Source organism: Lonchura striata, chromosome 1, assembly GCF_046129695.1.
Source record: "Lonchura striata isolate bLonStr1 chromosome 1, bLonStr1.mat, whole genome shotgun sequence".
NCBI lineage: Eukaryota > Metazoa > Chordata > Aves > Passeriformes > Estrildidae > Lonchura > Lonchura striata.
In genome coordinates this window covers 94,591,970-94,664,058 of record NC_134603.1, presented here as the reverse complement: position 1 = coordinate 94,664,058, position 72,089 = coordinate 94,591,970, and the positions used below count along the sequence as shown (strand labels likewise).

At 42.1% G+C, this 72,089-nt stretch overlaps 1 protein-coding gene across 1 annotated transcript; it reads right to left on the bottom strand.

Moving 5' to 3' along the window:
• Window positions 1-28,656: 28,656 nt before the first annotated feature.
• Window positions 28,657-53,038, bottom strand: PXDC1 (PX domain containing 1). The gene is made up of 5 exons (XM_021534910.3): window positions 52,749-53,038; window positions 39,663-39,754; window positions 39,259-39,376; window positions 36,425-36,536; window positions 28,657-30,300 (listed from the first exon to the last, which is right to left on the bottom strand). The coding sequence occupies exons 1-5, from the start codon at window positions 53,002-53,004 to the stop codon at window positions 30,183-30,185; spliced, it is 696 nt and encodes a 231-aa protein (XP_021390585.1). The 5' UTR covers window positions 53,005-53,038; the 3' UTR covers window positions 28,657-30,182.
• Between the last annotated feature and the right edge of the window lie 19,051 nt (window positions 53,039-72,089).

The following is a 72,089-nucleotide window of genomic DNA, read 5'->3' as shown; positions in this document are numbered from 1 at the left end:
TGGGACAAGGCAGTAGTAAAAAGAATGAAAACTACATCAGAGTACAGTGCACCTGATACAGAGTCTCAATTCTCCATCAATTGAGGCTAACTCATCTATAAAGAAAGACTGTGTAGAAGACAGCTACTAATGCACAAAGGTGTACAAAGGTTGTTAGCCATGTAATAGGTCTGCAAATATTTATTTTTGGGGAGAACCTCATTTTAGGAACCACAGACCAACAGATTGCTATTTTCATCCTAGCTGTGATGGAGAGATTTTGTGCAATATTGGGTTAGCTGTCATTTCTCCATATGTGTGATGGTTATTGTAAGTAGAATCTCTGCAAAGCCACTTTCATCCTGGAAGTTTCAACATAAATATATCATTATTCTTAAACAAAATTATTTACAACACCTGCAAATTAAATTATTGTCTGTATCCACCAGAATTAACTTCACACTCTGAGAGATGTCAGTGAAAGCAATCTCAAGATATGGAAGAATAAAGTGATCTTCCTAAAAATTTCTGGGTTAGAAACTATCTTTTGGATCCTGGATATCTGTGCAGCTCTTTCATCTGCTGCTCTCCCAGTTTGGTGGGATCTGCTGAGAACAATCATCTCCTGTCCTCATTGATGTTCTTTGGGTTAGAAGCTGGAACAAAAGACTAATGGTAGGGCTAGGTCTTTCCTGTCTGTTTTGATGATTTGAAAATACAAATGCTCAGTAGCCACAAGGGGCCTATACTTGCTGCCTGCATTTGCATCCTCATTCCTAAACCTTGAGTCATGGTGGGAGCACTGAGTTTAGCCAAAGGACTGCATGAGATGACTCATGCAGCACATCTCCCTGCAGGGGTTCACAGCTATGTACCCATTTCCCTTATTGTTCTTACTTTTCTCCTTCTGCCCCAGTTGTCCCTCATATTTTTAGTATTTCTTTGCCATGTCTGGTGCAAGCAGACCACAAATCTGGTATTCTGGGGAGGGGAGGGGGGGCGTCTCTGGGCTGTAGCACATCCTGTGATTACAGACAACTATAAGAATCTCACAGTAGCACAGCCCTTTCTTGGCAAAGAAAAACCCTTCCAAACCCAACTAGTGAAGTTTAGAGTACTACACAACCAGGAATAAAAGTCAAATAAAAATACTCAGTATTGTGTTAAATGTCCTAGCATATTTTACTCCTACTGCCCCACAATGACTGACAGAGATGTCTATCAGAAGATATTTGAGAGACAGCTAAATCAAAACACAAGGGTGACACATGCACAGAGCCTTTTATGATATAAATAGGATGTCATTAAAATTCTTTTTTGCATGCAATGATGAACACACTACTTCAGAGTATCAGCAATTATTTCAGATTCAGATTATTTGCAATACCATCAGTAGTACAGGAGAAAAACCCAGGGCATTTCCCCTAAAAACACCAGATGCTGACAGTGTTCTGTAGCCAGGGATTGTTTTGTATTTTGTGTTTGATAGTTAAAGTAAGAAGAAGATAAAGGACTACCTTTTGAGGCTTGCAAGCTCCTAATGAGCTCAGTTCTGTGGTGAGAGTTAGTGGAGCCTGATGCCTTCCTTGAGCAAACAGTCTCTGTCTGTGCAATGTGTACAGAGCTCAGTGAATTTGCTCAGTGTGGACTGGGAGTACATCACACTGCTTCCCACCCTCTATCACTGACTCCTCAGAAATTGACACCTATCCTGTAATACATTAATTTAGGGAGAAGGTTCAGGCTGACAGATTGTTAATAAGGGCATGGTGTCTTTTACTTGCTGTAGTGAAGTTAATCTTGCTCATTGAAATTGTTTAACTGCAAAAAAAAAACCCAACCAATCACCAAAACAATGAAACCAGAGAAGGTCAGAAGCCCCAAAATCCTTGCACCATAGACAGAATGAGTGTGAGCTGTCCAGATTCTCACTTACTCCTTCCCTGACTCAAAAGAAATTAATCTTTATGTCAAATCCATCACAAGGCTCTCTGCCAAGAGGACTGTCAAAGGTGACAGATAGTGATCAGTGTATGATCTGTGTTTCATGATCTATAAGAGATTAAGGCATTTTGTGCTATCTGAGGTGGTGGCAAACTCAGCTTCAAGGTGCACAGGCAGTGCTGTAGAGCCCTAGCCTGAGGTGTGGAATCAGGCCCACAGAGCCAATTTTTGGGTCCTCCCAAGCACAAGGCTGGATGCAGGGTCAGAGCGAGTCTGGGTCTGGTACACAGCCAGGCTCAACTGGAGCCTGCCCTAGGTGCTTGCATCTGGTGGGGAAGGTTGGGTTTCTCTTTGCAAACAGATGATTTTGTGCCTATTAAACCACACTTTGTTTACACCTGAACATGGTAGTGAACAGCTGCTCCCATTGCCATCAATATTCAAGAGGAAGTTTTGAATCCTATCCATCTGGTTGCCTAAGGGAATGCTATCTGACCAATAGTCTCCAAAAATGCTACAAATTATGTGATCTGTGCTCTCACTGCCACAAAATATTTGCTGACTTTTTCTGCCCATACACAGCAGGAGCACTGAGGACATTTTTATTTTCCACATCACTGACTCAAAGCTTTCTTTGAAATCCTGTTATCTTTCCAAGGAAACTATACCACAACACAGTATGTGTGTGGCACAACCTACCAACCTTAGTTAGGGGACAGTGGAGTAGTATAATGCATACCCTGGCTGCTATTTCTTAAGCTAGGATTTAAAAATCATTAATACTGATCCATGTCCAGAGCAAGTCCTATAGAGATTAGACAGGCTCACAGAAACACATTTCTGTCAGAAGATACACTTCACATGATAACTAGATCCAGAAGCATATTTCCAGATAGCAAAGATAAGCAATAATTGCTCTACCAGAGCCTGCTGAAAATTAGGTGCTATTTTAAGGAAACTGGAAGCAACATAATTTAACCACACTGTACTAGCAGTTTGTGGCACTTGGTTGTAAGCATTCTTGATTTGGTTTATGGAAGATCTTGGTGTCTTTCCAACAGCTGCAAAAGAAATGGTGGTCTGCTGACACACATGAACCTCCTTGCACAGCAGTTGTGGGTGAAGCTCCAAACAGTTGATGATATTTCTCTTCAGCTGCTGCTGTGTAACTCTTTACCTGATTCACTGTGAAACCTCCCAGCCCCAAGGACTGGTTTACACAAAATAGTTCCTGCCAGTTTAACTGAAATCAATTATTAAACTGATTCAATTAATCCCTCAGAAACTCCTTTGGGGACACAGGTGTAATAATTTATATCAGTTATGACTTAGAGCAATTTACCTTTCTGTTGGTAAGATGTCATATTAATTTAAAACTTTGTTTCAGGTTCATGAACTACCAAGTTAAGATATAATTGCTATCAGTGAAAACACTGTGTTTCCAAGCGATGTTTTCCATAACTGATTACAGTCAAGTCAGTTCAACTATTTGTACAGATCAGCCTAAAATCCTCAGCTCTGATTACATGGGTTTTGGTTTCAAATGTTGAGCAATGCACAAGTGAATGATCCATCTGTTCCTGTGGTAAACAAAAGGGTAAAGCAGGCAGTACTTGACCCTGTTTTTAAAACAGCTCAACATGCAAAAAATGTGTTGTGGAATCAGAGTGAAATGACAGCAGTGAAGACTTTGACACACAGATATGCCTTGCAGTCCATCATCCCACAGTTCCTCAAAGACCCCAGCTTTAAGTCCAGATTTATTTACCAAGTGTTGGGTTTCATGTACATATTTCTCTCCTATGGTTGTCCCAGACACTAATTATGGCCTTGTCTGTGTGGTGTGGCTACTCTTATGATACAGAAAGGAATAGGTTCATGTTTCCAGGAGCTTGGAGCTGGCATTGCTGAAAACAAGTTGAAACAAAAGAAGCAGTTCAGCTAAATGCTAGTTCTACTCGTAGAGTGATCATCCCACTAGTAAAACTAGTTTTACTTCAAACCACCACCTTCAGATTAATTAGCTATAAAACCTAGTTAAATAAGTCAATAGAATTAATTTTAATAAAATTAAATAACATTAAAGAAAAAAAAATTTCCTCTGGGACTTCTAGGATGGGAGAGGACCACCAGGGAAGACAGTCCCTATGCTCTTACCTGATGGTTCTGCCAGTGCAATAACAAGTGGTATCAAGCCCTTTTGCTTATCTATGGTTCAATCAGACCATGACTGCTGCAGACTCAGCAGGAAGCAGCCTGGAGCTCACTGGCAAACCAGTCTGGGGAGGAGGGTGCCCCCAGGACAGGCTGGGGTGCATGGGACAGACAAGCTTGCATTGCCAGGGTGGCAGAGCAGAGCTTGCTGCTGGCACACCTCAGGCTCCTGACACTGCCCAGCTGCCTGCTGAGGTCAGGGCAGGGAGCCAAAGAGCTTTTGGAGCTGCTTTCCTTTGCTGCTCTGTTCTTAGCGAGCAGAGGGAGAAAGCGAGGAGCAGGGGGTTGAAGCGGGCTGAGTTGACAGCACGGTGCTGCACCAAGCAGGGTGGATGAAGTTCAGGAGGGGCTGATGTTCATAAGAAAACAGAATAGCTTCTCAAGAGGTGACTGGCTCTACTCACAGTTGTTCTATCACATTTAAATGGCACCTGCCCTGGGCCAGCACCGCTGTGTAGGGTGACATCTTCACTTGCTGTCCACTGCAATCTGCTCTGCTTCTTCCTGTAAAGGTTTTTTGGCTTTTTTTGTACCTCATGGGGCACTGGGCTGGCTTTGACAGCTTCTTGGTGTGAGTTTGTGTATTTCACTTCTATTGTATTTCAACTCAGTGAACATGTGGTAGGTTTCTTCTCAATTTCATCCCCAGTGGAGGACTTCTTCTATTTGAAGGACAAAAGTTTTTAAAGTCCTCTACTATTTTGGGAGGGCATCAGGTGTCAGAGCTGTATGCCAAGCTATGTCAAATTATTTTGTTTCAGCTAGGTTTCCTTACAGAGTTGAAGTTAGCCTCAGTTTTTCCTGGGTTAATTTCTTTCTCTGGGTTCCCTTTGGACAGTCTATGCTGTCCAGGCAGAGAATTCAGTTTTATTGCTACTGTTTGCTTTCCAGTGTATTATTACTGCTTGACAATTTCATGAGTGCAACAGATGCAAATCCAACAACCTTGTTTTTGTTATTCTTTAGCTTTTAGTGTACCACTTAGTGGGAATAAGTGGTCTATAAAGTTTAAAACCATCCTCATTGTCTCCTACACAATGTCAGCCTGCACTTCTGGAGCCTGCATTGCTTCTTACTCACCTGATGTAAGGTGGTATCACAGAGCAGTAAAGAAAGAGATGCTCAAGCTAAACCCACTCCATTCTCAGGGCGCCTGCTCCTGCACTGCTTTCCACATCTCCACACTCTCGGAGCTGTACTGCTGAAGGCCTGATGGATGGTCCCATGCTCATCCATACCGGCTTTCAAATGCCTTTCAAAAATCAAAAATCAAATCAAGATGCAAACAAGGGGGCCCCTCATTTTGCACACTCAGGGGCCCCTCATTTTGCACACTCAGTGGCATGTCTTCAGCAAGAACATGCAAGATGTCTCAGGGTTGAAGCCAGCCTTGTTTTAGCTTTGCAACCATTTCTTCTTTCATCTATGACTCTTGTCAAACCTCATAAATACTGAATCCCCAAGAATGAGCCTCCGTGCTCTCTCACTCTCTAATTATACATGGCAGTCCCTCTCACACCCAACCCCTCCCATGTTGGTAAGCAAATGCACTGACACTCAGGCCAGCCTTATACAGAGACTTGCAGAGACTTCCTGCACCCATGCCAAGAGCAGCCTGCTTCTCCTCTGTAGCCCAAATCTGCCAGGCAAAGAAGAACCCAGGTGTCAGATCTCTCTGATGTTAAGACTAGGCTGAGAATGGCTCTTTGATGGCAGGAGAATAAATAAGGAATAGTCCAGGGGCAGGTGAACCATAGCCTTGCTGTTCCTGTCATGCCCTCTGCTCACCCTGAAGGCAATTTTTATGAAAGCTGCCTTTGCCAGCCTTGCACAGCTGTGCTAGCTCTTCTGAAACAGGGATTCTTCCTTGAGCACTTCTGCAGCCTCTTTCTACCCACTGCACTCACATGAACAGCATTCCCTGAACGAACTGGAGAGGTAAGAACAGAAGAGAGAAAAAAGAAAAAAACAACCCAAAACTTTAAGTGAGGCACTTACAGGTAAGTGTGCAATAAAAACGAGAAGCTCTGTGTCAAAGTCCATGGTAGTAATTCACTCTGAGGCAGCACAAAGGGAGAAAGAAAGAAAGGGTTATTTTTCTTCCAAAAGCCCAAATGCAAAGAAATATTTGGCTTGTGGAAGACTTCCTTGAAAGAACAAGGTGCTCAAGAAACAGGAGGAAAGCCACAAAGCAAGGATAAAAAGACTTATTTTCCTTTGGAGACATAGACAGAAATTCTTCCTGAAGCACCAACCAGCTCCTAACAGCTCTTGTCACAGCTTTGTAGCCTAATTCATAAGACTGCCATCATTCACAGGACACTTTACCTCCTGAACAGAAAAGCAAGACCAAACTACTAAATGGTTCAGTATCCTGCATTGCTTGGTATCCATTTGTTAGGTCCAAACAGTAAAAAGCACCAAGAAAGAAACAGACACCAGAGAGACACTTCCTAGGGGACCAGCATTGAGATGGACAGCGGGAGATACCACTGAAAGATTGTCTCATGCTGGGGGCAGCAGTGGTGGAGGATGTAGATAATGCCAGATGGCACAGGATAAAGTGTAGTGCCTACCCTTACAGCACAGGGCATTGAACTGTGCCTTCAGGCCAGTGCCCACCACACTTAGTTAGCAGCACTACAGGATTGCCAGAATGCCATTTCAGGCCCAGTGGCTCTTTATACAATGGCTGGATTCTGCCAGGGCCTGACACAGCTGGGGGAAGGTGGCTGTAGGCAATATGATCTGTTCTGCACAACAGAAGGTGTTTGTTTGCTTATCTGCCTCCTTGACAAACACATGATATCTCATGGCCTGGTTTTCAAACAGATTGCAGTAGAAAATGCATCAAATGAAAAATGAGTGGGCTTCTGCTGATATGACTTTTGCTTATAAGCCTTTAAAAGTATTGTAAATGACTGGCAATCCAAACCCAGCAGGTTTGATGGAGTTTTTGATTCAAAAGGTCTTGTTTTATTGTCTGTATTAAATAGGGGATTCAAATAATGGTAACAAAAAGAAAATTGCCATCTTAGATGGTGACGACATTGGGACCTTGCAGTAGGCTTGGTTCTGGATCTGCTTTCTTCTAGCAAAAAGTCACTGCATTCAACACAAAGGAGAAAGCATTATTTCTCACCTAAGCTCAGTCTCAGCTGCCACCCAGTGGAATTAGAAATCTCTGCATTATACCAACGGCTCCTACTGCTGCCTCATCACACTTGTCTACAAGATTTTAGTGACTAATAATAAGATTTGATTTGTCTGCAGTGTTCCCTGCCCATAGATTCATGTGGCACTTCAGAGAAACATAAGAGAAACATCATCATTTCTATTTCTCACAAGAGAAACTGAGGCACAAGAGCCAAGTGATCTTCCTGGTCACACTACAGGCCAGAAACAAAGTCTGGGATAGACCATGCCCTTCATGATGAAGCCCTAAGCATAGATGGCTGCTGAGCCAAAGAACATCCAATGGGTTCACAATTTGAAGCAGAGGCAACAGTGCCAAGCAGGGGGAACAGACAAAAACGCAGTGGAGGCTGGAGGTGGGATTGAACCTGTCACTTATAACCTGGACAGCCAGTTCACTTCTCTTTGTGGTCTTCTGCGTTTGCTTAAACTGAAATGAGCAAGCAGTGTGGTTTAAGAGATGTCTGCAGGGATTTTGCAAGCTGTCATGAGTTATCTTTCACTCTAGGAGAGCACGCTCCTGTTACTGCAACGCAAACCTCAGCATATGGTAGGATGTAGAGGTGAAAGACAGAGCTGTCTGTACAGCTGGAGATGCAGCTCCTGGAAATAAATGGTCAGCCAGAAAGCCAGAGGTACTACGAATGAAGAGGAAGTGCCACACAGAGGCAGGCACAGCCCTAACAAAAACACAGACAGAAAATGTCCTTGCCTTAGGCTACGATCCCTTTATATGCAAAGGGAACACAACATACCTATCAGGTCTTATGGGAGCCCTGGTGTCCAACAGCCCCTCATCTGTCCACCCACAATTAACATCAGCTTTAAGCCTCTATGAGTTATTTCAGTGAAAGAAGATTAGGAATAGCTGGAATGTTTCTTCTCCATCCTAGGCAGGCACAACTCTGAGCTGCAGCTCGGTCATAGCAGGGACAAGAGCTGGTAAATGCCATACCCTGGGATGTATGGAAGGCCCCTAGAAATAGGTAGTGACAGAAAGAGGAGGTATTTATTTCTAAATGTATGCATGTGTACACTTTAGCATATATATATATATATATATATATATATATATGTATGTATGTTGCTTGAAAGATTAAGATTACAAACAATGTCAATATTTACAAGTAAAGCTCAGCCTTCTCTGACCTAAATGACAATGTCAGGATAAACATATAAACAAGTTGTTTTTCAGAAGATAAATGCTTCGTGCCTTCTGCTATGCTCCTGAAGAGCACTCAGAGGAAAATAATAATCAGTAAAAAAATAAAAAGAACTTTTCTATAAGCTTATATCTTAAGGAAATAGCTGGATTTGAAAAGCACATTGCCCAGGCACTCAGATCTAGGTAGCACACAACACAAAAAAGTGACTATTGGGATTTAAGGGACTCGGGGAAGACTGCTCAGCAGCCAGCAACTCAGCCTATTCCTAGTCACATGAGAGACTTATATTCAACCCAATTTCCAATTTGCTCTGCCTTTTCTCCTTTTACAAGGAAAGGTGAAGCAATCACTGAGTAGGAGATGAATGCACATCTTCAGCTGGTCTCCAAAGTCACTGAAGACCAACTGTAGTTTCACAATATTTTTACTTTGCTACTGAAAGCTCACATCACTGAAAGCTACTTCAAACTAAGAGCCAACAGTGACCCAGTGCCACAGAGTAATCCCAAACTGCAGTAGCATTATCTCTATTTGATGGCATCATCAAGCAATGACAAAAATATCTCTTGCTAGATTTACCAAGTGGATACTATTTCAGGAAATTTCATTTTCAAGCTTTATATCTTCAAGATAAAAAATGACCTACTTAACTTTTCATCATACCCCTGGAAGAAAATACACTGTCTAGTGCTGCGTGAGAGAATTTCAAAACAGGTTCCATAAAAAAGTAAATTCCTGAATGAAATGTGCAGCAGCAACAAGCCTCCCTTGGTATAACCTACTTAACCTCATGCACCACAGCACCAAAACCTCACCTGGTGCAAGTCAGTGGCTGACTGATTTCTCCAATCAGAGGCCAAACCATGTTGATGAGGAAGATGAAGGGAATGAGCTGTGGTCTGAAACACAGGCAGCCTCATGCAGCCAGATCTAGGTACAGACAAGTCCAAGCTTAGTAACTCCATGAAAGTGCCAAGGTTCATTGTGGGGGGAAACAACTTGGGGAGGGTGGGGGGGAGGAAATCTGTGTAAATAGAACCCTTATTTAGCCAACTATCTTTGCTATTTACTCTGTTGCTCTGGTTTCTCTATAAATTAAATCCAGAGAATGTACTCTGCCAGCCAATCATGCAATGCTGGACAACACGTCCAGGCACACAAGCTGCTAAATTGCCACCAGCCTTCTATCTGGAGCAATATAGGACACAGCTGGGCTGATGGGCTTGTCCTCTCTCTAAACAGGCCTTGACAAGTAAGATACCTTCATGCTCTGACTAGATAGTTGGACATGTAGGCAGCAGACTTCATGCATGTGTTTAATTTGGCCCAAGAAATCCACAGATCAAGACTCTTCAGTATGAGGGAAGACTTCAGCCTGGTGTATTGGAAAGAGTTGCTGCAGCAGCTGTTGTGGCTGTTGCTACAAATGTTTATTCCCAAACCAGAACTGAGGGATCAGGGAACCTCAAGAAAACTACCCCTGTATCTTCTGGCCAGGGCACTGGGCTCTGTTAGCAAAACCCACTTTGAGGGTGTTCCTTTTGGACCTGCAGGTCCAATCTGCTCCACACAGCAAGAAGAACATGCTACACGGGTCTCAGGGACCCTCCCCACCCCTCAGTCATCTTCCCATTTGCACCTGGATCCCAATGAGCTCCTTAGCCTGGTGCTTGCTGAGGGTACTCCAAACACAGCCATTACAAACCAAAAAATACAGGGTTAGTGATCAGAAGGAGAGTGGGGTTTCCAATTTGATTTTCTATGACAGCTAGAAGTTAGTTCAAATAAACCTACTTCAAGTCTCAATTACAATTGACTGCTGCCAAACCGAAAACTCACCTGTACAGCACTACATCCTAATTTTTGTTGTGTGTCAACCACATTATAATGAAACTATAGGTGAATGTCTAGCTCGTTTTAGGAGCTTTTTCTTTACAAATACCCATTTTTTCCCCTAAAACATTAGTAACCTTCTCATCATACACAGACCCTAGGTGTATGATAATTTGTTTATAGACATAAAAACTTATAAGCTTCTACTTTCAAGACTTTTCTTCCTCATGATCTATGAACATGTTTGAAATGGCAAAAGACTGTCCCAGTACATTTGTGTATGGCTCAGCTCTGTCCCTATGGACTGATCTTTGAATGAGAGTGATAGATAACATTCTTAAATGCACCAATGAAATATTTTTTAAGGCAAGAAAGCAGTGAAACACAACCCACAAAGAGTAAATATATCTTAGTTTTGAAAAATAAGAAGATACCACAGGCATTTAACTTTCTCCATGAAGATCACCCCTTCAAAACCACTAGGGTTTTGAAGTATCTAACTTTGCTCCTCTCCATTGTCTCATAAGATAATCAGAACTGGCAGTTTAACATATCCATCAAGAATCCAGCTTCCTCCTAAGAGAAGGTATCTATTGACTGAAAGGTGATTTTTAACTTTACCTATGCGCAAAAGATCCAGGTGGCCTTAGCAGCAGCAGCTTCCCTCCTGGACACAGTCTCTGTAGCTGTGGACATGGTATATGAGGATTTTAATTCTGAGCAGAGCTTTGTTCAAAAATGCTCTCTAGACAACAGCTTATGACAATCCATCTATCCTTTCTTCTACTGTTAACCTGCCATTCAGTAGGGAACAGCAAACGAGAACAGTTAAGTGGGACAGCTGAGAAAGTATTTAGAACATTCAGAAGTGGTATCAGGTAATGACAGTTTCAGTGTTTGTTTGTAACATTTTACTTAGCACAAAAGAGTCATTCTGAGGATATAGAAAATGCCACAGATGTTCTTTGGAAACTTGTATTCCAAATGATACATCAATATTTTGCAGTTTTTATGATGTCCTGGCCAAGAGGAAGGACTGAGTTGCATTAGCTTTAGTACAATACGACGGTTCCTGCCTCCAAGATACTTAATGAGTCATTAAATTATTGAACAGACAGGCTACCAAGAAAACCAAAATAAACCCCACAACAACAACGAAAAACCCAAACTACAGGGAAAGGGACTTATTTGGTTTTGCTTTTGAGAATCAGTGTAATAAATGAGAAATATCTTGTCAGTTCTAGTAGCAAATGCCAACTATTTTGCCTGCATGAATTAAAATTGCTGGCAAGATTAAGAGAGAAAAGTGTTTCTAAAGAACTGTTCTGGCTTGATCCAATGAATATAGGAGGGTGGCTTATCTCTGGAATCTAGTGGGATTTTTTTACATTTCAGGGAAAAGAGGATGGCATTTTCTTGTAGCACTCCTATGCCTTCCCTATAAAGTGCTTGTCTGTTGGATGCAAACGAGAATACAAGATCACCATCCCTGTGCCTGCTTTCCCCACCTTCAGGACAGCTCAGACAAATTGCTTGGGGACAAGCAATTGGTCACAAATTCCAGTATACAGAGATTGCCACTTTCTTCTCTGCCTGGAGATCTGGAAGCAGACTTCCGAGGACACGCCTACTTTTTTTGCTCACTTTTGCATCTTCCTGAGGCCATCTTCCTTTTTGAAGGTTGCAAACCCCTTTTCATCACTCAGTTTGACACTGATCTTCATTGTTACTCAAATTACTTTAAACACCAAAGTTCTTGTCCTGCTCAGAGTAAACAGGCATTTTCTGTAAGCATTTCTTCATGACTATAACTTGCCATCCCAAATCAGCTATTGCATGGGCACACCAGAATTTGGAGTGCACCATTAATCAACATGGAAGCATGACATTCTGCAAAACCTCTGACTGAATAATGCTCACAAAAATACCTGTTTATGGTACATTGTAGAGAGAATAATGTCACATTTATCATTGAAGCAGCTGGAATGAATAGGATGATTTCATTGATTACTTGAATCAATGAGATGATTGCTTTTCCTCCTACAACTCCCATTGCATTCACAGCGTCCTGAAGCTATCACAAAGACCAATTCCTTTCATAATAGCAACGTTACCAATCTAATCTAATAAAGAGCCATCAGCCAGCAGAAAACTACAGCAACAGGCTTGTTTCTTGATGAAAGGTTACAATTTTTCTATAAATTTGTCTGTTAAATTCCAGGCTATCTCCTGCTAGCTAAGTGCCCTTGTGCACATTACTATTGTTTCATGCAAGAGCACAAACCTTTGAGCACTACCTTTGAGAAATTCCATCAGGCCCATGCCTCACTATGTCTCATGTTTGAAGAAACATGTTAAGTGTATCGGTTGAGTCTTAAGCTCCCTTCCATAGAGAAAAATGAAAAGTGACAATCAGCCCAGAAACAAAGAGACAGAGTTAATGAAATGAACTGATTTTAGTCCTGGCCCAGAAATTGTATCCAAATTTTCAAAATCTTAATTTAAAGTGTAAGGCTTTTACAGCATATGGTGAATATTCAAATATACATGTATATATATACACATATATATGTATACAAATATGCATGTATGTGTACATATATTTAACTCAAATATTTGTATCTGACTTTATGAAGCATTTAATTCCTTTAATCACACTAGAAAATGACAATTCTAAACAAATTTTCCCTAGTAGCAGCACTACACCACTAAGAATGACATGGTGGACTCTTTCCAGACTGCCATATTTTAATCGTGATGATATAATTGCAAACAAGAACAATGTGTAATCACAATATTGAGTACATCGCCTAAAATGTTCAAAACTATATTTCTTAAACAGCTGAGATAACGTATTAGCTAGGAAAAGGGAACATTCAAGCAAGAGCCCTGGCTATTCTCACAGCATGGGCACAGAAACAAATTTGGAGGGGAAGCTAGAATGGGGAATACAACTACTGAACAAATGAATACCTGCAGCAAGGAAGTGATGTTAGTGTTTATTTTATATTTGTTTAATAACCTACAGTCCTGAAAAACCATATGTCAAATCAGATTTGGAATTCCCAACTCTCACAACTCATGAAAGAAGAACAGCTTTACATTTTTCCTACTAGGCAGCCACAGCAGGCTCAAAGCCTCCAACCTAAGAAATACAGATTACAATTTTCTTATTTAGTAGGTTTTAATAAAAGTATCTGTCTAGCATGAATGTGGAAGGCATTAATATTTATGCCCAGCTGAAAGAGGGCTGTTCGTCACATAATGCCATTCTTCCACTGAACACCTTAATCTCCCTAGTCACTACCACTCATATTTTTTTTTTAATTTAACTGCCTTTCTTGCTGTGACCTGTTTTCTAGAGAGCACATACTCAGCTAAAGCTGGAAGATCTAATAAAAACTATAGCTATGATTCATTAGAACAGAGATACATCCTTTTTATTTGAAACATAACACATCAGGGCTTCTTCTGGCATTTATTTCTAAATGGAAATGCTAGATCTGCTTAGCCAGGCTAGAGTAAGCCCACCTCAAACTGTAAACTAGTTATCCTTATTACAGCATCAAAAGCTCATTATTTTCCTCAAAACAGGCTGGAGTAATTCAATTCTTATCTCTTACACAATAGGCATATATTCCACAACATTCAATAAAAATTGGATGGGAATAGCTCTGCAAATCTGATTTTTGACACATGTGAAACACTGCTATACCTCTGTGGATTTGCTTGCTGTTTCTGAAGCCTCACCAAATGCAGTAACTTAAATTATAAAGCTGAAGCCAGTGGGAGGAAATGCCTTTGTGATTTTCCCAATCAGCTCGGTGCCAGACATGCTCATCTCTGCTTCAGCACCTGGTTTCAGCTCAAAGACTTTTGACTCTTTAACCTACTGCAAAAGATTATTTACCTTTATTGACCAGCAGCAGCTCATAGCCTACACGAAGTGTATCCATCTCTGTGAACCCTGGGATGATCAGGAGTTCTTCCCATCCAGCAGCCCCAGCAGAGCACTTTGAGGTGAGGAATTGTAAATGCAGGCGAACCCAATGGGAAGAAATGACGATGTCTGACTCAATTCAGAAGGCTGAATGATTTCTTTATTATAACTGTGCTAAAATACATTAATATACTATATAAAAGGAAGATACTAAAACTACATACTACTTTCTCTGGTTCTAACTCAACTCGTGACCCTCTTGCTCTAGTCCAGACACAGGTGGATTGGATTGGCCATCAGGCTCAAACAATCCTCACCAGAATCCAATCAAACAATCACTCCAGGTAAACAATTCTCCAAACACATTCCACATAGGAAAAACAAGGAGCAGAAATAGTTTTCTCTTTCATTTCTCTCTGTGCACCTCTGAAAAATCCTGAGAGTGAGAGAAATGTGCTTGCCACAGTGAGGCTCATGTGCTGTGCTCCTCCTCACTGCAGGAAAGCTGCTGAGCACTCAGGGGAGCTGTGGGAGCAGGTTCCAACCATCCTGCATGGGGACAAGATGCTGCTGCCTGGAGCAGTGGCGTGCAGAGGAGGCAGCCTGATCCACAGCAGCAGCAGGATCCTGGGAGAAGTTTGCAGCAAGGTAAGCCAACACAATGTCTTCTTGCAGGGATGCAGCAGGAGCTGGGATCTTTCTTCCTTCCCAAGAAATGCAGTCTTGCCTCTCAGTATGACTCAGAGCTTGTCTTCATTTCACTGGCTCCCAGTTAAGTGGTCTAAGTTACACCTTGTGGGGCTCCCAAACTTCCAGAACACATGCATTGTCCCCAGCTCCCATGACAAAGAGGCTGTGGATTAGGAATGGAGTTATTGGATGTGTTTTGGCAGGGGACTGGGAAAAAGTTTCTGTCTGGTAAAGTCAGTCCTTTACATCTCCCACTGTTGAGCTGCATCCTTGGCCATATGTTGCCACATGGAGAGCACAGATCCTTAGTGGCTCTAACACAATTCTTTCATATTATTTAAAAATTGCTCCTTGAGCCTGTGTTTGATCTGCCTTTAGAAGGCCTGTCTCTACTACTTCTCCTAAAGATTGCTTATATGAGTTGTACAGAAGCCTTCATCTCCACAAAGTTGGGTTTCTTTTAAAAAAACACCTCTTTCCTCTACCCTGCAAAAGGCCATTGGTGTCAGACTGTGAACTGCACACATTAGAAAACAAACTTACTATACACAGAAATCAGAGCAAACATAACTACTAAAAAAGGCTCCATTAAATCTTTTGTCATGGGACATCTGAAGCTTTTCTCACATAAATGAGCATCTTTCCACTTGCTGCACTAAGAGCTGGATCAAGACCTTGGTTTTTGTCCAAGTTTTCAAGTGCAGCATTTCTCCAGAACAGTCACCTGTGTTTCAGGGGAGAGAGCAAGTCCCAAGAAAAGAAGGAAAGTGGAAGGAATTCCATCACATTACCCCACTGATAACCAAACTCCCTACAGCAGAATTAACAGATTCAAGCTAATCAACAGTTCCAGTGCATCTAGCCCTCTGGTCCAGTTTAAAGAAGTAGCCACTGCTGCTGCTGTTTGCATGGCATTTCAGTCCAGTGAAATGCTTCTCTAAGCTGCTTTTGGGAAAGCAGATGTAAGCTCCTCACACACTTAGATGTTTCTGAAAATCTACCCTGTTCATGTTAATTAAAAGGAGAATAACTCTCATTACAGATCCTAATTAGCACTAGATTCGGCAGAGGGTATCATGTATGTGATGTTTAATGAGTATGAGGCAGATGTTGCTCATCTCACTTAACACGCAGCTGGCAGAACAACTTCTCACAGAGTACTATGGTGAAAAAGAACCAGCTACAATAATCTGTGCTTTTCAGAAGTATTTCTGGCTTGCTGGTTTGGGGTTATTTTTTGTACCCTTTGCCACTAATTCCTGAAGATCCAGCTCAATTTTTGTGGAACTAGAAGAGCCCCACTTTTTTTCTGGGACTGCTGCATGGCTATCAAAGAAGAAGGCAAAGCTGCAAAGGTTATTTTTGTGAAGTAAAAGGGATAGAACACCTCGGAGCCAGGCAAATGCTAGTTGACAGAGGTACACACAAAATTGCTACTGCCCATCTCAAAATTTTCTCCAAATTCTTTGTGGCTACAGCTGTGCCCTATGACTGCCAGCAGCATTAAAAAGTTATATCATAGGTATATCTGTCTGGTGATTGAGAGCAAATAAATCAGCCAAACAATAAATATCAGCCAAAAATTCTCCCTTTCAACGGGCTGCTCCCCTGTCAGAAGAACCTTGTGGCTGTTGTGGGGGCCGAGCATTAGTAGCAGCAGGCTGTGCCTGGCTGAAACCCATCCATCATGGCAAGCAGTCCCTCAACTCTTCAGCACTGGCAGCAGTAAAAGAGCATGCTATTAAATATGAATATCTTATGGTGTTAAGCTGCCATACTCTATAAATAGCAAGGCATTCATTTTAATAATTTTATTGGAATACGGAAGCCTGGAAATATCTTGCTTTGGGATTTGAATATTTATTGCCTTTTGCAAAGTTCTACTGATTGGTAAGCTTCCCTAAATGGTTAGCTGCTTCTTCTATCAAAAAATCATTTTATTTTTCTCAAGTACTGCAGAAATCTACTGTAGAAGTTGCAAACAAAAAGACATCTGCAACTTAGGCTTTATAAGAAAAATACATTTTTAAAACTGTGTGGAATTTTGTGTGGATTTAGCCAAAAGGCTCATTTTTTTACTAATGTAGTTAACTGAAGGATTTATAACAATTAATGAAAACAAATTATAATAATCCTTTGACAGTCTTTCCTGGAACATCAGTTAGTCCTCTGAGTGTTTCTCTCAGCAACTACGAGATGCAGCTGCACTCACCTTGAAAATTGTGTTGATGCTTGCTCAGATAAGCGATTCTGCATTAAAGTGACAAAGAACTACAGTTAAAATCTGTGGAGGAAGAGAGCAAGAGAAGCCACAAAGTTTCATTTCTACTGTAGGATTTTGCTTTCTTTGTTGCTTTTTCTCTCCCCATTCTCTTCCCTTTAGTCAGGTCTTGCAGGAGGGCCTTAATCAGTTACCTGATTGGCAATTGCCACTCCAGAATAAAACATTTTTCTAAAGGGTGGCTCAGTTATCTCCTAGCCCCCCCCACGAGGCTACAAGTGTGTGCAGAGGCTCTGTACTGACCTTTTCAGAAAGACATGCTAATTCACCTTCTGCATTTGTGATGAAGGCTTCCTCAAATTTTGTAGCAGAGGCAGTGTGTTCTTCAGTGCCAGTCATGGGAAAAGGCTGGCTTCAGGTTTGCAACAAACTTAGTTTCAATGCAGCTACTTAATAAAAAGATTTTTATGCATGCCCTGCACCCCTGTAGATTTGCCCAGCATTGTTCCTGGGTTCAACCACGTGCTCTACAGAGCTGGTCAGAGACACAAGTATTTAACAATGATACCAAAGAGTGCAGAGACAAGGAGAAAACCACTGCTCCTCTTTTCTCTCCATTTTATTTGGAGGAAAGAACAAAATGGAAGTGTACAACTCTAATAAGAAAGAAAAAAACATTTTCCTTCTTACACAAGAAAATTACACAACTTGGTTTAGTAGCTACTTTGCAACATACCCTGTTTCCTGCCCTTTAATACTCAAGGGACCACAGAAATCAGAGTGCTTTTGGTGAGCTAAGACGACTTAATGGTAAAGGAGAGTGCTACATTTCACAGGAAGACAAGGGGGTCAAGAATAACAGCTCTTTTTCCAATTTCATATCGGCTTCTAACTGGGGAGGAAGGACCATTAAGGATACAAAGCACATTTTCCCTGTCCCAGATGCAATGTTTTTTCTATTTGCTCTCTGCAGATTTCCCACTCCAAGAGCAGCCTTATCCTCGTAACCATGGAAACCACTCATGGCAAATTCCCTCAAAATGCAAAAGCAGAAGGATGGAAAGGAACAAATATTTTAAGAAGGTTGCAATGAAGAGAAAGACAGCTTCCTGTCTTCATAAATGCAAGACAGGATAAAAATCACAGTATCCTCATGCTTAAGGGCTTGCCATTAAGGATTGGCAACCTTCCTCACTGGACAGCTGGCATCAGACAAAGTCCTCTGTTTCATCTTTAACAGTGCTGTTGTACTCTGTGAAGATTTGCACAGTGTCAAACCTTTTCTGAAGATCTGGGAGATCAAAGGACACAACAATGAATTTCCATGGCAGTATCTGACAACCTTGCATTATGCCTAGGGCAGATGTGCTTTGAATTCAAAAGAGTCACTTTATTTCAAAAATAAAAAGTAAAGATACGAATGAAATCAGAAAAGGTAGAGCTATATCTGAGCATACCTTGGTCCACCTAGTTTAGTTTTCTGTTTCCAACAGCATCTGTAAATGAGGAAAAAACTAGTGCCACTTGGAAGATGCTTTCACAGTAATATTCACCCCAGCCTTAAGGGACTCCCTGAGTTTTCTGTAGTTTATCTAGATAATAAGACTCAAAGAAGCTCTATTCCAAACACTTTTTCAGGCTCCTTTCCAAACCATCCTTTGGCAGACAGTACAACAAGCCTCATTGACTTCACAGGAACAGCCACCTCCTGTTTGCATTGAGCCTGCCTCTTACTACTGTCACTTGATGGGCCACAGTTCTCATGCAAGAAGAAATAAAAAGAACTCAATCTCTATTCCCCTCTTCTGTGTCACTCATGATTTTGTATATCTCTATCACACCATCCATCCATCCTTGGAAAGGGACAATGTATATTTCCTACTTAACTGTTCCTTGAAAGGTATCATCTCATCATACCTTTCTTCAGACTTCCTCTGTTGTGATATATTCAAGAGGAGAGGAACAAAACTGCAATGGTGGGGTGTGACCCTTGGAGTCACGATTTTTTATCCCTGTTCTCTTTCCACAAAGATCTTTTATTCCATTGCTACTGAGTACTAGCTGACGGTTTCATGGAACTATTACAAACCCACAGTTTCACTCTTACATAAGAATAACAAAGTGCTAGCTCAGCATATTATATGTGAAGCTAGGATTGATTTTACTCAGGAGTTACATTTTACCCAGGAATTTCATTTGCTATTTTACTATCCATCTCTCAAATTCAGGGGATCAGTCTTCAGCCTACCCTTGAGCTCCCCCAGAACACTTGGGTAATTAGTACAAGCCCTGGCAATCTGCTAATTTTCATGTTGTTTATTTGTACTTCAACCTGTTCCAGAATTACTTCCAATTTCAGGCTGAGCATTTGCTGAATTACTGCTAAAAAGAATGGCATAGGGGATCTCCCCAGCTTCTTCTACAGTAAGCAGACACAAATTATTATGTCTGCAGCTGTCTTACCCACATGGCTAACAGATGACCCTACTGACCTTCTGGTGAAAGTTTTGTTCTTGGTGTTAGGCCCTGCAGCCTCTCCTCCCCCTCCAAGGGCTGTTCAAGGCTGGCTCTGAGATGGTGCAACTGTGTGACCTGACTGCTGGGAGCCCAGCTGGAAGAAGCCTTGCTGGGGCTCTCTGCACCTTCCAGTGCATTTAGCTCAAACCCTTGCTCTTGGTCCCTGCCCAAGCTATGATGAAGATGGCCCTGAGTCCACTCTTGCCTATCACAGACCCAAATATGACCCAATAATTGAACTTCCCAATTCTGCACCTCCTTGTCACAACAAACTCACGTGTCCAGCTGGACTCCTGGCTGCCCCTGGACACCATCACCCAGCCCACTCTGTTCTCTCTGCGTGGGACCCACTGTGAGGGCACTGTCCTACTTTTCTTCACCTTCACTCCTGGCTCCCTATACCCCATGCAGCATCCTCAGCCACATTACTGCTTGGCAGACAGGCTGGAGAGAGAACCAAGTCCTTTTCTTATCTGATTCTCATATTTATATTATATTATCATCATAAATTTCAAATCCACAATGGCCAAACCTGAGGAATGGTTTTGGAAAGAGATGTGGAGAGGAGGAAAAAAGGGACCTCCAGTTTATTCTGGTGTTAGGAGAGAAGGCTCAGCTGCTGCATACACCACACACTATCCTCGTGCGTGACCTCGGTCTGGCTGTTTAACTGCTCCCCGTCAGCTCCTCTTGCTCTTAAAGGGGATTAAACTTTTCTCCTGAGAACAAAAGAATGCTCTCTCCTTCCTTCCTTCCTGTAACAAATAGCAACAGCCCTGACTACAGCTAGGAAAACTTGGAAGATTGCCATTAACTTTAGCAAGTCAAGAAAGAGGTTTCATTTACAGGCCATAGACAAGATGAACTTTCCTGTAGAAAATCTACCAAAAAGATAATGGTCCTCCTCCGTGTTCAACATGCATAAACAAACTAGCATGTGGCTGGACATCAGATATTCCTAACCCTTGTCAAGATAGACTCAAACTTGAAGAAAACAGCTTTTCATGCTGAAGCAGCTAAAATTTACTCATTAATATATATAATATTGTGTCAATGTAGCCAGCTTGTAGCCTCAGCTAGCACATCTTCCCTTTTAAAAATCTGTATTTTGGCAACAATTTTACTATGCCAATCAACAAAGGAGACGGCATATAGTTTCCTACTGACTATGCTTTAGAAAATTCTCTTCTACAATACTAATTATTAAATGGCCTTCAAAAAGAATGCTAATGCAGTATTGATAATTCTGTGTTGAAATATATACAGAAGTATAAAAAGTTAAAAAACAAAAGTCAATCTAAGCTCTATTGCCATGTCTCAGCAAGCTATAAGTGAAGAGCAAGGGGAGCAGAAGCAGGAAGAGCACCTCAGAAAGACAGGCTTTCAAATCAGCAAGTTTTATTGGTATAAACCTTCTTCCCTGATATTAAAATATCTTAAAATTTCTCCTGATTCTATATAAAAAAACTAATTAAGTTTTATGGTGCTTTGCATTTTAAATTTTATTTTTTCCCCCTTCTGTCCTTCCTTTTTCTTTTGTTGCAGCCTTCTTGGTGGTAGTGACAGGAGAACAGCAGCGAGAAAAAAAAAGCAATACAAACATCAGGTGGAAAGAAAAGAAAAATCAGAATATATCTTATAATAAAACTGTTCAGGATAAGAATTGCCCTAAGAAAAGCCTTGCCATAATGACATGTATAGAAATATATGGAAAACCAGGCCAGAAGGCTGAAAAAAACAATTATGATTGTTTTAAATGGCAATGATTTTAGTAATGATTTTAGGAACATAGTAAATCTTCTGAAGGAAGACTGTATTAAAAATTTGACCTTTTCTCCCTCCCATCCATATAATTTCCTATTAATATAACCAAACCCTATACAACTTTTGGCTCCTAAAGTTTGCATCTGCTAATGTTTAGCTCAGCTTCCTAAAATAATTACCTTAAATCAGAGTCCAGTACCATCTCTAAGATTAAGCAGCACTGGTATTAACAGGGTAGAATGAAAACAAACATGATAATTGTCTCACTTTCAGCTTTTAACATTAATCCTGCATTTGAATGTTCTGTCTTTGCTTCTGAACAGGGAACTTCATACAGCATCCACCCAGAGTATGGGAAAGGTTATTGATGATAGTAATTACAATGGATCACAAGACACTCTGCAGCTCTGAATATTAAATGGAATAAAGACTTGGAATCCTGGTCTAAAAGGTTCTCAGAAAGGGCTTTTTCTACATAAATGCCTCAGACTACATGAACCTAGGACACAGGCCACAGTCAAAGGAAGTGGGCCTAAGGGGTCAGTATTTTTCATTGCATGTCATATCCTTTCTCCTAGGTCCTTGCCATTCAAAAGGTTTAAATTGCTGCACTGGATCTAAAGAGAGAGATACAAAATCCTTACCTTAAATCTGCAGGCTGGTGCATGAAAGGCAATGCATTTAAATTGGGTGAGCAGCAGATCCTGCTACAGGACCTGTGCTGACGCTAATTTAGAGGAGAGTTACTTGGGAATAGCTTGGTATATAAATACCATGCTGGATTGCGCAGAGCACATCTCAAGTCCTGATCTAAGCAGAAATTCAATTTCACCACTTCTTGAAGTGTAGCAACAGCCAGGTGGGAAGCTGCTTTTCCCACCTGGGAAATCACTGCTATGCTCTAGACAGCTTACTACAGGCTTTAATTGCTCAGAGTCACACTTCTTCCAGATGTGTGCCATGCACATCTGCTTTAACCAGGAATTCGACATCGAGGAGTGCTGTAGGTGTCTGTGTGTCTAATCTGCAGCAGTTGTAAGCAGTGGACAGCTATTTTTAGCACAGCAGTCCCATAGGATGTGTGTTAGGCTGGAGGCTGCTTCAGCAACCAGAACGATAACAGGACTGTACACAGCGAGCATAATTTCCCTCTTCAGGCTAATTAAGTGTATTAGGGAAGGCTTCCAAGTGAGAGCATCTAACTGCATATAGAATGAAAGATATTCATTTGCCTTTGCAGCTATTAATGAATCACCATTTAGATGCCTAATAAACTTGCACGTTAAATTCTAATAGCCTCCTGCTTCCTTCATTAACCTGAACCATTCTATTGATGAAAACCCCTATTTTTATACTAGGCACTACAGTGCCTGATACTCCCTGATCAGGCTAAAAACCCTGAGCCTGAATCTGCAATCTCAGAGCCACCTAAAGTGGTAATTCCATCTTTTCTATTTATCATGTCCATTTAACTGCTCTGCACCTTTCCTTTGACTCACTGAGATATACATTTCTCTGCCCTATTGCATGCATCATAAAAATCCTGTTTGGCATGATAGCCCTATGGAAAATAATGTCTGTTTTCCACTTAAATGCCTGCAAGGTCTTAAGCCAAAGCCCCATAGGTTCACAATATATTGCCACAGTATCTGTTACTGTATCCCTTGACTGGCATTCTTTGCTCCTGTTCTGCTGGTATCTGCTTACACCCATTAGCAGCCAGCCTTTTCTCCCCTCAGTCATGCATCTAATCACCCATCCTCCACAGCTGGCCTGCCACCTTCATCATTTCTCACGTTGTTAAGCACGAAGGAGACAAATTGAATTACAAGTCTTCTGACAGCTCAGAAGCTGCAGTTCCACACCTTTCAGTGCGGATTGGGTAAATGTCCCTGCTGTCTCCTCAACTTGAGGAATGGGACTGTCAGCCCTAAACCCAAGGATGTTATGATATTAAGTAGAAATGAGAAAAAAATTGCTCTGAGACACTTACTGCTTGCACATTCAACATGCCCAGCACCAGTGGTCGTGCAGGCTCCGTGGTGATGCCACACTTATCAAATACCTGACCTCCTCACAGGTCTTCTGCCAGGGAACACCTCCACTCGTCTACTGGCAATGATCATATTTATCACCTGGAACCACAGGTTATATGACCAATAAAGGTTCGAATTTGTGATTATTATAATGTCAGCTTGTTTATTAGATTAGTTATTTACTAACTCTACAGAAAGAGGGTGCCAAATAAGTAAATTCAAGTGAACAGCCCATTGACTTCTAAAAACAGTTGGAATCAGAGAGGAAACACAAGGAAATCCTCCAGCCATCAAAGCCTGTAACTTGATTATTTTTGGAAACTACATGTGACTAGATTATGTTATTTTATTCTAAAACCTAGGGCAACATTAATTTATCATAAATACCAATGCCACATCAGTGCTCTCTAGCAGCTGAGCCATCAAGCAGCTATACTTTCCACAACAAGCTAACTATACTCTTAACTCACATGCTATAAAAAGAATATATCCCCAGGCATACAGTCTTTAGGCATTTCTGGAATGTATTTCTCTAAAACAGAAAAAATCATGCTAATATCAGGAATTGCTTGTAAAGATGAGGCTTATCATAATAAGCAAAGCAGGGAATCTCACTGTGAATGAAGCAGGGTGGTCATCAGTCACCCAAGTGAGCATCAGGCATGACATATCTCATGTCAGAAGGCAGCCCAAGGAATCCCTGCAACAACTCAAGAGTAGGACTAGAGGCAGCCACTCTTGTAGTCCACCTTAAAAATGCTAAAGTCCTGGATGGAGCTGAAAAAGAGCCCTTGGTTGGAGGTGAATGGTCAGGGCAATCCAAGCCTGTGAGGGCCCTTATGGCCATCACCTGCAGCCATCTGGATTTTTAATCCGACACATATGGGCATGAAGCATGCCTGGTAAGGTGCATGTGGGAATAATTGAAACAGAAGCTGAATTCCTAAACCATTTACATGAGCTGTGCAGTGCTTTGAAGTGGCAACCACAATCAATTTTGTTGCTGCAAAATACCTGTTTCCATAAGGTTCAGCATATTTACTTTATACAAAGGCACCTGATCATACCAGAAATCTCCTTCTTTCAACAAAACCAGCCAGGGCTGGTAACATTCCTTGCAGGATACTGGGTGAGGAACATTATGATTCAGCACCCAGACAGTGCCAGACCAAAGCTTTCTGACAAAGATGAATTATTTCAGCTTCAAGACTAAAACTATTCCTGGAGACGTCCTCTGTTTGCATTACAATCCTTCATTTATTTCTCATTCCTTCTCCTTCCAAGCTATCCCTGTGCCTTCTGCCCTCCCTTTGACATACACCCACTGCTTGTTTTCCTCTCTGAAGGTCACTTTGAGATGGCTGGATGCACATGTGCTATCACTGTGCTCAACCACTGAAGCCAGCTCCCATAAGACAAAGGGAAACTTGGCAAAATCTGGGACATTTCTCTTCTGAAATAAGCCCATGTTCATTCAAAAGTCATGGAATCTGTTCAACTTAATTTTAATGGCTACAATCCCTATTTTCCCAATAATAGGCAATGGTTGTTTTGCTGGTGGTGGTGCTGATGGTGTTTTTTTTCCATTTTACATAACAAAGTTGGCTTCTGGTACATGTAATTATTTCTATTTCCAGCCTGCTCAGTACAAGGTGATACAGCTAAACAAAATTACTTGCAGATGGTTTCCAAGTTGAACTGCAATGCCAAATGAAGCTACCTTACTAATGGAAATTATCAAAGCTGCTTGGAACCCCCAGAATGCTGGAGGAATTTTAATGTGACTGCACAGAGAATTGTAGAGAGGACTAGTGGCTCCAAGGAATTGAGAGCCTCCCGTGAGTTGCCAGGGGATCCAAAGGAAGCTCAGTACCTCACAGATCTTAAAAACACACGTGCTGCAATTGTGGCCAAGCATTGTTTTTTACCAGGTTGTGTCAGAAACAGCTGTGCCAGAGGCACATGGAGTGCCAACAGATACTGTAAAACATTTTAGTCAGGAATCTTCTAGTTTTTGAAGTTCGCTGGAAAATACATAGAGCTGGTGCTGGGATGTTTTTAATCAAGATTCCCTTTTCACATTTGGGGTTTCTTCTTGCCAGTGAAGAAACCTATTATCAGCTGTGACTTCTATCTAAAAGTTTCTGAAAATTGTTTAGCAGAATTTGAGGACTAAAAGAAGGATGGTTAAAGTCATCTCCACAGCTCGTGCCAGGCTGGGCTCTAATCCAGTATTTTCTGGCAGAAGTGGGCACTTGTGCAGCTGAGAAATTGTTTCCTACCAGCCAGTTCTTCAGTTCAGTCATGTAGGTAGCCTCACAGGACAACTTTACTACTCTGAAAAGTTAGACAAGGTATCTTCAGAAAATAAGGAGCTTTTCTCTAAATCCTTACCTGAGCAGGTTCCCTTAACAGCAGTCTGTGAAGAATGACAACCCAAACCTCTGCAGCGACTCCTCTCCTGCAGTGCAAGGCATCAGCATGATAGATGTCCTGCTAGGACAAAAACCAAGCACTGCAAAATCCTGTCTCAGCCAACTCCTGTGTTCCATCTTCCCTTCTGTGATACCAAAATTCAAGCTGTTCTTTCTCTCACCAGAGCACAGTGGGGTTATATACATTAACTGTAAGAAACAGAGGCATGATAACAGGGTTTGGAAAGCCCAGGAAAGTCTGATTTCCTACAGCTCAGTTGTAAATGCATCCCACCAATCTTCACTGCTGCTTTTAGGCAAATAGGAATTCTCAATTTCTTACATCTAGATACATTATGTTTATTACCTTGGTATTTTGCCCTTACCTAAATTCCCCAATGTATGTATTACTAAGAGAGTTAATTAGCATGAGAATGGGTTTAGAGCAAGAAGAAATTATCTGACAGCACTGAAGATGGCAATGGTTTGTGTGCTATAAAACTTGAGAACTGCACTTCAGGGTGTGAATATTTCCACAAGAAAGCAATTACATTGATGAAAGCTGATCAGTAAAACAGCCTGAATAATTTGTGTATATGTGGGGAAAGGAGTTCAGAGATAGATGACTGGAGCAGGAATGCATATTACAGGAAGCAATTAGAAAAAGTTCTTTTTTTCCTCCTTTTTTATTTTAGTTCGATACTGAGCTACAGATTATTGCTGCTATGAAGAATGGACATGGAATCCAAGACTGAGTTTTCAAAAAGTAGTTAATTTAACTAAAAAAAAAAGAGCCTGGTGGACAAAACATAGCACAGTGTGATTCACTTTGTCTTCATTAACTCTCCTATGATTTGGCAACACTATAATGTCAGCATATTTCATGACTCGAGAAATAAAAACCAAATTATTTTGTCATCGCTGCTCCTGCCAAGAGACACATACCTCCTGCTCCTTCCCTAGACACCAGCACACTTCAGCTCTGCTCTGCTCAGGCAGCTCATAGCAAGGTCTGGCACACATGATCCCCATGAGGTGTGCCAAGGGCAGAAGCCAAAGTTGCAGAGAAAACACAGACCAGCTTTTCAAGGACAACCCTTACATAGGAAGCATCTTGGCATTGCATGGAGAGGGGTTTGGGGACAAAATCTGTGTGTCAATTGCTTCCTTTAGAATTACCAATAGGTTAACTAATGAATATCTATGCTAAATTTTTACATTTCTGGAGGACCACACATTGCACCCATCTGGATGGCAGCACTTTGCAGTCCCTGAGACACTTCTTATAGGGATCAGCAGACCTAGGTGTGGGGGATTTTACCAGCTACAATGGGTTCACAGGGGAGAGGTCCAATTAGGAAATCTAAACCATGGAATTTTATTTCCTTAAAGGATGAACTATTTTCCTTAAATGATGAGAGACTGATGTTCATTTTTTTTTCCATGCAATAATGCAGCATGAACTGAATTCTGCACCATTTCATGTCCCCAGAATGCCAGGGTACCTGGCAAAAATAAATATACATCCAAAACATGCACAACAAAGATCCTGACCATGCAGCATCCAGGCCCAAGGACACCCACAGGTCTGGCTGTCCCTACTGACCCTTGGGTTTCTGTCATTTACTCATGGCCCAGGATCCCATGTCAGTGCCCCCAGCCCATCAGCCCCTGCCCCAGAAACACCATAGCTGGGCTGTTCTCCTGTTGCCCAGTGCAGAGCAGAGCCACATCCTGGCCTGCCCTTGGCCCACCCTCATCCTCGGGGAGGTGCCTGATGCCACCCTGGTGCCTGATGTCACCCTGGTGCCTGATGCCACCCTGATGCCTGGTGTCCTGCTCCTGGCAGGGTAGTGGGACAGGCTCCAGCTGCCCAGCTCTGCCTGACTGCCCCATGGGAGCCTTGCTCCACTGACCCTCACAGGGCCCTGATATTCAGCTTGACAGAGTGTAAACGCTGCCTTTAATTTGAGGAATGTGTCTGTCCATTTTAAAAATGAGCAATACTTATCTATTTATTTTTTAATTCATGCAATTTAAAGTGCTTTAAAAGTATTTACCATGTGGTCAATAATTCATAGGAAAATTCAAATGAGTTAGGGGACAACATTGCATCAAAAGCCAATGACGCTGTTTTCCAAAATATCAGTCAAGGATATACTCAGTGATAGGGAGATGAAGTAGAATTACCCAAAATAATGTGGTAGGCTAACAGCAAGGTCTGTTATTGAAATAAAATATTCCAATATCCAGATGTCTACCAGATGCTATTTCTACTTCATCATGGTTAACTAAGAACACTAGCAGAAGAATTAAAACTAATGAGAGTAAAACAAACAAAAAAAAATCTTCCCAATTTTAATTCAAGAGGCTACTCAGAAAGTCTTTGAGTGAGTGATAACATATACCCTTCTACTATAGAAATTTACCTTATAAGAATCTTCTTCATCTTAAACAATAATGGCCAAATTTGATTTCACTGATGATAGTGAAAACACAGAAATCTTCCACTAAGCTGAGTGGAATTCACCACATACACCTAGACCTAAAATCAACAACTAGGGAGAGGTTTCATGTGGATACACATCATGTCTACAGTATAAATAACACATGGAGCACAGAAATTGTATGTTTCAAAAACTATGGAGAAAAGAAAGAGGATGTGACATGTCTGGGAAAGTGTACTCAAAACAAGACCAAAAAGAAAAAAAAAAAAAGAAGGCACTGTTTGAAGCTGCAAAAGTGTACTGAAGGTGAGTTACATTTTATTTTATTTCATTAAAATATATTTTAGAAACATACTGTGTAAAAGAATTAGGATTCTCAATAATTTATTATTTACATTAACATTCTGTTTGACTGTTATTCTACAGATAGAAATGAAAAGTCTGCAGAAGGGAGTTGTTTCAGCTTCTTCAGGACCAAGCAAGCCTCTTGTCCAAGAAACACATCCAAAAATGCATTTCTTTCCATTTCAGTCCCTTCAAAATAATATTTGCAAACAGATGGCAAAAAGCTCAATGAAAGGTCATGCTGGTGAGTGTTGAGCACTCACAGTGAGAGCTGGGAATTCAGGGTGTTCTGCAAAGGACAGACCCCGAGGAGACATTAACATTGCACTACTCAACAGTCAAGAGCTGCAGGGTACAATCCCACTCTTGCTCCCACTGTCCTATTTCTGCTGAAATCCATGGCATTACATAACAAGGAGGCCTGAACTTGACCCCTCCAGGCAGATCTCAGAAAGCTGGACAAATTCCTTGAGACAGGGTGGCAGTGGAGAGATTGTTTTTCCTACCACTGTAGGCACACTGCAGCTTATTCTTTTTCAGTCCAAACATAACATAAATATCAGTGTCTTCCTTCCCATCCTCTGGGAAGAAATATGCATAGGGAATTATCTCTCTGATGTAAACATCTGTAAGCACCATTCACATATGCTGGTCCACATGAAAAGAAAAAATATTATCAAAGTGCCTGCCTTGGCCTTGACCCTTCTTAGTGGAGCAGCTCAGCTTTCCTGTCAGCTTTCCAGACTTCCAAAATCATCTGGGTACCCAAGCATCATGCACAGCTCATCGCAGTGCCAGTTGCTGTCTGCTTTACTATTCCAGGAAAGAGCAGTCGCCCTTTCAGCAATTATACAAAAGTCCATGATTAAAAGAAGTAAAGCTGTCAGCTCGTGTGCTCTGTTTCCTGGAGGCACTCAATGGTATTTCTGACATCTCGTGTAAGGCACCAATCATCCGGTAGCTGAGCAAAAAGCAACCCACGAGACCTCCATTAAGCAACTGCAGAGGGAACTGACAAAATTCAGCTGGTTTGCTTGTCTTCTTGCTTACAAAGCATAAAAAGTGTGGTCACACCATCCGAGGAAGTTTATGGTGGTATCCTAAAAGGGGAACTCAACTTGCACCACAAGGAGCACGGGTGACTTGTGCCTGCTTCAGCACAAGTTTCGGACAGCTGCGTCATGGTGGCAATTCCCACAGACATAGCAGAGATTTCCTTGATCCCCAGGAAGCCTCTGCTGCCTTGCTTTCACAGAAACTGAGTTTGTTGTCAGCAGCAAAGCAGATATCTCCTCACAAGATGCCTCCATAACACACAACACACTTATAAAACCAGCTTTGTGGTGCTCTTGCTGAAGCTTCCCTGCTGTTGATCTTGTCTGCACAACCTTATTCACAGAGATGCAATGCCAGAGATAGCAGAACCTATGGACAAAGAGGTTGGCTGGATGCTGGCTGACTGCACCCCTGAGCAGCCTCAGTCCAGAATGTCAGTCTCAAATGGGACCAGGTGGTAGTATGTCAAATTGGTGACATAAGCTGTTGGATCATCACTGTCTTCCAGCTCTGAGGCAAAGTCACTAACACTTTCAAACCTAAGGAGAGATGAAAAAAAAAAACCAAAAGGCATTAAGTAATTTAGAAAATTAAAGGAATTGGAAAAAAGATACTAAGGGAGTGGGAGAAGCACTTGGAGCTGATTTCATTCACATCTCCTTCATCTCCTATACTCATGTGTTTATGACTAAACTATGGGCCAGTGAGACCCATGACGCATGAAAGTAAGTTATCTTGTCACCCCTGACTTTCAAAGCTACAAGGGAGGGAGGGAGGAAGGCAGGCAGGCAGGCGGGAAGGAAGGAAGGGCGAATCGTGCAGTTGAAGTCCACATCCTTCTATTTTGTTCCCACAGCATATGTGAACAACACATGATGCCTCAGTTCTCACACAAAAGTGAAAAAAGAAACTGCCTTTGTTTTACATCTGAATTTGGACTCGCAGACTTTCCCTTCACAGGCACCTTCTCTGGATTAGGCTTTTGTAAGAGACCAAGTGTCTAACATAGGTAGGAAAAAATGACTACAGTGTCCTTATTTGAGAGTCTAGCTGTCCTTTCCATGGTACGAGGTTTAGATTTTGACAATCAAAGAATCTACAAATATAAAAAGATTCCCAAATTTAGTTTCACTTATTTTGGTATTTTCCTCCCCACTTCCCAACACCTGTTTCATAACCTGCACTTTTGCAAGAATTACCTACTGTCTCATACCAACTCTCAAGCAGAAGGCATCAAGCTGTTAAAAACCTACACTTCTCTCAGTTACACATATTCCCATTCCAGGAAGGCCTGAATTTCTGTGGCAAGAAACATTATCTTCTTCCTAGATAGCCTAGCAGACAAAGACAGTAACTGCAGGCCAAGGATTAAATTTCAGTTTTAGAATCCCTCAGTTCTAAAAAGGGGCATGAAAAACTGTTAAGTTTCTTTTTCTCAAACTCTTGTCTTTAATATTTTGAAAGAAATTTCATTCACTATGACAGAGTGAGAAATAAAAGGAAGTAGAAACTGAAAAATTACACAAGATGGAAAAAGAAATTCTAACCTAGCCCTCATTTTAGCATGTGTCTCTAACACCTTTATCAGCCTACTGCAGCTCTCTGAATGGCAGATAAACAGATGAGCTTTAGAATAATTAATATTTAAAACTGCATCTCATCTACACATGAACATAATTAGACTCTTCAGATAAGTGAAACTGTGGACATCCCTCTAACCACACCCTAGAGGGTGACCTAAGAGTTGAGTATTTCAGAGGACCTGAAGAAGAGTGGTAGGGTAAACAAACAGGTAAGTCTCCCACTCCCATCTCTTCCCAAAACTTTATTTAGAAGTATCATAGGTTACTGGATGGCCTGGTCTATACATCCTGCAATGTATGGCCACAGTTCTGGTTTTTTCCATACTCCTTCCTGCTTCTTCTCATATATTTTTTAACTATGAGAGCCAAAATAGAGGAACTAATGGATTTTTTTTTGAGCGGAAACTAATGGATTTTCTCCTGCGGTACTGTGGCTTTGCTCTTCACTTTAAATGAAACAGCAATGAGACTGAACTTGGAATGTTTATCACCCTCATTCCTCTAGTCCCTCCAGGCTGTTTACTTGCCTGCGTGTGTGGGAATGTGTGCACAAGGGAGTTGACTTGGTATCTTGAAAATACTTTACAGATTACGCTGTGCTGTCTTATGGACTGCAAGTGATCCAGAAACAACAGATTATGAAATACCAGTGGGGCAGATAGAGTGAAGGAAGTGGAAGAGGAGTCAAGGAGGTTATTCAGATTCTGCTCTCTTTCTCTTATCAGCATAAAGCTACATTTTTACATCGGAAAGGTCCCACAGATTTTGTGGTTGTCCAGCCTCACTGATAGGTAGCTACAAGCAGAAACTGAGGTGCACAGCAGTGGAAGTCAGATGCTGTGGTTAAGCAGAAGGCTTTTCTCACCACCAAAAATGAAGTGTGTGCACAGCAGTCTGTAAAGCACAACTCCAGAGTGCTCACACAAAACCAAACTCAATAAACCAGGACTGTTTAATACAGTCAGAAGCTGCATACAACACCAACAGTCAAAATGGTTTTAAGCTGTAACCAATAGGTTTTTCTCTCAAAATAAATTCTGCAACTCTACTATGGACCTTCAGATTCCTAAATGCCCAAACTGCTGCCCTTAATTTTTTTTCTCTAAGTACCTTGACAGACACACTGTCTTTTGCAAGAGCCTACCTCTTGTGTTGTAAGACAAAATTGTTTACCATTTTAACCTCTGTTAATGCATTAGATTTGCTACTCAGATTCACCAGGAAGAAGAGGAAACAAAATAGAAGCTTATGGTTTGGACAGACTTGCTAGGTAAAAAACTGGTGGCTGGGCTCTAAGAGTGAGGGACGGTGAATGGAGTTAAATCTATTTGGTAGCCTTTCACAAGCAGTGTTTTTCTGGGCTCAGTCAGGGGACAGCCCTGTTGAGTATCTTGATCAATGGTCTGAACATGGGGATCAAGTGCACCCTCTGCCAGTTTGCAGATGATACCAAGCTGAGTGGGAATGCCAATGTGCCAGAGGATAGGAAGGTTCTCCCAGAGGGATCTGGACAGGCTGGATTGATCAGCTGAAGCCAATTGTCTGAGCTCCAACAAGACCAAATGCTGAGTCCTGCACTTTCACCACAACAAGTGACCCCATGCAGAGCTACGGGTTTAGGGTAGAGTGGCTGTAAAACTGCCTGGCAAAAAATGACCTGGAGGTGCTGGTCACCAGCAGCTGAACAGGAACCAGAGTGTGCCCAAGTGGCCAAGAAGGCCAATGGATCCTGGCTTGCACCAGAAATAGTGACCACTGGGACCAGGGGTTGTCCCCCTGTACCCAGCACTGCTGAAGGAGCACCTTGAATCCTGTGTCCAGCTCTGGGCCCCTCACAGCAAGAGGGACTTTGAGGTGCTGGAGCACATCCAGAGAGGGGCAACAGAGCTGGTGAAAGATCTGCAGCACAAATCTGATGAGAATTGACTAAGGGGACTAGGGCTGTTTAGCCTGGAGAAGAGGAGGCTCAGGGGAGACCTCACTGCTCTCTACAACTGCCTGAAAGGAGAGTAGCCAGGTGCAGGGTTGGACTCTGCTCCAGGTAACAAGTGACAGGGCAAGAAAAAGGGCCTTGAGTTCTACTGGGGAAAGTTTAGATTAGATATTAGAAAAAATTTCTTGACTGAAAGGGTTATCAAGCATTGGAACAAGCTGCCCAGGGAAGTGGTTGAATCACCACCACTGGAAGTATTTAAAAGACGTACATATCACAGAATCATAGAATGGTTTGTTTTGGAAGGGACCTCAAAGATCATCTAGTTCCATCCCCCCTGCCATAGCGAGGATACCTTCCACTAGGTCAGTTTACTCAGACCCCCATCCAGCCTGATTCTCAATGCCTCCAGGGATGGGGAATACACAACCTGAGGAACTTGTGTCAGTATCTCACAACCCTTATCTAAATATTTTCTTCTTAATAACTAATCTAAACCTACTCTCCTCCAGCTTAAGGCCACTCCCCTTATCCTATCATATGCACCCATGGAAATACATGCAGATGCTCTACATCTCTCTTGCAGGCCTCCTTCAGGTACTGGAATGTATTTGCCAAAAAGGCAGCTTATCCAATGCCACAGTCTCTGCTGCTGGCCTGGAAGACAGAAGTGCTAACAGTCTTTGCAGAGAAAGCTACCTCTGTAACAAAACCAAATCATGAGCTCAAATGCATTTATTTACCACCTTTTTCTTTCAAAAGGACTTCAGACTACACTCCAAGAACCACACACAAAAGGACCAGTTTTGCCACATGGATGCTGAGCACACTGGCTTCACCACAGTTTGCAACAATATGGTGTACTGCCAACTAAAATCAGAGAGAAAATGAAGGAAGCAGGAAAGACCTACTTCAGAACAACAGAGTAAGCAACTGCAACTTCGAAAAGTGCTGTGGTTTCTTTACCAACAAGTATGAGACTTTTCAGCTGATGGATCACTGGGCAGGTAGCTCCACAGGCTACACGGCTAACCAGTATAGGGAATGAGCTGAAGTTTCAAGCACTTCTACCTAAAAAATACAGGTTTGCTCTGCAAAATGTCTCTTTCAAGTCCATCAGCAGCCAAAACCCAGAAGTCATAAAGAGTTTAATGCAGCTAAAAGGAAAAAAATTCCCATCTGAGGATATCAAGTCCGCAAGGAATTAACTCTGATTTCAGGGTAGAACACACCATAAATCCAGTTTTACTGAAACTGAAAGAGAGCAGCATAGGATTTGAAAAATATTAAAGTTTCCTTTCTGGGACAAAAACATACATTTAAACCAACAGTATAGAAAATCTCTGCTTTTGAAAAAGGTTCAATTTTTAAAAAACAGCTTTGCTACACTGGTTCCACTATCTTCTGGCTATTATGTCTTAACTGTAAAATACAGCTGCAGGATTGGAAAATTTAGGGCACCATATAAAACACACATTCAAAATTTATTAACTTTTTGACTCTTCACATCCTTTGGAAAGTTAAACTAAGTTAGGCTGCACAAAGTCAGGGTTTTACCCTTGATGCATTTCTTCCACCAGTTTATGGGAAACCATACCTATCATTCAGTTTTTATCACATTAGTATTTTCTGATCTTAACAGTCTCTGACTTCAATGGGATGACACTTAGATGATTGTAGTTTCTTATCCCAGGCTGGTAAGTTTTGCTTGGGCTGGAGAACATTTTTAAAATCCATACTAGATATAAATATTTCCTTCATATTAAAAAAAAAATCAAAGTAAGGCAGGAAAAGGCTTTCTTTGGTAATTTTCTCCTATAATGCGTCACTCTCAGTACAAAGAGTGATCCACTGTGAACTATAGCAATTTTAATTTCCAGGTATTGGCCTTACAGAATTACCTCTAGTGTGCCATTTAAGCCTCATTATTACAAGCTTATAAGCTTAAATGCTGTTAGCAAGGTCAGGGTTCAAAACACTAAGAGACAAGTTAATGAAAAGACTTCAAGAAATTAGACTCGAGCCAGACATACTCTCCAGCCCCTGACAAAATGTTGCCAAGCTCTAAACCTTGTTACAGAGTGGCATTTCAAATTTGACAAGACAGATCACTGCATTCAAAGATAAAGGCTCCATAAGTCTTTTAGTATTCTCTTTCCTTCATTTGACTGGTCAAATGAAAAAGTTTCTCATCTGAAGTACTAGAATGATTCACTACCTGTGGTTCATTGGAATATCAATCACCTGATATGACAGAAATCTGTAGAAGCATATTTCCATCAATATCCATCTGTGAATACATTCACTGACTTAAGACCCACATGAATCACAGAATGGTTGGGGTTGGAATGGACCTCTGGAGGTCATTCACTCCAACCTTCTGACAAGACAGGGTCACTCAGCCAGGGCACGTGACACAGGAACATGTCTAGGTGGGTTCGGAATTCCTCCAGAGAGGGAGACTCCATGACCTCCCTAGGCAGCCTGTTTCAGTGCTCTGCCATCCTCAACATACAGAAGTTCTTCCTCGTGTTGAGATGGAACTCCTTGTGCTCTAATTTATGGCCATAGAAGCCCTTCTGGTTACAAGTTTCTGACCCCAGAATACCTATATGCATTAGGAAGCAGAATTTTCCAATCAAATCAGTCTAACTTGCGTTTTCCCTAAGGATATACACATGCTACAACAAGTCCCAGCTAAGCAGCTGTTGACCTTTGTTCAATTACTTTCAGGACGTGTTCCCCTCTGAGGGCAGTATTTTGCTTCCCAAGCATTCTACTATCCTTTGCAACAGGATATGCCGTTTGTTAGGCTGGTTGAGTTTCCAAGTTTGGGCTCAAACCAGCTCTAACCACAGTCATGAGAGAAAGAAATAATTCTGTTCTCCCTTTGCAGCACCCCTTCGGTAACCTCAGTTCTTTTTTCCTATACAGAGGATTGATCACTATGCGGTCAATCATTCTCCCATTTTACCCACTTTAACAGGAAATTGCTGTGAAGTGCTAGCAATCAGGCCCAGTAACCTTTACCCAGTCAGGATGACAGCTGTACCAGTCTTGCTCTTAGACAGACAATAACATTTTGCTAGGGGAGTTGGAAAGCTACAGTGAAGGTGATAGCATTTCTCTTGCTCAAACTCCACTTACAAATGTTCTGCTGAATCTACATCCAGGTGCTTCTCTTTTCCATTAGGTATACTGTGGTCAATGACTATTGTTTCAGTGTTGGCTAAACAGAATCCATTTGATCGCATTATTTCTGTTGGGAGAAGAAAGAAAACAAGATTTAAAAAAAAAGCTGGAAAACAACTGTGTATCAGATGTAATTGTCATGGCTATGAACTGAGATGTGTCCATGACATTGAAAATCTGCACAGGAAAGCAGGAATGAAGAGTTGGTTTCACAGCTTCATACATCTGCAAACTGACAGTGCTCAAGCAATTCTATTCACTTATCCAATTCATGACACAAAGCATCTGAAGCAACTACCACTGCCAAATCATAATTGTATTTTTCTTAGACATTCCTAGGCTTAGGCAAAAAAAAAAAAAGACATAAAAATGGAAATGAAAAGTGACCTTACAAGCTAATTCAACCACCAACTCTAAGTTGTGTAAAAACTTGTGTGCATGTTTTACACTGCCCTTGATACTGCTTATTTGTTTCTGTGCTAGAAGCCTCTAATACAGAATATCTAAAACTTACACCTAATTCCACTGACTTACTACCATGGGGAGAATTGATAACTAAAAAGCAGTATTTAATGCGAATGAGAAGTTAATCCATATCTGTGCTCTATCGAAAATCAAACTAGGCAAGTCACAAGGATTCCTTTCGGTCACACAATTTTAGATGAAGCTAGGACCAACACAAAATAAATGCACTTTTCAAAAAAAACCAACACTGACTTAAGTAGGATAACTCTTGATCTGCCTTAAGACACTATGACCCTGTGTTATAGACTTGCATTATCAGCACAACAAAAAATAAACTAGTCTGTGGTACAAAATATGGTAGGCAGAAAGCACACCAACATATTTCATCTATATATACAGTTCAAGCAATGAACAGGAAATGAGGCATGAGAGAGGAGGTAATTCTTTTTTAACATTACATGCTCCTGCACCAAGGTAAAGCCAATACTCAGTTCCATATTTTTGTTGAGGCTCATCTTTGACTTTCATTCCCTATTCTACTGCAGCTCACTTCAGCAGAATACATTTGGGGGTTGTGAAAATACTGAACCCCAGCAGAATCACATTTCACATGACTCATCTTGAGCCAGCATTGTATGATTGTAAAATAAGATTTACACCATAAATTCAAATTCAGCTTTTATCTTAGATGCCAGCCACTTTCTCTCTTCTCCATCACCTACCACTCTGAGCAGGACCATGCAGGAGACTGTTTTTTCAGAGAACACAAAACATTTTTGCCTGCTTTTCCAAGACTGCAAGCCAGGTAGAAAGCTGCACTATAAGTAACAGAAATGTCAATATTTTCCTAGTGTCCTTGACTTGACCTAAGAGTTACAGCATTTCACTGTTGCATGAACTGTTTTACCCATTATCATTTACTGCCATCTACTGACAGCACTGCCAGACAATGAACCATTTTGTTGTGCAACACCCAGATGAGGCAAATATCAATTAACATCAAATTTCCAGCTATGTTCTAAGCATTAATGGCAGCAATCACTTGAATGATGAAATTAATTACAAGATGCTTCTGCATAGCTGCATAGGTAGGAGAATTAGTTAGTTACGTATGACTTGTCACTACCAACAATAATCTAGAATTAAAACATGCTATTATTCAGCTGAGATAGTTTTGTTAGTACCAAAGAAAATTCATACCAGTTCCTTGCCACATTATAAACCTTAGAGACTATGTAGTATTTCACTTCAATTAATTGTAAATAAGCTCTTCTGGTGACACAAAATCAGGAGTCGGCACTAGGTTTAAATAAAGTGTTTCAGTATAGAAATACAAAACCGGGCACACCAGAAGCTCACAGACCTTTTGACAACAGTCAGTAGCAGATGAAGAAGGGAAAGGCTAAAAGAATAGGCAGGGATAGGCTCTCCACTTTACCCACTAGCAATCTGTGGTTCAGAACTTTCTGTCTCCACCTGTGACAGGTTTCAATGTACTTTTCCTCCACTTCCATGTCTCATTCCCTTTTGAAGTCACTTTGGCTTTCAGTTCCACCATATCCTATGACAGTGAGTTCCACTCCTTAACTATGCTTTGTATGGAAACAAAATAATATTATAACCTTTCTTTTGTTTGTTTAAAGCCTGTTGTCTGTCAATGATATTGGATAACCTATAGCTCTTGTTTCATAAGAAGTACAGGGTCATTGACCTCCTTGTATTCACAGCTTTGTAGACTTCCATCATACCAGTCTGCCATCTCTGCTCACAGGTGAAGGTCTCCTTCTTTAATTAACCCCTTTCTTAGAGATGCTGTTCAACAACTTGAATCCTCACAGTTTTTTTGTATAATTTTAAATTCTGTAATAACCCGAGATGAAGAAACCAAAATTGTGGATATTGTACTTAAGAGAGGGCTATGCTCCTCTCCTGTTTCCTTCTCCTTTCCTAATAATACCTAATATTTTCACTGCTGATATTGCCCATTGCTTGGCACCAAGATTACCCTTTGAAAGAACAGTATAAAAAGCCTCAAAATCTCCTAAGTGCTAACAGCACTATCATATGTGATGACATGCAGTAAGGACTGGATTTTACTCACATTCACTGCTTTGCATTTGTCAGCCTCCCATTTCACCTGCTACTTTATTGCCTGAATTTACCTTGCACAGTATATCAAGGAAAATTATGTGTTCCATATCACAAAGCACTATTGAGAACTACCATTTTGAATTGTTGATGCAGAAATAATAATGGAAACAGCAAATGAAGTAATTTTCATTCTTCAATTCTTGTGTAAACTGCAGGTAGTTAACAATTCTTACCTGATATTTTAACTGGACTTTGAAAGCTTGGCTGAATTTTATGGACATTGTCATTTTTTAGAACTTGGTCCAAAGGAGATCTCTCAAAGAACGTGAGGACAACTTCAGACCTTGAATACTTAAAAAGAGAGAAATAAAAACAGAAACCCATTTTTAACCAGTAGTTTGCTTTGTCCCTCTTCTCTATTTCCACCCCTTCATAGTATGACAGAAAGACTTATTACAAGTGACAGCTTGGAGGCATCATTACACAGTTTTGGCACTCAGCATTTCTCCAAGTTACTCAATAAATTGCTGCTCCTTTCAGAGTTTGGCAAAGCCCATCACATTCTAATCTGCATGAGAGTGCATGTCACCATGAAGGAGGAGTCAAGCTGGGCTAAATTAGAACTTGGCTTACTTACCTTCCAGGGCATGTTTATAATAGTCTTCAGAAGCTTTTCCACTTCATTAAGTCTGGCTTCTATGTCATGGGCTTCTTTTATTGTGATGAGCCCTAGAAACAAAGTCAACAGATCATAAACGTAAACAAAAGCACACCTATGCACATTTTAGCAGCCAGAAGCAGCCCCTCAGGAAGATGTGGAACAACCTCAAATATGCCTTCCAGAAATGTATTTTAAACCAGCTGATGATACAATGTGCACCCCAAACTGAGGTGGGTGTAGTTTACAAGCAGAGTTGCAAGCCTGACACAAACTCAGCTGTTTATGACCATATGTAGGAATTGCAAGACAAGCAGAAGTAGAACCACCTACTCCTTCACCCTCAGTTTCACTACACAGCATTCCCAGCAGTGATAGTTCAACAGCCCACTTTCTGCTTCCAAGAAGAATTATTCATGCTTTTTTTTTCTGTAAATAGAAAGCAAAAGAAAACCCAAGAAAACCAAAAGACACATCCTACAGATAAGAGGGGGGAAAGTAAACACAAGCTAAACAAAAGGCTTTGAGTGCAGTTTTGTATTTCTCTGACTGTAAGCCCCACTGAGTCGTCCAAGGAAAATTTGTCAGTATCATGTTTTTCAAGTGCAAGACAACTGTTAGATTTTTTTTTATCTATTCAGTCACTGAATTATTATAGTGCTGCAGAAGGGATTAAGACTGAAATTTCACTGACCAATATCCAGAATGATGCATTACAATGCAATATTGAATTGCTTGGTATGGTGATCTCAAAACACTAATACCATATTTTGTATGTATAACCTGCAGGACATCTCTAACTTTTCCCTCCTCCAGCAGACTGAAGGAAATACAGCACAGGTTAGATGCATGTACAGCGCATATGAGGAGAAGTAAATCCCAAAATCCCACATCCCTCTAGTGGGCCTTTTATTGCTGATATTTGCAACCTACTTTTTCTAATAAAATAATCATTTAACCTCTACATTTGTGCATCTTTTCCAATGAGCAGGACACACCCATGAAAATGAAATACCTAAGAGAAATTATTAAATATAAGAAGCCACAATAAACAAACAAACAAACAAAACCCAAACACAAAGCTGGAACAGGAAAAGACACAATAAATCAGAACCATCAAAATTAAAAATCTGCAAAGCAGTTTGTGAGATAGCACTTCAATATACTACATTGTGTTAAATTAAGTGTATCTGCATCTTCCTATTCAAAAGACAAACATAGAGCCGTCAAACATGCAGAGTGTGGGAACAGCATCCAAAAACAGCTCCAGACTGCACCAGTCCTTGTTATTTGCTACCAATGAGATACAATCCCACAGAAACTTTCCAGACAAAAGTGTGACTTGGAAGCTGTCAGCTCTCCTCCAGTTACAGCTCTAAATAAAACAGAGATTGTCTCCAAAGCAACCGGGTTTACTTGACAGTTGTCCCACAAAAGTGCCCTGCTTGTATAAGCCTTCCTCTTGCCCAACAGTCCTTCATTTTGCCTGTTTTTCCAGCACGGCTATCGCCTCACCCCAGTACAACTCGCCCCTCTCCTGACAGCAGGGCAATGCACACCAGCAGCCATATAAGGGAGGTGCTGCGTGTCTTGCTTTAGCTGGGGTACACTACAGTCAGGTAGCTTTGCCTGGAAATTCTCTGAAAGGCTGTGAATAAACTCATCTGCATGGGCCCACAGATTGCATACTAGCTGGGCTGTGCTTGGCATTACAGACCTGAATTGCAGACCAGCACCCTCCGTTGTCCTAACTACAGGGTGCAGGCCTGGGTGGATCTGCTTCGCCCCTCCACAAATATGTTCCCATCTCACATTTGGATCAAGTTCAAATTTTTCAATGAATGGGCTGTCATCTTCCCTAAAAGAAAGAAAAAGCTGCCAATGGTCCCACAGCTCAGACACCCATCCATGATGCTAGAAACACGCTGCTGGCCCTGCTGCAGCCCACATCAGAGAAAACAGAGCCAGCCACCCTGGTGCTAGCTGCCATGGGGTGCCTCCACTTCTCCTGCCAGTCTTGATCCACTCTGCATGAACACTGATACAGTCAGAGCAGAGACTGCCCAGCTGTGGCTCCCACCTCATTGCTGACCCACCAGGGATTCAGCACTCAGCTGCTGCCTCTCAAATCTGCCCTTGATCTCAGAGCCTTTCCCAGATAAGCATGCACTGTTGGAACTAGTATTTTACCAGGAAGAGGGATACTTTCAAACAAATGGAGATATTCAGACTGGAAGGGGGAGAAAAGAAAAAGAAAAAGAAAAAGAAAAAGAAAAAGAAAAAGAAAAAGAAAAAGAAAAAGAAAAAGAAAAAGAAAAAGAAAAAGAAAAAGAAAAAGAAAAAGAAAAAGAAAAAGAAAAAGAAAATCCAAAACCACCTCAGCAACAACCCTGAGCATTCATCCTATGAGGAAAACCAGCCAAGCGGTCAGGATTTCTCTCATTAGTAATCAGGGAAAGCATCTGCAGCTCCACATGGTCTTTTTATGCTTCTCCAAGAAGTCAGACAAGGCTGTCAGCCTGTTGCACTGTCACAGATCACCCCGTGGGAGGTTTTACAGCTTCTTGCATTCACAAGGAATTTCCAGCCCTGGTATATTATCTCTTGGAAAGACACCAGCCATGCAAACCCACACTCCAACCTGGAAACTGGCACAGAAAACTTGTAACATCTGACACTGTAAAAACTGTTTCTTCCTGAAGCTTTCAGTAATATCAAAACCAAAAAGCAGACAGCATAGGAAGGAGGGTGATACATCTGCCTGGACAGCTTCCTATATATGTGCTCAATGATTGCAGATGTGCAGATTTGGGGTGTAACACTGCTGACCTTAAATGAATTCCCTATACAGGGACTTCAATTTGGCCAGGCTAAAGCCTTTCTTTTCATACATCTGCAAACAAACAGAAACCACTTGACTGGCCTTATATACTTATATTTAAACCTGTAATTTCTTCTGCAATTGCCATAAAGTTTGTAAGACCCTTATTTATCCTAATTCTACAAGTCTCTGTTTTTAAAAGTTAGCAGATGCTCTTGTGGTTTTCAGTTAGTCATAGACCATGATCCCATAACCTGAGAGACTGCTCCCAACCCCACAGCCATGCTAACCAGAGCAAGGCACTACCTGCCCAAGCAGCCAGAAGGAGTGGAGGTTCTGGTCCTTCCTTTCCATCCCTTTCAGCACTCTCTGGTTGCTGTCATCAACCCCAGCACCTACGTGCAGGAGGAACACTGGAGTGTCACAAGGTAAAGTCTCTGGTGTCAACACTGGCTTAAGGTGCTCTCACCCTCCCCTGCACCTCACTTCCTCTCCCACACCACAACACAGAGCTGCTTCTGTTTTGCCAGCACAATTAGGTGAGCAGCAGGGAATACCTCAAACCACTCCTGTCAAAGGCTTCAACTCAGGAAACCCCAGACTCCACAGAATAAGCAAGAGACTGCAGGCGAGGATGTCCCATCCAAGCTCCTTCCTCACCCAGGCACTATATTAAGTTTGAGCAGGAGTCAGAATTTGTGTAAAGAAGGGTCACAGAACTGCACCCAGGTTTCCAGGCTTATTCTTCACTTTGTGGGGGTTTCTCCTATGCCTGTCTTCTTTCTCCTATTTGGAAGATTTGTTGAGGCAGAAAGAAAGTGAAAAAAAGAAAACCAGAGACTGATGAAGGATCTTCAGACGCTGGAAACGCCTGAACAAACAGACACACAGACATGCCAGCTGACACTGCAGACAGAGCCCAGCACCCCCACCATTCATTAACCCTGACACAAATGCACCAAAATGTGGATGCATCTGAAGCATGTGGGACCCCCATGCCACATATTAAGCATCCATACAGCAGCTACAACATGTCCTGAGGCTGTTGTCTCTGCCCATGGGCCATAAATACATGTCTAGCCTTTATTTCCATCTGGGGCTTTTACTACCCAAGAACCCTTACTGTATTTGCTATAGAAGAAAAACAAGATACCAGTAAAGCAGCCAGTATCCTGGAACCAGTTGTACTTTCTTCACTTGTTCAGTCATGCAACAGGGCTGAACTCAGAGCTGGGAAATTTGTTAGTGAGGTCATGGTGAAAGGCTGTTCTCATGCCTTTTTCTTAGCTCTGGCCCTTGTCTGGACTGCTAATGGAAAACATGCACAAACTCCTCCCAGGAAAACTTTGCTCTCTGTCTTGTTACCTATACTGTACTTGGACAATTAGCTCTTATTTCAAGTGATTTAAATGCTATAAACACCTATGTTTATATCGTTTGAGGTAAACTGGAGTCCCACCGGCTCCTTTTTTTTGCCACAAACCCTGCTTCCAAATACCAGAAACTTCTAAGATTCCTTCACCCTGCACACAGGGGTGCCAACAGGCTGGGTGACGGGAGGGATGAAACTGCCTAACCTAGTGTGGCACTCACCTGTGCCTGGGAGATTGCTTTATTTTTTATTACATAGTCAGTGACCTCATTCAAACCTTTTGACAGTTTCTCTGTCCCCTTCCAGACCAAGAGCCTGGGACAGAGCCCTTAAGACTGAAAAGGATTTGCTTTCAGTTTGAGACCAAGCGGAGGTAACAGCTCTGCGCAGAGCAACATGTGTCTGGAATAACATGGCACAAGCAGCACCAGAAGCCTGCAGCTCTTCCTGCCCTGGGTCCCTGGTGCCGGGGCAGCTGCAGGAGGCTGGGAGAGCAGGCCAGCAGCTGTGTACCTGGCACGCTGGCTCACAGCGTGGGAGAGGGGCCCAGAGCTGCTCACAGGCAGGAAACGAGCTCAGCAGCAAAGGAGAGAGAACAGAGAGCCAACTCCTGGTGTAAACACACAAGCCTTGGTAGGGCTGTCCTATTACTGCTGTGTGAGCCACCAAATCTGCAACTCATGGCACTCTGAAAACCACAGATAATGCATCCTATGTTTCTACCACAGCAAGCAGGACAGGAATTGTAGCATGTGCTTCATGGCTCATAATGAAATCACAGAGCAGTCCTGTATTGTCTCAAGAATCCTCTAGTGCCTTCCAAGGAAGAGTAAGTTCCTGCCCAAGTCAAGTATGTATCTGTAATGTCATGTCCATGATGACACACAGAAGTCTGTTTTTCTGGAGATCTATAGGTCACTATGTATACATGATACCAACCTGTAGGCAAACCCCATCTCTCCAATATGAAGGACTTCACCTCATGTTTGTGGTCAGGACAGGAGCAAAGAATGTCCAATAAATACCCTATTTTCTTAAAATCAGTTCTATACATACAGGAAGCTGAGCAAGAGCAGAAGCCAAGGTGTACTTTCTGAAGGTATGTGCAAGATGGAATGTCAATAGTCCTAAATGCTGTGTGTTTCAGCATGCATATGAAGATTAAAGTTGCATTGAACCCATCTCATCTAATTCTCTCTCCATTTCCTACAGAGAGACTGCAGAGTCGGTCTCAAAGGGAAAAAAATGAGTAACAAATAAATCCAGAGAGAAATCCTACTGTGTTCTGCTAATCCACACTGCAAGGAAGATTTGAGGCTTATAGACTTAAATCATGAGTCCATCCTTCTCTCTTTGCACAAGATCCCAAGCAGCAGTTAGGGATTTCAAATCTTTAGGGAAGACATATAAGCTGCCTTGCATGGGACACTGCTACTTTGCTGTCTCTCCTGACCAGACTTCAAAGGGAGATGTGCCCCTTTACCCCAGCTAAAGCATTAATTACCACTGCAGTGCTAAAACTTTTTTATCCTTTTCCCTCATAACTCCTTGCCCTCAGATATGTTCTATGCACATGGACAATCCAGGATGTAGATGAAGCAATAGAAGGAAGATCCTAGTCATTAGAGAATAATGTTAAATTAAAGAGTCCAATTTAGTTCATCCAAAGAAGGGCCTCGTCCAAAGTCAGATCAGGCTGTTAAGGACCATATCTAGTTGACTTCTAAACATATCCACAGACAAATATTTCACTGAAACATGCAGAAACTGAAGCTACTCAGCTGGTACATGGATCAGGGCTGAAAAATAACAGACAAATAAGCCCCATTTTTTCTGCTGTTTTGTTCCTTTGCACTGCTTCCTACTTCCTCCCTCTGCTTAACTGGGTCTTCTCAATACCATTTCAGCTGTCATTGTTCCTCTGCTTCATGGCCACCACACCTTGCTCCTCCTGGCAGCTGCCCAGGTAGGATACCTCCTCACTGTTCCTTCAACCTTGCCACCTGGTGGCATTAGCCACTTCAGGATAGATTCTGAAAGGGCCAAACCAGCTCCCATTAACAGCTGCCTTCTCTCTGATAAGGAGGGAAGGATAAAAGATTTGCTAGAAGGGCAAAGGAATACTCAGGGGTATGCAAAGGCAGGAAATGAAAAAAACCCCAGCAGATGGGAAAGCTTGTTTCACACAACTTTTCTTCAATAACTGCAGAAATAACACCACAGGGATCCCTTAAGTCCAAAGACTTGATAAGATCCAGAGAAGGGCAGATAATTACAGGCAATCAGGGATGTCAGATCTTCAATTACTAGAGACCAGGGCTGTCATTTTTTTGTTCTCTGCCTGTTACTTATGCTGTCTTCTGCAGCATCTGGTTCACATCACCAGGGACAGGATCCTAGAGCTAGCTACAGCACTGGTCTGACTTAAGTCTGGCGCCTCTAGCAACTCCTCTTTGATGCCTCTTGCCTAATTCTTCAGCCCCTCTCTTTTGGGGCAGACACACTTGCCTCTTCCCCTTGTGGGGGAATTCATCCATGTCATGTCACAGGAGTCACTACAGCCTTTTCAAAGGATTTGCTATCGATGCAATATCACTGACAAGATCCCTCTTGGTGGCATTACTGAGGGAGCAACTAAAAGGACACAGCAGAGCTGAAGAGAGGGGTGGGTGTAGGAAGGTGGACTTTTGACATTTATCACATTGTGTTGCCCTTCTTAAGCTTGATCATGAGGACTAAAATTTTTTAAGAGGTATCAGTACACAATATGTGTGCGAGTCACTGCATATTTTCAGAAGTTCCACTAGGTAGTAGCAAACATATTGAAGATACTGAGATAAATCTGTTTGATCAGAAAGAGAGAGAGCTTTTGAAACCCTGCCTACACCTTTCTTCTTTTGGAGTTCGTATGAAGCATATGCCGGATGGGGAGAAGTCCTGCCCAAACAACTGTCTGACTGAAATCCCTCAAAGCAAAAGTGACCATGACCCTGGCACACTCAAATACCCATACAAAGAAAGGCATAAGTAACTTGAGGCAAGTAAAAAGCTGAGAAAACCAGACCCTCAAGATGATGGGTTCTCCACACGTTGTAATATTAGTTATGGGATCTCCCAGGATCTCTGGAATGGAGAAGGCATGTTGTGGTGGCAGAACACAGCAAACAGGCTTTCCCCACAGAGTTCCCTGTCTTGATGCCTGATGAGCCACAAGAAAGAAAAAGATGTCAAAAAAGCATGAGATAAGAGTGAAGAAAGCAGTCAAAACCTGATAAAAAATGCAAGCTCCTACAACCATTTTTAGTGCTGATTTCTTATCAGGTGAGAGCTGTCATGAAAACCACACCTCATTTCCATTCCTTTCCACCAAAAACTTCCCTGACACATTGCCTTGGTTTACCACAAAAAGGCAACTTGTGTCTGGCTTTATAACAACACGGTCAGCTCCATTTATCTCCATTATTACAAATGAACCATGAAAAACAGCTGATAAAAAAACAAACCCAGAAGCCACAAACTTAATTTTGGTTATACAGTTCTGCTAGAGCCTGATAACCAAGAGCTGCATCTTTTGTCTGCCAGAGAGAAGCTCTGAGCAAGCTCCACTAATGAACTGTTGACGATGTCAACAATGAAAAGCGCACAATAGATGCAGTGTGTTTATCTGTATTGTCACAGCACCGAGAAACAGCTGCTGTCTGTGGAAACCACTATGCTGCCTCTGTAGAGCTCCCTCTTCTCATAAATCACACTCCCAGATGGTCTCATAAACAACAACAACAAAAACGTTATAATGCAGGATATAGAAAACTAAGTAATGAGCACGGCGTTTGCAAGCAAACAATGTTCCTGGGCTGGCTCTTTGGGAACTGCCCTCTGTGCTGTGCACATCCCACCCATGGCAGCCCTGGAGGAGCTTCCCACTGCACAGCCACTGGGACATGGAAAAAACAGCTGATCACCTGCTTCCTGCAGGAGGATGCCACCCCAGAGGCAGGCACAAGGCTTGTAGCTAGAGCTCAGCCTAGTCTGAGGTCTGTGAGGGACTGCTCAGGTCTGCTGCAGGTGAAGTGACTGCTTCTACTCTACGAGGCAAAATAAAGGTGCAAGGTTTCTATAGGAAACCTCCACCACCACTAGAAAACTTCTATGGATGGACAGAGGTTGAGCACCTGCAAGGTGGAAGGGAACAGAGAAGTTCTGCAGAGCCGTAAATATCCATGGATGGTAGCACACCAGTGAGGGAAACCTGGAGGCAAACAAAAGGAACAGAGAGGAAATAACAGAAAGAAGAAAAAGGTGAAAAAAGACCACAACAAAGCAGAATGAGACAGAGGAAGCATGGCAAGGAGGAAAATGAGAACTTTAGGAAGAGAGGCCCCTCTAGTAATAAAATAAATCTGTCAGAGGGTTTCTGATTTGGCAGCTCAGAGTTATCAAAGCAGGACCAGGCACTACAGGTATGTACAATATGAACAGTTACATTGGAAGAGCATCTGAGCCTCTGTTCTGATAACAAAGGCAAAAAACAAATGCAGAGGATTGCCAGAAACCACCCTGCCACTCCAAAGGCAAAACAAATCCCAGTTTTGAAAGGCTGCTAATGAGCTCTTTTGGCTTCCTTAGGGGGTTGATTCTGCCTGAACTGAAGTCAGAGGTGAAGGAGGTGTGTGACTGCTGACTGCATTGAAGCTGACTCAAGTTCAAGGATAAACTTTAGATGAGACCTCCTCACAAATGGTATTTAGAGAAAATAGGAAAGGGGGGGTGGGGTGGGGAAAGAAAGAGTCATTTTCCAGATGTATACCTCAGTTTTGGTGTCTGTTTGGTCTGTGGCAACTATTTCTATTTCCATCAATTTTAAGTCAGCTTCTAAGTCCGTAGCTGTGCCTTTCTCAAGAAGACTGATTAAATGCAAAAGCAGACTTTGCATAGAGAAACAGACAGTTTAGTAACATTAGGCTGTGATCATTGCAGGAGTGAACAAACCCATGTTTTCCTGTGATACTCTTTTGTACATTGGCTTAGAGCAAGGGACAGGCAGTTTTCAAAGACAAAATACTAGCAAGTTATTGGTAACATCACAGTGAATCATACTTAGTCACCCTGCAGGTATGCACTCATCTAATCTTGTTTACCAGCTTCCTAGTGAAATGCCTTGTGTTGCTGAACATCCTTGGCCTTTAGCATCACTGTACACTCCAGATGCAGAGAGTGCATTCTGACACGTGTTCTTACTAGTTACCAAAGACAAAACAAAACTGTGGCAATGCCCTACTCCCCTCTGGGACTTCCCCATCTCTCATATCTAAGAAAAGGTAGGATGAACAGCCACTGCAGACAACTACACCTCTCACCCTCTCTTCTGCAATCTCAAAGCACTCAGCAGCTCCAACAAATAAGGAAGGGGAGAGCATTGTGGAAGTCAGTCTGAGAGGATGAGGGGTCAAGAAAGGAATGGAGAGAATGGTTTCCTCATGCTGAGCAAGAAAAGGAGCACACTCCTGCACAGCATGAACTGTCTGCTGAAGCCAGCAATAAAGGTAACAACCAACTCTTTCTAAAATTGCTGACGTTTTTAAAATAACCACAACCTTCGTTTAAAAAGTTAATAACATCAAATAGCTCAAGCTTGCACTCAGTCATATCCCTTAAATGTAACACACTGCAGCTTGACTGAGCTGTAGGATAATGCTAGTCCTTTTAATGCTCCTTAGGCAAATCTGTAGGGACTTTGGAGTCCTTCAATGCAATGCAAATTTGGTTGCAACACTTTATCACTTCCTCCAGATAAAAGGCACAGCTGATGTTCACCTTATTTCAGGAAGCCCAAGATAAACACACACACACACACACAAACATTTACATATGCAAATACATTTGTGCATATATATTTATATATATATATACACATAAATACACAGAAATGTATATGACTAGGTGCTAACTCACACAAGAATGGGCTTTTGTCAGGTGTTTTTGTTAGGTTAAGTACATTGAGCTTCACTGTACACAGCAGGACATCTTTCAAACACGGCATTAAGAAACCATCCTTACCCCATGAATTTTGTAAAGACTGGACATGCCCCATGCAATCTCTTTTTACATGCAAAGCTTTGCATCACTGTCACTTAGTTAAATGCGATTTTTATTTTCAACTTTGTCAAGTTATTAGAGGCTGTAGCCAGCCAATTTAAAATGTTGGTATGATGAAGTGTTCTTTAGGCAGAGAAGCATACTCTGCAAAGTAATTTTCTTTAGAGTAGGAGCAGCATAATTTTAAACAGAGAATTGCTGAAATTGTGACGCACGCTGTAATTGCTTAGAAACTACTCCTGATTTTTATTCTGCCTCTGTTGCAAAGTTAACCCCCACCCCTTCAACAAGCTAAACAGATCATAATCTACTTATATTAGATTTCGATTCTTCAAATCCTGAAGTGATGCTTTGCTCATTCCCCATTCTACTGAAGTCAGTGTTCCTGAGATAAAGGTAAGTCAAGGTTGCTGGCTCTAGGCTTTAGGCAGAGATTGAGCAACACAGGCTGAGGATGGTTAATCATTCCCAGCTATTCAGGCATGAATGCCTTCTACCTGGGATCTGTCAAGTAAAGCCAGTGCAAGGGACTATAATCCCATCTGGCTCAAACCGCACAAATAATGCTTCAGAGAGAAGTAAAAAGAGTTGAATACTTTGCAAAAGCTCTGTCAGGCCTTGAGACAGGAGAGGAACCATGCTTGCTTGAGAGAGGCACTGAGGAATGAGAAGGGCTTTTAGGATAAGCCACAGCTCCTGTGAGTAACCAGCACTGGGAGGGGCGGCAGGCCAAGGATAGAGTCCATTTGCAGCCAGACACAGCACACACCCCAGTCCAGCTGCCAAGCCACTCTTCAGAGCCCCATAAAGCCAACAAGAAGGACTACTGGCACCCTGGGACACCAATTTTTAATCACAGTGACTCTGGTAGGTGCTGTGTCCTGCAGGCCACAGGCAGGCTCGCTCCAAACCTACCCAGCATCCTCAGAAGCCATGGCCCAGGCGCCACATACACTTGAAGGCCACGTTACTGAGCATTTGCTGCCACTCAGCACTAGTAAAAATCACACCCGCAGTTCTTTGGGTAGGACACACGCGGTGCCTAACAAACTTTTGCGGTACTTTATATCCCTGGTCAGCAAGAGAAACTCATGAGCACCGTTCGTGCCGATACACACCAGGACTGAGAGGAGGGGTCTGGCTTCGCAGGCACAGCCCCATTCCCAGCCTGCACCCAAGCGGGAGGAGACAGCCCCCCTCCGGCACCCAGCCCTGCGAACATCTCCCACTCGCAGCCCGCAGCGGGCAGGGGCTGCGGGGCTGCGGCCGCCCTGCGCCCGTCCCCGCCGACTGCAGAGGGCACTCGGGGCCCGCGAGTGGCTGCCGAGCGCCCGGGGCCGGCGGGGCCGAGCTGCCACCCCGTGCCAGCGGGGACGGGAAAGCCCCGAGCCAGCGGACAGGCCGAGGAGAGGGCTGCCGCTCCCGCCACACCAGGAAGCTTGGACGGGGGAAGGTACGAGCGTTTTAAGGTGAGGCATATAAAAAAACCCAAACCAAGCCTACCACCGGAGGTTAGGGATCTGGCAGGACCATGGAAAAAGACGCGTGTCACTACAAACACCTGTCAGACAGCATCCCTGGGGATGCAGGGAGAGATCGCCACTGGCTCGCTGTCACACAGAGACGGCCCGGGAATGAAGTCCGGTGGGTTTACACCTCTACGAGCGGTGGAGACTCAGTTCAGAGAACAGCAAAACGCAGATCCTCTGCGAGGGGTCTCACTAGCAAGATGGGAGGCTAAATGAAAGCTAGGGAAAAGTCTTCCATCCTCTCACAGAGAAAATCATGCACAGAATATCAGCTTTTCCCCGTTCCTGGTCAATCAATTTATGTTGTAACTCAAACAAGTGGGGAGACTGGAAGTGCTAGGCATACACCCATTTTCAGATGACTGGATGCTCCTCACCACTCTGCACACTTGAAATACGTCAGAGTAGAACACGTTATTCTATCTACAAAATACCCCAACAATTAAACTAAACCCGACCCGCAAGACATCTAGGGTACATCCTGCTTCTGCACAGCAAGGCCTGAGCTTGGACAACATCCCTCGAGTTTCGTTAATCCACTTCAGAAACTGGAAGAGAACAGACGTCTTTACTAACCGCTGCTGCAATTCCCGTTTTCACAGAAGTTATGCGAGGAATTATGCCAGCTCCCAGAGTTGCTCCGTCCCTTGGCAAGCGCCGCAGTCCTTTTTTTTTTTGCCCTCTCCTTGTGGCAAATAACATACCACAGTGCGGAGATTTTTCAGCTACACCCTTTTTCTTGCCAACCACCCCCCAGCCCTTCCCCGGGGAGCCCGGAGGCACCGGAGAGGGGCAGCGCCAACGGGCTCTGTTCCCCCAGCCCAGCCTAGCTTGGAACCGCGCAGCTGGAGACAGCAGCAGCGATACTGGGGTCACCTTCCTGCGTGGAGCCCTCGGTTACAAATGTATAGTAAAAAAAAAAAAAAAAAAAAAAAAAAAAAAAAAAAAAAAAAAAGAAAAAAAGAAAAAAGAAAAAGAAAGAAACAAAAAAGGAGGAAAAAAAAAAAAAGGAGAAACACAAATCAACATCCCGGGAGGAGTTTCCGACCGCAAAACGCCCCCGCAGTTTTTCTGCCCCCCCGCCCCGTCCTGTTCTCAGCGGTTCCAGCTCCTCGCCCCGTTCCTTCCGCCGAGAGGGACCGCTGACCCGCCCGTCCGCCCCGGCCACCGCCACCCCCGGGGAAGCGGCGGCCGAAGCCCCCCGCCCGCCGAGTAGAGAGCGCCAGAGCCGCGGAGACTGCTCAGACCTTGGAGCAAGGGAGAGCGGGACAGCTCGGGCCGGTCCTCGGGGAAGGAATCGAGGAGACGCTTGAAGAGGCGGCCGAGGTCGGAGTAGCTGCGGTGCAGGTAGAGGATGTTGCGGTCCGACCACTCGGTGCGGATCTCGTAGAACTCCTCCTCGTCGCCCCGCCGGCTGATGATGAGCCGCCGGATGCCGTTCACCCAGCAGCCCCGCACGTACATGTTCACCAGTGAGGTGCCCTCAAACACGGCCGAAGCCATCCCGCCGCCGCCCGCACATCCCCCGCCGCCGGCGCAGGGCGAAGCGCACCGCCCCGCGCCGCCGTGGCCAAGTTAACAGGAGGAGGAGGAGGAGGAAGGAGGAGGAGGAAGAGAGAAGGGGGGTGCCACCCGCCGCACGGCCCCCCCCGGCCTGGCCCTGCCCGCCGGGGCTGTGTCGCCTCCCGGCGCTGGAGGAGGCTGGCTAGTGCCGACAGACAGCGGCCGCAGCGAGGGGACGGCCCGGGCACCCTGCCCCGCCGAGCAGGGCGGCTCTCACCCCCTCCGGGGCGGGGAGCAGGGTGGCTCGGCCCCTTCTTCTCGGCTCCGCAGGCAGGCAGAGCCCCTCCCGTCCAAAGGCGCGGAGACGCCCCCGCCCCGCAGCCAGCGCCCACCCTCTTCGCGCAACCCTGCGGTCCCCGCGGGGCGGCATCCTCCTCTTCCTTCTCGGGACGTTTTCGAAGACACCGCAGACATGACGAGGAATTTTTTTTCTCCTCCCAGTAACCCCAGAAGTTTTTAGGTTTTGTTTTGTTTTTTTTTTTTTTTTTTCCCCTTAAGCCTCCGTCCCGGCCAGCTGAGGGAGGAAGAGGGAGCCTGCCGGGCTGTCAGCCGCCAGCAGCGCAGGGCGGACCAGCGCCCCCGCTGTGCCCTGGGAAACCGCGGTGGAGCCCCCGGCAGCCGAGCCTGCACCTCCGGCGGGAAGGGGCGCCAGCACAGAGGGGAGAAACAGGAGGAAGGGAGTACACAGCTGGTGCCTGGGACTCCTTCGGCCTTTTAATAATGGTCTGTCGGGACGGCATCCCAGAAGGAGCCTCCAGCAGCATCGCGTACGGCAGGGAGATGGGGAGGTCTGTGCTGCAAATACAGTCCCTCCTTCCCACCGGGACCACTTGCCATGCGGTGCCCGAACGCCCAGAGAGCGGGGCACGGGGAGAGCTGGCGGGGGCCGCAGCAGTCGGCAGTAGGCATCTGGCAAAACCGGAGCAGCCCTGTAGAGTAAGGAAGTGTGTGGGAGATGCCTGGATGACTGCAAATGCCTTGGAGCTGCGGGGTTAAGATACACATACTGAAGGTGAAGCAAATGACAGCGCAGTGATGCAGGGTGCATCATCCAAAACGGGATTCTGCTGGAAGGCAGTGGCCTCCCGCATGAGGCTTTCTGAGGCAGAGGGGCTCGGCCGGGCCAAGGGAGGCGGGAAGTGACTTCCCTCATGCCATGGCCCGGGGCAGGAGAGACCCTTCCTGTTTTGATAATTTGGAGAGGTCAGAGGTCGATACATTCACACTATATATTATAAAATTTAAGCCAGTTTCTGCCAGAATGACATCTGTGGCTCAGAAGGCCAGGAATTCTCATGGTAAAAATTCAGGTGCTGTTCAGCCTCTCAGAAAAGCCAGCTTAAAAGCCATCCTGTAGGTTTAAGCAGAGCCCGCAGGCAAGACCACTGTTACAAGGATCAGCCAAAAAAAAGCAGTGCTTGGAGACCATCATGGCTGGATCAGCTTGGGGTGGCACAAATAAACATGATGGGATGGCACAAAGATGTAAAATAATAGTTTTTTGTAACATGCATAATTAAATAACTAAACCATACTCTTTTCAACAGATAACATTGCAAGTAACTGCCTACATCATTCAGGTTCCACATGCCTCTACATTAAAGCAACTCCAACAATTGTAATGATGTCCCAATTGTATATTTTCTGTTTTGCTCCTACATAATAAAACTAGATTTAGCTCTCTCTGAAGCACAGTCATACATAAAGAATGCAAACAAGAAACTGAGCTTCATCTTTCCAAACAGAAAGGCACGTGACTGCTGCAGCCTTGCTCTATTGCACCTGCAGACATTTCTTTAGAGAATTCTGTGGTTTTGAGAACAGGTGGGCGATACTTAAGATGACAGAGCAGATCCTATTCCTGCTAAACCAACTTCACAGAGAACAGTGCCAGGCCCAGAGCTGTGATACAAAACCAGAAAAAACAAACAACCTGAAGGCACTCACTTCCCCTAAGAGCAAAACATGTGGCAGAGAATCACCTTGGATCATCACAAAAGGAGTTTTCACATCACTGTTAGACTAGAGATGTCCCAGGTACCACATATTAGCTGTTCAGAGAGTTCAGTGTGGCTTCACAGGAAAAGAATTACTGTGAACCTCTGTATTGTAGAAAGATCTCCACACCCTTTTGTTCAGGGTAGGCTTTTGTAATCTCTCCTCTTGTTCCAGTGCATGGTGGTCTTGCCTGTTCTTCAATATAAAAAAACCCAAACAAATAAAATGCCTTCTCTTCTGGCGCTTGCTGTGCTAACCTGAAATAACCACATACCCAAAGGAAGTGAAACTTCTAGGAAGAGAGCCACGAGAGTAACCCCCCTTTTTATGAAGATGTCAGCCTTGCACTGTTTCTGTTTTAAGCAATGAAAGCACTTGACTTCTGCTCATTCTGACTGGTATTTTCTGCCTTTGCAATATAATGATTTTTGCTGTTGTTGGTCTTCCCATGACCTGTGTGTCACTCAATAAACCTCTGAGGCTCTCAGCACCAAGTAGGAGCTCTGGCTTCAGCTGGACTCTGCAAGGTCTTGGCTGGGGGTTCTCTATTTGGGCTGAAGTTGGCATGTGCCATCCTGTAGGTTTAAGCATTAAGTATTTGGTTCTATTTTTCTCTTTTAGTCTGACTGGTGCCATGCTTCCAACTTACCGAAAACATTCAAATCATGCAAACCCCTGTGTACCTGTCACTGCATGTTCATGCAAAATGAGCCTAAACTGAAAATTCTATACCTAGGGCTTGAAACTGTCATCCTGATGCCAGATCCTCCTGAATTTTATGAGTATGAAAGCTAAAAGTACTCCTATGCCTAATGCTGAACATGCAGGGTTAGTTTCTTATTCCTCCAAGAGCATGATCCTGTTTCAGAAAAACCTTAATCCAGTAAGTCCAGAAGTACAACATCCCCTTTTGGAAGTGAAAAGTAGAACTGTGCACAGCTTTAACCCTGCCACTGAGCACTTCTGGCACTTGTTGCCTGGGGCCAAGTTGGTAGCCCACTACAATCTAATCTCATTCTCAGCTCAGGTGGCAGGAAATTCACATATATATGTCCTGTCTCCCCTTGGGTGAGGAGTGCCCCTATTACAGCAGTGAAATGTTGACCAGACATTAAATAAAGGGCACAAGGGATATTCATGAAAGTTGGATTAGTAATAAACATCTATTACTGTGTGGCTCCAGAAAAGCTTTCTTAGAAAATGCTGACACATGGAAAAGAAAAGTTTGCTTTAGACTAGCAGTGTGCTGAGGAGGATGGTGGAATTCACAAGCTTGTCTGCTTCATGGAATGTAAAATGGATGTTCAGGAAGGCCAGATAGTCCCAAAGGACATTGATATCTTCCAGATGAAAGTATCTTATTATTAGCTCTTTTTATTGTCAGAGTACGATTTGTATCTCTTGTGAGCTTTTAAAAATGCTGAGAGGCTGAGCCTTTACATTTGACAAGTTTTTTTAATGTATATAGCATGGGCAGAGGCACTGTGCCACAGTTGCTCCTCAGCAGAAAATGGGAAAATATATTTGATTTTATTTAAAGTAGAAAAATGTGCTTTATTAAAATACATTTTATTCCTTCTTGTGTGACATGCAGTTTTACTATTTTCCATATTTAAGTTTTGAGACAAAAGCCATTACTGGCAATTACACTTTAGAGAATAAAGATGCCAACAGCCGATGTTTTATCCACTTTCATTTTTGTGATCTTAATGTCTCACTGGAGTCATAAAATGTTATGGGAATGCATGCATTTGCTTGGCCATTTATTAGATTGATTTTAACCTATCAATTTTATGGACCTGCGTTTTACTTTCACAAACTTGTAAAGGATTTCATTCTTTTAAAATACATGCAGGGTACCTTCCACGTACTGTTAATAACCTTGCTAAAAGGACTCAGGCTTTGTAAGGGTTGCTCTGACCAAACCAATGCAAACACAATCGAAGTGATACAGCAAAATTGCCTGAATTTGAAAACAGGCCAGGGCCAAAACATGATGCTTAAGAAGCTCAAGGGTAGGTAAGTCTTGGCTCTTATATTTGCATTATTGCAAAACCATGATAGAAGTGTGGCTAGAAACACAAATGAAGTCAAATGAGCTTGTAGCTCCAACCTAGTGCTGTGACATGTCAGACCTGCTTTTTTCAGGTATCTTCATCAGTGTAGTGGAAATTATAGGGATACTCACCTTCCGTCATACAAAAGTAGGCTATGAAGACTTCTAAGGGCTATTTCTGTACTATCTACATTTTTCTTCACATGTCCTACAGCCTACAGTCCACTGCAGCAGTTTCTTCTACCCTCTCTATAGTCCCCAACAATTACTGTCTCCCAGACTGCATCTATATTTAGGAGGAACTTCATCTAAATATCTAAGAAGATCTCTCCCTGTCATTGTTTCAAAGTAATTTTAGGACTCCTTTTTACCATTGTGGCTTCAAAACCCTGAGCACAGAGGCATGATGATTCACCCTCTTTCTGTCCACATCCATGAACTATATACTTCTCAGGGGAGGAAGAGGCTTTACTACTATTTTCATAATTAAAGTCCTCATTTTTGGCATTTTGGCAGGCTTTATATTAAGGAATAAGGAGTGTCAAACACTGCAAACAAGGGATAAAGAAAATTTTCACCATAAGGAAAAAATGAGCCATATCTTTTGTGAGCATGACCTGACCAGTGAAACTGGCAGTTTTCATGACTTCAGTTTGGATTAACCTCTTTAAAGGACACAGACTATTGTAACAGCCAACATGCATTTCCACCTGAAACCAATGTGAGTATCTCTGGGACAGGGACACATAAAGGTGCAGCTTTTCGTGGAAAAACTGAGTTGGAACTCAAGGATGGAGTCAGGCTGTGAACTGCAGTCAGCCTGGCTTTGGCAGCACTGTCAGAGTTACGTTTTCTTCACCACCATGATTACCTCTACCAGGTAATCAGACTTAAACCACATTACTGAGGTACAGAGCAGGAATAACCAGACAGGGGCAGACAAGGGCGTATTTCCCTTAGCTGATACTGCCACCAAAGCTCAAGGATTGGAAAATGCTGATCTAAAAAGTCAGTCTAAATAACTTTGGTGCATCACCCTGGAAAGAGTCCAGGAGGGGCAGGAGGGTGACAATGCCTGCCATGGGCTAAGAGGCTCTCTGGTTGTGCAAGGTTTCCTTTGCACAAGGAAGCAAAGATTATATCCAAGGTGCCTGGCTCCATTAATAATTTCTCCTTACTATTCATACTTGAAGCCACTCAAGTCAAAAGGCCACCACAACTCCCAGATCTGGAGTCATCTGCCAGCTTTTTTCTGGTGCCTTTTTAAAATCTTTCCGTCACGAGAACATGGATGGCCTGGACACTACAGTGAAGAATAGGGTAACATTTCAATCCTCAGCTATCAGATTTGGTAAAACAGGAGACCAGAGTCTTTGCAAAGAAGCTCAGTTAGCTCATTTGGTTCTGTTGCCAGTGCAGTGCTGGAGTAACAAAAATCTTCATCAATTGCTCAACAAAATAATTTGTAAAGCAAGAGGGATTGAAATTTTATACACTTATTCAAGAAGAGGAAGGAAATGATGGACTTTAAAAAACAGTCCTCTCCTCTGTAATTCCTGCAAACAACATGGGATGGGCATGGATTTTTTTTTCTGTTCTCCCCCAATATGCACTATTCTGATAAAAGGGCTTTATTTGATGTACAAGCCAAAGTCAAAGCAGCCTCTCCTGCTTTATCCTCTAGTTCATATGACAAGATCTATTCCTTCTGAACACCTCTGTTGAAGGGGAGCCCTTGATTAAATGAGCTACAGACTGAAGCATCCTTTCACGCTCCTGTGGGGAGTTTTGACTGCAAAATGTTTGCATGCGTAGCCAGGGCACTGCTGGGACTGTGTATTCTCACTTTGTTCTCCTTCTCTCTCCCTCAGGCAGATTCTGTCAAGTACTGAGCCCTCCTGGAGCCAATGGGAGTTTAAAAGTCTTCAACATCTTTCTAGCTTTGGCTACCTCATAATATAGGCATTAATGTATGCACAGCTTATTTTTAGAAACTGTAACATGCTTTCTGGGTAAAAAAAAAAGGCTTGAAAGACACCTTCTTCTCCCTTAGAGTTGACATTGAATTGGATTTAATAGAACAGCCTGAAATTCCTTCCATTAAAAAGTGTATTATAAATGCTCAAGGAGCTGTAACTGCAGTTGAAAGCTAGGTATATTCCTGCCAAAGGGTAAACTAACTTCATCTAATAGGAGAATATTTCTAGTGGGATAATTTACCCTTTATGAGCCTTTTTCCTGGAGACAACACAGAAAATATGTCTTCACTATGTTTCTAGCAGAGCAAAATAAAGTAAACATATCTGCAGGTTGCTGAGAAAACCATTGGCATCAAAATATGCAAGACAAAATTTATCTGTTTTCAGACTCTCAGCCTAGTACAATCAGCTATCTGGGCAATAAAAAGGCCCACAATGCTGTCCTTCAGTATGGTTTGTAATGATCCTTTGAATGGCCTAACATCACAAATTTTATTGCATTTTGAATTAGGAAGCCCTAAAGTGTTAAAATAGATGAGCGTTATTATTCTGTGTCTGCAGAAGGGGAGACTGAGACACAGAGAAGAGAAAGCAGCTTGCTTAGGACTGCAGAAAGAGGTCATCCTAAAGTCTGAAGTATTTGTAGCATTTGGCATGTGAGTTTGTATACAGCTCTTAGAGAACATACTGTTTTGCAGGGGAAGGAAACCAATCACATTGCATATGGCCGCTAGAAGTGTGTATGTCCAACAGAGCCATTTGCAAATACTAACAAATCCTTTTTTGGTTTGTTTTTTTTTTAAGGATGATCTGTTCTAATGTTCTTTTTTTTTTTTTTTTCCCTCATTCCTGGGAAGGAAAATCACTCAGTTTAAAAGTGGTAGGCAATGGATAACAACTTCAAATGAGGGGTTTTTTTACTGCTGTTGTTAGTAATTGAAATGAGTTCTTCCTTTGCTCTTGCTACACTACCCCGGGAGAAGAAATTGCCCTTGCTTTAGATGAAAACTGTGTCTTAACCAACAATAACTCTCCCATAAAAAATAACCAGCAAAAACTCTCTTGAGTCGTGCTGCTGACCTGCAATAGGCTATTCATGTTCTTAAAATTAAGGGCACACAAATTGCTCAGCTATGTGAATAAGGAGCCCTTCAACATCTGCTTAAGGCAAGAAGTTCTCAATGAAAGAAATACATAAGACAGTCACAGCAGCAGGGATTCTGAGGATGACAGACATGAAGGATTGGACCCTGAGCCTGATGTACAAGGACTGCTGAATTGCATTCATTCACACAGCAGCATCTGTAAGATACAGCTCATTGGTGTTTGCTGCTTCAAATACTTGAAGTCAAAAGAAGCGTGAGTGATTTGATGTGTCTACACAGCATAATTAGAGATGTAAACAATAACTGCCACTGCAGAAACTAGAGCAATATGCTAAGTAATTACCTGAGTTATTTTGGCCTGGCTACGTTCTGCATCATTAGTATAATTACGGGAATTGAATTCAAGCCCATCATACCTTTAATAGTTCAGTTTGTGCACAGCAACCTCATCCTCAATTTTTATGATGTTTCCTTGATTGCCAAGGGTGGCCCATGCTCTCTCTTATTTTTTGTCATCTGAGCCACAAAGGAAAGACCCATTAATGAAAACAAGGTTAATTATGCTTTCATCAGAATGGCTGCAGAAGAGATTTCTTCTGAGAAAGAGCAGAGTGGGGAGTCCATTTGTTCTGTTCCCTTCCTCCTTAAAAAATAAAGTAAAACCACACAATGAATGTCTCTATTTACATTTCAGAGTTCTTTTCATGCGTAATATGCCTGTGTGAATGTACCAAACACAAGTGAAGCATGAATAATATGTGACTATTTTTCCCTTTTTCCCTATATTGCTTAGTACTTTATTTTTTAACTCTTCCCAAGAGCAAGAAGGTAAACATTTCCATTCCCCCTTTCTCTTTGTTCCTTTTTTTTTTTTATTCAGGACGCGGCTTGTAGTGAATCTGTTAGGACTATTATGCTATATTCATCAGTTCTACTTGATGCAGCTCATGTGTGAATCGAGGCTTTTTATCTCTATAAGAAAAGGTATTTCCCCTCATAACATTCTAAATCAATTACTGTGTTGGCCTTATGGGGTTTTTTCCCTTCCAAGCAGACATATGAGAAATATTTTCCCTAAAATCCTTATTATTATTATTTGTCAAAATATAGAGGCCAGAGACCTTAAACATCCATGTGGTTTGGGTTCACATACACTTAATACACACTGAAAAAGATCACAAAAGGTAGCTGGGCACCTTCTTCTTATAAAGACAAGATCTGATGGACAACTCTTTCCACTTTCAATATAATGAAGTTAATAAGAAAACCTACAAAATTTTTGTGTTTGTGTGGGACAGTGTTCATTCTTCTATAACATCAGCTAAGGACTCTGAACTGAACCCACTGTGATGCCTCAGATAAACATGAAGGATGAAGCAAAAGACATACAGTGGTTGTAGTGTAAATTGCTGGAAAAACAGCCTCTACCCATATTAAAAAGACTCTGGACTTGACTTCATAGATGCTTCAAGTACAAAAACCAATCAGGTTCAGCATTAATGATAGGTTGTTTATTTTGTCTGGGAGAAAATGGGATGCAAAGCCAGTGCCTGTTCTTGCTTCCATACCACAAAGGAAAAAGCTCATTGTATTCCAGTGCTAACCACCCTGGACACCAACTTAATTTTCAAGTGCAGTGAACTCCAAATTAGACCAGCTAAAAAAACTACAGAAGCATCCAGTGTTCAGCACACAATGTTGTCATATCCCATGAGTCAGAGCCAACAAACAGTGCAACATGGGGCACCAACCCAACTCATCTTTTGAGAGAGGGAGGGTCTTTACTGTCAATGTCAAAAGTCCAAATCCTCAATTTCTGCTGAAAGCGAAGGCTATGCAGCAGGAATTTCTGCAATAGCCTACCATAGGATTACTGTAAATGCAATGCATGTTTTCTTTAGGCCTCCCCAGCAAAATTTACACCTTATCATCACTATATGATCCCAACACAGCCCTTAGTCCAAGACCATCTCTTCTGCTTCTTCAGTGAAATTTCTGCAAATAGAAATTAATCGTATTAGAAGTTGGCAGCTGTACACACAAATCAGTGATCCCAGAAATCAAGTAGGCATTAAAGGAGTTCAAGGAGCCCTCCTGGAGGAGAACTAGCTTTTAATGGGAGTAATTAAAAACAATTTGACCTAAATAAATTAAAAGATTCAATACAATGAGTAAGCACCAAATGATTAAATACAGACTTCTGATGGAAAATGCATTTTTTCTGACTGGAATTAAAAGTTAACAAAATAAGAAATCTTAATCTAAGTATAACAGAAAAGAAAATCCTGAAGAAGTTTAATAGGAATTTACCAATGAGGGTTCAAAAGCTTACTTTACTTAATTCAGAGTCTAATTAAGAAAGATATTTTCACAAACTCTGCAGATGGGAACCTCTGCATGAAAAAGAGGCTCTTTGGGTGGGAACACCACCTTGGTGCCAAACTCTTCTTTATGCCAGACCTAACAGTATTATATAAAGCAAAGAGATAGGATAATATAATCTTATCTTAAATATATGGTAAAATATGCATCTGTGAGCTAGCCTGTTGATCAAGCTGCTTCTCTTCAGTTGTTGCCTGCCAAATATTAAGGCTTGTTTTTCCACCCCTGCCACTTAGATTTCTCAGTTTTCTTATTTCCTATTACTCTAACTCAAGATGAGGTGACAAAAACTGCCTAGAGTTGTTACTCATAGCTGCTAAACTAGTACTGTTTTCCCCCTAATCTTTGGTGAAGTTCCTATGTTATGAGGATCCTATTCTTCCTGTCAAAAAGGTCTGACCTAAGTCTCAGTACTATGTCAATCTTGTGGTAACTACTGCAGTTAGAGCTACTAAAAATAGGATTAAATGAGAGGTATGCACAGTTAGCTAAATACCACTATTATGTGCCATTTTCTTTGACTTGTATTTGCTTTTGGAAACTCATTTGCCAATGTATATTGCCAGTGCATCTTCTGCTCATTAAAAAATAAAACAGGTAATTGTGGAAGAGGTTTTACAGTGACTTCTGTGAGCCAGAGAGAAGTTTGATAGGAGGATCTATGTTTACTCCTGAAAGATTTTTCTACCAAGGTCGTTGACATAGAAACTAAGAAAGAAAGATGGAAAAACAAGAGAAACCTGTAGCAGTCTATTCCAATAAGCACATTATTTGTCTTTCATGACCAATGAGTAAAGTGTAAACTTGAGAGTTTGGTAAGAATGTATAAAAAGCATGCATGAAATAATAAAAGAGGTTTGAAATTGAAAATTTCTGAAAATGGAGTGTGTTGCTTTGAATCATCTCTGTCTCAACTACAACAGGTAATGGTTCTGTGAGGAGGTGCTTTGGGGATTTTTTTTTGCTTTTAAATTGTTTTCTCTTAACATTTGTGATCAACATCTCATAATGCTGCTTGTGCAATGAACAAAAAGGCACCATTAATGTTACAAGGATACTGTCTGTTGACAGGGTCCCAAGTGTGAAGCAACATTTGTTGGTTGCTTCAAGAAATTTCTAATAATTCAGCTTGAGGGGCTGGATGGGAATAGAGGGGTAATAGTCTTTGTTAGGACTAAAGGCAGTGGGGGACACCTTACTCATTGATGAAGATATTCCCCATGAACTTGAAAGTTTTTCTGAAAATTTTGGATTGATGTAGCTCCACCAGCACAGATTCATCGGTGCAAAGCACCAGAGAGCTCTGATCACTCCCATGTACAGCTATGTGTCAGCACAATTAAACACAGAAGCCAATGAAGCCCATGCAGAATTAGGCACAGAATTGGAGCTTCACAGCAAAATGTTTCAATGGGACCAGAATTTCAGCTTTCTATTCCTCTCAAAAAGGAGTCACTAGGAAGGATCTAGTGAAGACAGAGGCATCTGCAGAGATGAAAAAGAGATGAGAGACCTTGGGAAGACCTACAGGGAATAAGAAAACTGACAGACTAAGCCCTGAAAAGCATAGCAGCTTTCATGTCTTTTTAGCTGCACAGAAAAATCAATACTAGGGCCTTGTATCTTCCAATCCTGAAAGGAAGCAAAGAGCACAAAGGAGACACAGCATAAGTATCAGCCATCTGCTGCCAGTCCTCTGGTTTCCAATAGGTGATGGACAGATACAAGCCTGTCCTGGCAGGTGGGGCAGCAGCAGCCTTTTGTTCCTGCCTTGCCACAGCTCACAAATGTCACCTTCTTTTGAGTGGGAAGTTGAGCAACTTCTCCCTTTAGAGTGGCTTGATACCACGCCATGCCAGAAAAAGCCCTGTCTACAAAGCAGTTCACAACATAGCTATAGCCAACCCCTTGCACAGCACCTGAGTAAAACAAGGGAAACTCTTCTGACTTCCTCTTCTCTACAGTTTGCAATTTTAAAAAGTGTATGTGGAGGGGGGTGAGGGGGGTAGAGATTCAATGCCTCTTAATTGTTCCCTGGCTTCCTGTCAAAAAGGTCTGAGCCTAAAATCCCAGGAAACTTCTCACTGCCTGTCTTAGGCAGGCTTCGGGAGAACAATAGCTGGCTACAATCAATGGTGCTGCAGCAGAGGCTTGTTAAAGTATGTGTTTGCACTGCTGTCTTCTACTGAGGAGTGCTAGTATGTAACTATTACAGCAGAGAAGTATTAGTACTGCTAAGTGGTGAAAATCACACACTAATTTATCTTTTAGCTTTTCTGGTAATTGCTAGCAGGATTTATCTTCCTCTAAAAAGCAAACCAGATGGATAGAAGGTCTGCAAAGAATTTCACCACAGTTGAACTCAAGAACACTGTGTTTTAAAACAGAAGAGCTCATTTTTCTCCAACAGTGCATTTTTTTATCCTCCTTTTAGTTCCAAGGGTTGGTGATGTCATAACACCCAAGAAGGCAGTACTGACTGGCTCTAGAGTAATTATTCTTAACATCCCTCTCAGTGCTATAGTACTACCTTCAAAACTGAGAAACAGTTTCTTCCAGTGTAAGCCCAAAAGTTATCTATCCCACTGTAGTTTTCTAAAGCCATATTCAGTACTGTAATGGGTTGGCTTAATTTTCCCAGAAAAAGCAACCACTCTTTGCCTACCGGAACAATGACAAAGTTGTCCAATAAGAAAGACTGAGCCCAAGTATCTGCCCCTGCACAAGGTTGCCACTACCAGACAAGAGACCCCAGAACATGACTGAGGGAAATAAACATAAGAATACATAAAACATATAAAGTTGCCATTGCGTCCATCTTACTTCCCACCATTATCAGTATAAAACTTTTATACTGATAATGCTCAGATTGCTCCTTTTCATGTGATCAGACCTTCCTGATAAAGGTTTTCCTCTTCACATCATGCTCAATTTCCTCAGATGCCAAGGGATGTAAAAAAAATTTAGTACATTTGAGGCTGAACTCTTTGAGAATATAAAGTGCCATCTTTTATTTTTCTCTCAGATTGCTGACACTCAATTGAGTCTCCCACTCAGGACTTGGACAATCCAAGATATCAGCTGTGGCCACTGATTCAGAAACTGAAAAAAAACAATTTGGAAAACAGCAAACAGGACTGGAGGGCCAAATCCTGTTTGCCTGGCTTTAAGGCAGAACCATGCATTGAATCAATCCTTCTTTCCTGAAAGAAAGCATGAAGTACAGATGTGGTTGTGCAAGTATCAGCTGCTTACTGGGGACATCCAGTCAGACCACAGCACATCAAATAAACTGGAAGGCCAAGCAGAGCACATCAAACTAGAAAGTTTTCTCTCAAAATCAGGTTGCTTACTGGAAGCATCCCTGCATATGCATGTCTGGTGCCCACCCAGAGGCACTTAAGCTTGACCAAGCCACACAGCCTAAAAATGTCAAGATCACCAAGGAAATTCTGTGAAGAAAAAGGAATAACATCCTTTTTGTCCTACCACCACAAGGCTTGCTTTCTTCCTTTGTTGCAGTAATTCATTTTGTACAGATTTAACAAACTAAATCTTAAATTCCTTCCTAAAGCAGATTTGGATTCAAGCTGCACTGCATACTAGCTGGCATAACTGAGCTCAGAATTCAGACTATCATTCACTTTTATTCCTTTTCAGGCAGCCTTCCTGCTCCTTCAAAATAAAGCACAGACAGCAGTTACAGAATTAAGAGTTCATCTCTACATAACTAATTACAGGGCATTTTTTGCTGTACTTTTTGCCTTTTTACTAGCACCATGGCATTTATGAAAAGTAACAGTGGCTTTAACAACTAATGATGACTTTAGAAATAGAAGCAATGCTTTGCTTTGTTGTCCATAATAGGGTTCAAGAAATACAGAATGGCCTGGAAACCCCTGTTGTGCTTATCTGTTTTGCACAGAGATCATGATCTGGGTGCATGTGTTTGACAGAAGCATCATCACCAACTTTTTGTTCCCAAGGACAGAAAAGATCCCTGGAAGGAATTCATCACAGTTATTAGGTCACAGGTTTCTTGTGCTCAGAAAGGGTCCCTTTGACTCATTTAGAGATGGTCCTCAGAAAGCTCAAGGACTTGCTTCTGCAGCAGGGAGGAATAGTCTGAGTAAAAATTCCCAATTTCAGTGCTGGCTGGGGAGCAGTGCTGCTGAGAAGGACCTCAGGGTGGTGAACAGTGATCTGGGCACCAGCCACAGCCTGCCTGGTAGCCAAGGTGGCCAGCAGCATCATGGGTGACAGATCACCAGTTATTTCCTGTTACTTGGCATTCATGAGACTGCACCTAGAATATGGTATCCAGTTATGGCCCCAGGGGTGGGAACACGTAGAGCCAGACAGGACAAGTCCAGGAGGGCCAGAAGTTGTCACACAGGTCTGTGAGGAGCCATTGGTGGACCATGACTTGTTCAGGCTCAAGAAGGGGTGGTTTTGGGTACCTGAGAGTAGACATCCTGCACTTTTTAGAAGAGATAAGAAGGGAGGTACATAGCAGAGAGACAGCAGCCACAAATCAGTATAGGGATAGAAGAGGGAAACTCCCCATTGGGACAGTCAGTCAGTGGCTCAGTTTCCAAAACGTTGTGCAATCTCAGTCCTTGGGGGATTTCAGGACCTGGCTGCATAAAGCCCTGAGCAATGTGGTCTAATCTCATTGCTAATCCTGCTTTGGGCAGGAGGTTGAACTACAGACCTGCTGAGGTCCCTTCTAACCTAAATGGTTTTTGCAACAAATTAACAAGCAATAACATTTGCAAGGTATGTACCAAAAAAAGTTTAAAATAAAACAACTCATCCCTTGCCACAAAAGAGCTGAAAGTTTTAGGAAGCAGGATTTTTCAGATGCAAAAACAAAACCAACCCTTTCCCATCTCCCTCAACAACATGTAATATTGAGCAATTACACTAAAATCTAATTCAGATATCATGATCTGACACTTCAACTTTGTCCTGACCAGTCACTTCAGAGATTAATGTACTTGGAATTCAGAAGAAAGAAACCCTTTCCTTTCTTTTGGCAGGCATTCGTAACAAAGAAAAGAAGGGAGTGTATTATCAAAGCTTGACTGCTGCTGAAGCTTTTGAAATAGAACTTCTGCCCATTTCTTCCAAGAAAATATCTGCTCTACAGATATAAAACCAGACTAAATCCACTAGTGTTGTCCAGGGAGATTCTTACCCTGTTTACACTGGACCAAGTTTGAACAACTCCCTGAGAAAGGAATTCTTCTGAATCTACATTATAGGTTGAATAGCTGAGTCTTGTCATAAACAACTGTACAAGGAAAACAAGCAATCAATTTATGTATTGCTTAAGAATGAAAAGGCAGCAAAAGAAAACAGGTAGTGTATATCAGCCTTTGTCGGCATATGTGGAAAGCTGCGTAACACTCTGAGTTCCTAGATTTATATGTCCCATAAGGTGGCCAAAGGGGGCTGTGAAACCTGAACTGGGAAGGCTGCTCTCCACCACCTGCACAAGGACTTGTAAAGTACTCACAGCTGTATGGTGTTGTGCATTAGATGCTTATTGTGTGTCCCTTCAAAGAGCCAAACACGGCACCACCTTCCCACCTAAACAAATGGAGTCAGAAACCACGTGCAGCTCATATTGCTCCATTAACTCCTTTAACATCCAAACCCATGGGCCTGGCTTTATTCTTCATAATGGCCTAGATTGCTGATGACCAACTTGTGAAAGATGTGCAGGATCAGCTTCCACATTAAGAAGAGTTTTTAACTGGATCCTGGGCTCATTGCAAGGTTTTGGATCTGGAAAGATTATCTATATGGCAACTTACAGGGTTGATGAGTAAGTTCAGTGCTGAAAACTTACATCATTCCATGCTTTGAAATGCTACACTGTTTTCAAATTAATTCCCATTCCTGCTTGGGTCATGCAAGTTTAAATACTCCTTCATACACATCTGTATTTTAAAAAGCATTCCAGAATGAACCTCCCCCACCCTGCAAGAAAAATGCTTTGGGGAATTTGTAGGAGGATTAGAGCTTTAACTACAAAATGCAGAATAAAATACTGAAGTATTATAATGTCTTTTCAGAAACCAGCCTTTCAAAAATTGGCATTTTCTTCAGCAGTTCTGTGTTAAAAAGTCCTGCCCATGAGTCTTCTCTGCTTTGAAGTCTTAGCACTTCTGCAAAATGGAAAAAAATTGAATGTGGAGCACAGGGACTGTAATTTTGCTCCATCATTCAAAATAAAGAGGAATAAAAAGCTCAAGCTTCTGTGAGTTTTAAAGTTGAAATGGTTGTGACCATGAATGAGATGGTAAAGCCTCAGGATAAAATTCCAGTTTTGCTGAATTTATCAAAGGATCTACTATAAAGTTTCAACTTAGAATTCTACTCCATGGTCTTGAAACTGGCTTTATATTAATGTGGGTCTCTTTTTAATGTTGGTGTAAAATTATACACAATTCTCACATTTAAAAGGAAAATCTTTGTGTGAAAAAGCCTTCTTTTCCTTTGCTTCACTTATACTTAAGCATTCAAGTCTTTAGTTAAGTAAATAATTCAGGAATTTTCAATAAAGATGAAAATAATTTTTTAATGTTCAAGTAGACTAAATTTCAATGCTAGATAATATTTAGCAGCCTGTAATTAGAAGAGGTTTACAAAGCTTTCCTTATAAAGCAGAAGGATAATTAAACTTTTTACTTCAGAGCAAATGCGATATTATTCACTATAACCAAAGTTATAAATGGGGCTGATGAAGAATTTGTTACATATACAGACTGCATGCTTTTCAGGAGAGTGCTGTGTGTCTCCAACATATTCTTCTGGACAGGGAAAGATGTGCCAGAAATAAAGATGTGGCAGAAACAAATCTAGTGTTTATAATGGGAAAGAAAACAAATGATCACAAACAATTACCTAAGATAAAAGTTAAACCCAGTATTTTTACATTGTATATACATCTTCACAAATGTAAGAAGGAACTATTAGCACTTGAAGAATTTAATTTTTCCCTTTCTTGTAATGTTTTTGGTGTGAATTTTTGGTGTTTTTGCTAACAATCAGCAGCAGAAAATAAACCAGAAAAACAAAAAAAAAAAAAACCATTTAAAAAGTGAAATCTTGTTTCTCTGCAAAAAGCCTCCATATTGCATATAAAGGAAGACAAAGGAAATCAAAAAAGGAGAAGATGGTTTTCTTGTCCTGGTGGAAAGCAGAAAACCTACAGTGTATTTGCTGGCAACCCCTTGCATACAGTCCGAAGAGTGATGAAATAGCAGCTCACAACTGCATTTAGGAGCAATTTTGCTTTCATTACACTTGAATATTTTCCTGAGCAATGCCTTCTGACAGTGGATTGTCATGCCTGTACACAGCATCATGTGGCTGTGTGGGCATGCTCTGTCATACACTAAAGATCAGTGATACAGCTCAGACATGATAAATATTTACCTCTTGGTTCAAAAGGAAGCAAGGAATACTTTAATGCTACTGCTATCAAATCTTATCACATATATTTTGTTAGGCATTCATATCTTGCTTGCAAATTGTGTTTTTATCAGCCCTGTAATTCTGGTTGGATCAGATCATCTGCCATGTTACCTAGACCTGCTCAAAAGTAGCACACTCTTAGAAAAGCTTTTTAAAAATTCTCTTAGGTCATTCTTTCTTATCTCTCATCACTTCTGATACAGGACTCTAGCTACAACCCAAGAACACCAAAAGATAATACAGTGCATTGCACTTGTCAAGTAATTTACATACTCTTGCAACAGGCAATACCATGTTCTGGTTATGTTGATTGTGCCCTAAGCAAGACCCTGCAAACATTTCCCTTTTAGATTAATTCTCAGACATTGCTCTTGTGTATTTCTCATGCCCCATAGATTACCCCAATTTTCTGCTTTCTACAAACCTACTTTCATGGATTAAAGCTAAAATGTCCCTTTTACAGCCAAAGAAAATGAAACATACCAGAAATGTGAAAGCCTGCAATAACATCATCTTCTCTTCTGCCATGTTTATGGTCATTTCCTGTCCTGTGATACATGATGGAGTCATTCTCTTGAAAGTCAGCATGGGAGAGTATGAGCAGGAAACAGGTTCTGTTAAAACTATTGCCATGCTTTAAGTGATGTGTAACTCATGGTTATTGACTGTGAGCAACAAAGCAGTTATTTAACCTGTCAATACAGGTTTTGGACTAGGCTAACTCTTCCAGAGTAATTTGGCCTAATAAATGAAGAAAGATAATTTCTTGACATCTATTTCACTCCCCCCCACCTCCCCAGCCCCCCCCCAAAAAGAGATAAAATCATTTCAGACAAGCATAATAGGATGTTATTACAGGATGTTGCACTGGATCATCTAACACTTCCAGACGCATGCTCTCCTTTTGCTGCTCCAGTTCCCTCCAAAGTAAAGGGACTAAAAACCTTAGGTGCAAAATATTCCATCACGTAGAATACATTCATGTAGTCTGAAAGCTGATATCTGAGAATGCATCAGAAATGCAAGAACTTCAGTAATTTACTGCCGTTCAAAATTAAATATTTTTTATAGCACACAGCATCAGGAAAAATGTGGTCTCAAAGACATTCAAAAACAGCATCTATTGCATGCTTCTTGTTGCCATTTTAATTAAGATTGTGAAGATTTATTATTTGCCTTGGTAAATATTCAGATGTTCTAGTAAAAAAAAAAAAAAAAAAAAAAAAAAGAATAAAACAACCAAACCATCAGAGTCTAGAGAAAGAAAAAAAATAAAGAAAATGCCTATTTTCTGTGCTTATTTAAATATAAACAATGCCTGTTCTTTCCTCATTTTTTATTTTCTCCAATCAAGAAAACTCTGGTACTTAAGTAACTTTTCTTAGTTTGAGACTCTGGAGTCAATTTCAATGCCACAGCCTCTTTAGTGGATTAGCAGAGAGAAGGTCTGAATGCTTTGATACAGATCAAGAACCCAGGATATTTGGGGGGGGGAGGGAGGGGGGAAAATGACCATTGGCTATAGGTCTTTCCCTTTGATAATTCTATTCTGTAATCAAAATTCTCATCCCAATATGAGATTCTTAATTCTAACATTCCAGAAGCACAGATAATCTGAAATCACTCTTCAGTTCAATTCCTGCAGAGGCATGTAACACTTATCTTGGTTTCTTTACAACCCATAATATCATCAAATAAACATTAGCTTTGCTAAGGCAAAATGCCCCCAAAAATGACATATTCAGGACCTCACAAATACAGCTCCCTTCAGCTGCCTACAGAGCTCAGCCCAGTTAATTACAGTACTTGCCCACACAAAGTAGTTAATCAAACTCTAAGTCATCCTAATGAAAATTCTTGTAAAATCAATCCAGATTTCCAGCTGGACCAGGTAAAAGAAACCCTTGGCTTTGTTTAGAAAGCCAACCCAAATGAAAAAGGTGGTTTCACCTTTCTGGCTGGATAACATGGTCCCACCAGCTCCTGTTTGGAAGAGGAGGGAAGCAGAAACAAACA

What these genes read in the sequence shown, in the direction of transcription:
- PXDC1 (XM_021534910.3), bottom strand. Translation starts at nt 53,004, where the DNA reads ATGGCTTCGGCCGTGTTTGAGGGCACCTCACTGGTGAACATGTACGTG. An exon ending in TTATAAACATGCCCTGGAAG is followed by an intron (nt 39,377 to 39,662) that starts GTAAGTAAGCCA and finishes TCTCTTTTTAAG; the next exon opens with TATTCAAGGTCTGAAGTTGT. An exon ending in AAGTCCAGTTAAAATATCAG is followed by an intron (nt 36,537 to 39,258) that starts GTAAGAATTGTT and finishes TTCTCCCAACAG; the next exon opens with AAATAATGCGATCAAATGGA.